This window comes from Empidonax traillii, unplaced genomic scaffold (genome assembly GCF_003031625.1).
Source record: "Empidonax traillii isolate 1590-97213 ecotype Southwest subspecies unplaced genomic scaffold, ASM303162v1 scaffold147:size910788, whole genome shotgun sequence".
Taxonomy (NCBI): Eukaryota; Metazoa; Chordata; class Aves; order Passeriformes; family Tyrannidae; genus Empidonax; species Empidonax traillii.
Window position 1 is genome coordinate 115,220 of NW_020955340.1, and position 72,089 is coordinate 187,308.

The following is a 72,089-nucleotide window of genomic DNA, read 5'->3' on the forward strand; positions in this document are numbered from 1 at the left end:
GTGAAGTATCAATCAGAGCAGTTTTACTTATTTATCTCAAGGCTAATTTCAAAATTTAAATCAATAAATATTTAAAAACCTTCCTGTTTTACTATCTGCTAAAATCTTAAGTCAGTGTTTCTCATTGAGGTCCTGAGCTATTTGTCCCTTGAAAAAGAAGGGATGGCTCAAGATGCAGCAATATGATATTTCTATTGATATAGCAGTATAATTATTTGTCTTAGAAGGCAGAGATTAAGAATTAGGGAGGTAAAAAAGTATGTTGAGATTAGTACATACAGGGGAAACTGGATTTTGAATTCTGATCATATATCAGTAAAGGGATTTTTAAGATATTTCTGCATAACATTTGTAATCCTTTTGCATTTACTGTGTATTTCTAAAAAGTCAATATTTCATGGTTAAAGGATAATATTTGTAATTTTTTTTTATTCAGCACATTTTTATAATAGACTTGTGTATGCAGGCAATAGTAATGAATAGTTCTTTTTATTTAAAAAAAAAAAGTTGAACTAGACCTTGAAGGATAGTCTTCTTTTTCTCCTTTTTTCTTTTCCCCATAGGAAAAATAAAGACCTCTACTCACTTTCCAAATACATAAGAAAAATGTTATAAAAAAACATTTAACACAACCCCTCTGAAGACCATCTTCCTGACATAAATATTTCATATGCAGATCATCTTCTATTTCTACAGACTATACATAATGACTAAAATCAATTACAGTGATTTAAACCAGCACCTGCGTTCCTCCCATCTCATAATGTGTAGAGAAATATATTCTGATGTTTTGATTTACTAATCCACAGTACCTGGTTTGAAAGATTCCAACAAAGTTAATAAACTGTAAAACTAAGAGTATGTTATAGAACTTTTCACCATATACAGAAAGCTATTTTATTGACTTTATCAAACTATGATTTACAGTCAAGTGTCTATTCTTAAAATATATTTTATACCTAAAAATACCCCCTAAAATATCTAAATTATTCTTCAGTGACTGATCTTCCAGTGAGCCTCTATTCTTGGCCTAGCATGAGTGAAAAAGGTTCATTTAGAATTTCACCTCTACATGGGAAGCCCTGCAGTCCTTCCAAAAACACTTTAGTTTACTACTTAGTTTTTAGTTCATTGTGTTCTTTCTTTCCTTCTCTCTCCTTTTTTTTGCACTTTCTCTCTTACTGTCTACCTGTTTGACCACCCATTCTATCTATCTCTCCCTCTGTTTTGATTTAGTCTGTTTAATCATAGCAGATTATTTCATTTAAGTACTGGTTAGTTCTAAGATACAAGGTTCTCTTTTCATCTACTTAGAGGCCTAAAATTACTGAAAACTAGTTACTTAATCTGCTGAAATCTGTTCTGCCATGGTAACTGGGGAAGAAACTCTCCCAATCTACAACAGATACAGATTTCTGAAAGCTCTTCAAAAAACAGCTTGTTCTCAGAATTTGCCTGCTGTAAACAGCTGAATCTCCTCAATCATAGAATCATAGAATGATTATTTTGGACTGGTCATTAAAGATTACCTAGTTCTAACCCATCCGTAATGGACAGGTACACCTTCAACTAGATCACGTTGCTCAAAGCCCCATCAAACCTTGTCTTGAACGCTTCCAGAGACAGGGCACCCACAACTTCTCTAGGCAATCTGTGCCAGGGTCTCACCACCCTCACTGCAAAGAATTCTTTCTTATTATCTAATCTAAGTCTACCTTCTTTTCAGTAATAGTTTAAAGTTCAAAGCTGTTTAAAACTGTTCCCGCTTGTCCTATTGCTTGCTACGTGCCCTTGTAAAAAGTCCCTCTCCAGCTTTCTCATAAGCCCCTCTTTAGGTACTTGCTTTACCTTACCCTTTAAGAAGGCTGCAATAAGTCTAATATATCAGTAGGGACATTATCAGATCTGCCAATGATCTGTAAAGATTTCCTCTTGATTGAATTATTTATTTTGTGCTCTAGTTTTCAAAATACTCATCAGTTAAAGTTCTGCCCTAACTCTAAGAAAATGGAATGCAAGGAATGTGTTCCATCAAAGTTTGTATATGGTCTACCTGTTTAGGTGGATGAAACCTTTCAACAAAGTAAGGCATCAAAGAAATTTACTATGCCTATTGCCAAACTAAGTTTATATCAATACCCACTTTGTAAGTGTAAGTCTTATTCAGCCTGATATCAGTTCTCAAGTGAGTTCTTCTATAGTATTTAATATCCTGGTCTTGCATAGCTTTACATTTATTGCTATGACAGTGTAGAAACCTGAGCCATTATCCAGGGGACAATTAGTATAAACAGCAGCAACTAATCCATCATTTCTAACCTAACCCTCAGCAACTCCTGGCACCAGTTAAATTACCTGTGGAACCAATATTTGAATCACAGTCAAGGTAACAGATAAGGAACGGTTTGTTTAAAAGAAATAGGAGAGAGAAATACACTAACACTCTCAATCAGCACTTTGGAGTACATGTGCTTTCAGTCATCTAAGAGGATAAAAGCAATACTGCCACAGAAATCCATTATCTACACATCCAACCATGGAAGAAGCCATAAGCAAATTTGATCCTTATTGCAGCACCTCGACACCTGTTGTACATTTTCCTACACTGAGAGTGGTTAATTCGTTTATTAAATGTATTGAGGAGAAATTAACTTTTTTTGGCTCTTTGAAGGAGTATATCCATCTTCACTTGACCGCTATATCTCCCTGACAACAGTAGGTTGAGAATCTGAGGAAGATCCTATTACAGTCATCTATAGACCTTAGGTATCATACTGCCAAGCACCCAGCCTGGTACTTTCTGATGTACCTTGCTACTTTTCATTTATCTTTATTAGCAGTGGATCCTGGAAAATCTATAGATGATGAGTAAAAAATAGCTTCTCCAGCAAAGGCCAGAGCAAGAATTGTACACGAGTGGCTTTCCAAGTTAAAAGTGAGCACTGGAAAGGGAGCAAGACATGCTTAGAAGATGTGAGCTCTTTTCTGCTGAGGATTTCTCACAGACCCTCTCAAAGATTCTGGGCTGAATTACTTTGTGAGTGGAGCAATGACTCTTTATTTTCACTCAGATGCTTTTGCAATTATTTGGTTCATAGATGTTCTTCTTGCATACTTGGGAATATTTCATCTTCCTTTGGACATTAGACCAGAAATGTGCTTTTCCATTTATCGTTATGGTCCCTGGAATTTTGAGTATGTTGAAAAGAAATTCAGAAAATACCATCACAACAGTGTAATTTTAATATTCTCAATGCTTAGACTTAATGAAACTGTGATTAGAAAAGCATCGTCCAGGTGAATTTTGCTCACATATTACTTCAGATCAATGACCAGGTGGCTTCTATGGAGAAAGAAAATGCTTTGAAGCCATTTATACTACTTATTTGTGAGAAACATTCACAAAAAAACTAACAGAAAAAGAAACAAAAACAAAAACAAACAAAAACAAACAAAAACAAACAAAAACAAACAAAAAACCAAACCAAAACAAAAAAAAACACCTGCAGTGATAAGGAGTTAATAGGTCTTTGAAATAAGAGATATCTTGAATTACTCATCAACTCTGCAACCAACACCACCAGCAGTTTTTGACCATGGTAATCAGTGGTAGTGAGTCTGGATTACATATGGCTGTCATTTCATTGAGTCACTTTCTGAAGCTAGCTATAATTCCTTTTCCTCCTCTAACAAAATTTCTAAAAAGGATTCTGATGGTTTTTCACCATTCAGACAACATTTTTTCCCTGAAGAAAACATTTCCATTTCAACAGTGTTACTGTTTGCCCATATAAGCCCTCTTTTGCTGTGATAATGGTTGTTATATGAACCTGAAAATAAACAGAAACCTTTCAGCTTCTCAGAGATCTTCTACTATTACCCTGAATTTCTTCTATATCAACCTTTTATGTTGACCAATTTTGAATCCTCTCATTCAACATTTTGGTGCTCAAGACCACTACAGTCCTTAGCTAACCATGTAACAGTTCTTTTATTCAAGGTGGTAAAACAGAGAAACATTCTGACCTGATAAGTGGTTTGAACCACAGAAGAAAGCACATAGATTTTGGTATGTAACTGTTTTGCATAGTACCACGTATGTCCGTTCTTGTAAATAGCAATGTGACTATATTTTCATTACTGTGATAGCATTGTAAGTTTTCCATCATAAAGATATTTAGAAATCCACTGTTGAGTTAGAAGTCCTCTCTTATTCCAAATATTTGGATTAAAACTTTACAAATCAGTCACAATTCTATAAATGGTTTAGACTCTAATCGCACCATTTTTGGTTCATAACTTACCTGCTAAAACAATACTTATAGTTTGGGGGTGAGTATTATAGGAAAAGAGATTCAATCTAGAAAAAAAATCCCAGATATATAACATGATAAATATTTTCAGTAATTTTTATACCTGCCCTATTATGGAGATACAGCTGAAGTGAAACTAACTCTAGTGGTTACTGATTTGCACTGGGACTACTTCAAAACTACAGAACTTCAAACTTTACAGATCTTTTCCCCCCATTTTACTGTAATTACTTATCACTACATGGTCCAAATATTTAAATTATTGCTAATCTTATGACACTGATTTTTTTCTTTCCAAACTGTAAGCACAGCTGTAGATTGGTAGACTGGCTTGATTTCTGATCCAAAATCATTATCTTCAATGGCCTTTGGATCAGATCCTTAGGGATCTTGTTTTCAGTACCCTCTTGCCAGTAATCTGTACTGCATAATTAAGTGCAGTCTCAAAACTGGCCCCCATGTCCTCTGCTCATTATTGGTTTCAAAATTAATGTGTTGCCATGCATGGTTTCATTTTGTCTCTTTATCCCACTTTCTATCTAGCACCTCATCTGTGGCTCCTTACTTAGTTAAAAATCTCTGATATGGCACCTTACCAAAATTTGGGCATACTGTATCTAAAAAATTTTACTTATGTGTCATGTTAGTGTTATTTTCAAAGAGTTCCAGCAGGTTATTTAAGCATGACCTTCCTTGGCTGAAGCAATTCTGGCCATAGTTAATGAACTATACTTTAACTTGTATTCTCCTACTAACCTCCCCCAAGATTTTTTTTCTCTAAAACTCGTGTTAAAATGTGTGACCTACACTTTCTTGGTTTACCTCTTAAGACTCTGTCTTCTAATAATATACTTATGTTTGTCATTTCTCAGTCTTCAGAAATCTCTTTCATATCTAGTGAACTATTAAAACAGCATTTAGAGGGTCATCAGCATCATAATTTCTTCTTTCATGAAATACATTTTAATGTGAGACATTCAAATGTGTGCACAGCTTTGGTTCCTGCTGATTGTCTTACTACAGAAGAACTTATAAAAGTACTATGTTAGTAGCTACACAAAGATAAGCATGGAATGAATATTTACAAGTTATCTAAATGAGCAAGGAAGGTTTAGGAGGAGGAGGAAAGGACATCCAAGTAACAAGATATATCTGTCACAGATGAGCAACAGATTTGGGGATTCTCCATTGCATGGCAATTATTTCTAATCATGTACAACTCTCCCATATACATCTATTTTTTTAAAAATCCTTGTCTCTATCTCCTTCAGTATCCCCCTAAATAAATAAACTTTTCCTTAATAGCTCTTTGGCTTTTTCATAGATATGAAAAATTTATAACTGATATATAAACTGAGTATAAAAAATTTCTTTCTCCCCATAATCTTCACTGGAAATATTTTAAAAGCTTAGATTCTTTTATATTTCAACTAGATTGGCTGCAGTAGACAGACAGAAATTCCACTCTCATTCATTTTTTTTTCTTATAAAAGGAAATGTGGAATGGATAAAAATTGGTGTGAGATATTTTCACCTCTCTCACTGAATATTTTTGAGATTTCTTTTTACTAGTATACTGGCAATTAGTCTCAAGCCTTATTTCAGTGACTGTTAGAGCATAGCCTCAGAAGGAGAAAAAATTGTAGGAAAAAAAATACTTTTCCATGTCAGTACAGGTTTCACCATTCGGTTGTTCCAATGGCAATTTTTATTTCTGCCTTTTTTTTTTACGACAAATTCCATTCTGGAGCTTACAAAACTTTAATTTTCTCAAATGTTAAAATGTTATCCCAAAAATAGTATAAATCTTTCTTCCTATGTTTTCTCTAAATTATTAAGAAATTGTCTGAGAAACAGAAAATATTTCTGTGGTTGAAACAAGAAAGAAAATTCAGAAAATAATTAAATTATCTCCTTATAGAAGTCATAATGTCAAAAATCAGCAGTCTTATAGCTCTTTCTCCCTTTAAATAAGTTGAGGAAAATGTGGTATCATCAAAAGATGACAAAATTCTACAAAGCTTATGAGGAAACTGGATGGGGCATATCTAATTCTGCCTGGTGAAATCTGTGACCAAGCAATGTCTGAGTATATTCAGTCTCCACCTTCTCTAAACCTGAAATTGGTGCAGTAAGAAAAGAATACAAGAATATCGGACCTGATAACTTGTTTCACTAGAAGTGTTTTGAATAGGAGAAGCATTGGTAAAATCCAATCTGGCAGCTATCAAAACCAAAGACAATAGCTAAGAAGGATTTTGGAAAACCACAGATACATGCAGTATGAAATTAGGTGGTAGGGTTGTGAAGAGGAGCAAAAGTTGAACAAAAATTATAAAACCATAAAACACTAATATAGAGTTTCCAGCACAGAGAATACTCAGTGACATTTGCTTGTATAACAGGATTCTTCAAAACTGCACTCAAAAGGGCAACAGAATCCTTATGACTCAGCTGTGATGAAATGCAAAAAGTGTTGTTAAAAAGACAAATTCTTAACAGATTATACTCTAAAAGATGAGAAGGTCTTGATTAGAAAGACAGAGAAATCACGAAACAGGAAAAAAAAAATCAACACACTGGAAAGTTTACTTGAACATAGACTAGATATGCACTTGTGTTATGCCCAGCTCAAAATGGAGCATTCCACTGGTCTTGACCATTATCGTTTTGTTCACACTCTGTCCATGAACATTGCAGCTACTGAAATTCATATGCAGGAAGGAAAATACAATAGAACTGCCTTATTATGGTCATGAAAAGAGCTAGAACATAGTCCAATTGCAGTGCAACAAATATTTGATTTGCATGTTTAAAAACAGACAGCATAGTATCATAAACAGTCAAAGCCATCCTGTGATTATCCCCTCAGATCAACATTTTTCATGCAGGGGAAGCAAAGTCCCTGAGGGAAACACAATGTATTAACTGTTAGCAACTGTTGAGAGAAACAGTCATCTGGAAATAATCAGCTGTAGAAGAGAGAGCAAAAGTCCGGCGGTAAGTAGTCCTAAAAGTAAGTGGTTCCCTGGTATTATCAGAGGGGAAAGGAAATGTGACTGTCTGTCCTCTTAGCAAGATATCTTGCAAAGACAATATGAAGTAGATAGTTCATTGTTTCAGTGAACAATTTTTGACAGTCAGGATACTCCAACACCTTGCTTTTTTTGTATGAGCTTAAAGGTGTAGTAGCCACTGGATTAATTACAGACATGACTGTCTTTGATGCTATCAGCTCTATTTTGCATGCTCTGACATCCAGCTTTTAATGGATAAATAGGCAGACTGAACGTCATTTTCACCATCTGTAATGTCACTGTGCATCGTTTGCCCCTTTTCTTGGAGTGCAATAATTCAGTCTTGGACACTACAGAGATTCAGGTAAAAGCCACAGATAGTGCAACATTTTAGACATATTTTACTGCTATTCATTTCTCTGCTCTGTACATCTTTTAGCCTCCGCTATCTAAACAGTGAGCTGTTCTCACACTGAGAAGTGGGAAGTTCTTACAATGATGTCATTATTTTAACGTTTATGGAAATCTTCAACAATATTCTGTGGAGAAAAGGGGAAAAAATCCATTTCCTCAATGTTTCTCCACAAATGCAACATTACTATAGTTTGTTGCATTGCCAACTGTGTTCTTGAGCTTCTCTGGTATATTCAGATGTTCTCAACTCCCTAATTTTTGAGTATGTCCAGTTTTTAAAGTATTTTCCATTAGATAAGTAATATGAATCAATCATACAGCACATTCAATAGAACAGGACAAAATAAAGGAAGATAGTAGTCTATCCTGCAAAGAAAATATTCCTGCAAAGAAAATATACCTACAAAATTATCCCATTGTCTGTGCAAATGTAATGCCACCATCATCATCACCTAGGTATTCAACCCAAGTCAGGCTTACATGATTTCCTTAAGTCCTTCTAAATCTTTCTGGTCAAGTCAATTTTCATGGTAATAAAAATCTCTCTTTAGAGCTGATACTTTAAGCAGTTACACCATTTATTCCATAATAAATTGTTTCTTGGAAAATGCTATTTACAGGCTGAGTTTCTATGCTCTGGGCTGACTGCCACCTCATTTTGGCTGGCTTCATAGGACTCTGCATGGAAATATGGCTATAAATTGGTATAAATCTCCTGTAAGAGTCTCCTACAGCTCTCCACCCAGAAATACAATCTATTTGCCCTCTTCAGCTTCTGAGAAACAGCACACCACTCAAATACTCATAGAATGTGTCCTTCATTCAGCAGAGATAATTAGTTTCAGTTACTTAAACTGAGCAACTATTTCCCTTCAAAGAGGATATTATATTTGCCTAATTGCATTTAAGTGCTAAACACTGTAAAGGATAATGTTTCCCAAGTATGGTATTTCTTTGGGTCTTAGCTAGTAGAAGGTTAGCTGCCTGTTACAAGGGTCAATAGAAAGCCACAGACACTTTGAGTAAGTGATTAAAATTCACAGATCACTGAGCACAGACATATTTTTTCCCAAATGACTGCCAGTAAATCTTTCCCATACAATTCATATACTTATCACATGCACTAAATAAGCATGAAAGGTAAATTGTTGGCGTTATGTTATGAAACAAGCAAGATTGAGCTGAGTTAAATGAGTAAGATACTAGTTTGCAGATTTCTGTATAAGACCTACTGAGGCATCAAACCTACCAGGCATTTTTTTTCCCTTGCATTTTCCTATTTAATTATAGAGCCCTTTCCACTAGGTTGTTCCAGTGAAACATTCACAGTGCAGATGCTGTGGTTTTATTCCAGTCAGAATACAGACGTGCTACACAACTTTGGCTTTAATTTTTGTCTAAACAAACAGGCAAACAAACAGTAGATGAAACTAATGGAGAGCTTAATTATATCTATCCATTAAGCCCTAAATTTGCTTCCTTTCCGAATAGCAGGCACTGTCTTTAAATCCAAAAGGACTGATGGCAAGATACCAAGTTTAAAATTCTCCCACTGTCATAGGCTGTTTTACTAATTATCCAGATTCCAAGGCAATCATACAACTGAAATCATTCACCTCACGCCTGGAAACATAAGTCTTGTTCTTTTGATGAATATTTATAAGACAGTGTAAAGCAGTCTACTTTCTTTTCCCCTCAGGCAAGACAATTTGGAGTTCATCAATATGTATTACCAAGGACTTTTATAAAAGGCACTTCAAAGGAAATTCATCAGGCATTCCTTTTGTCTTGATTTCTGTTAGACTGATACTTCCTTTTGACAAGTATCAATAAATTATCCTCTGATGGCTAGAAACTTGATGTCTTATTCAGAAACTTCCTCACACAGCAAAGTCTCGTCCTTAAGTTTCCAATGAAATTTTTAGCATCTAGCTTTTAATTTAAGGATAAAGGAGGACAGAGGAAGAAAATTAAGCACAAAATAATCAATGTATTTATAAGTGGTTCTATGACATATTTTGCTTTCACAGATGACAGGAATTTACCAGTTAAGAATTTCCATGACCTACATTCCTTGTTACTTTTTCTATTTGACTTTTGACCATATTTGGAATTCCTTAAAAGAAAAATTGAGGCTTAGTCCCCAGTGCTTAGCCTGAACAATAAGCAAATTAAAACCAGATTAATGCAGATATGTGGTGTTGAATGACAGAATGTCTCTGTCCCAGTTGGTTATTACTTTTCCTCCTTTGGATGCTGACACAAGGGCTTATATTTCTGGGAAAGGAGAGTGGGATCTTAAAGTGTAATAGAAAAAAAGGAAAGCTTTGCTGATTAATATGCAATAAAAATACTTTAATGTTGCATATTGCTCGCAATTAAAAGTAAATATCACTTTTATGGTTATGTATATATTTCTTTATTTTGCTAAATATGCATGCACAATAAAATCTATCATGGAAAATAAAAAAATGCATAAATTAGTATGTGATGATAAAGTAAGTACCAATCTGTGCAGCAATGTGGAAAATAATGGGGATAAAAATCATAGTTTAACATTTTCTTTTTTTTTTTTCTTTTTAAATAAGAAATGGGATTATTGTAAGAATATTTTATGAATGTGTGCATGTGAATTGCAGTTTTAGTATTAAAAGTAAAGTAGATCTTTCCACAAGTAAAAGTAAACTCTCCGGTCATGTTGCACCATAATGAGCCCATATGGTCAGGTCAGCCTCAGTTCTCTGGCAGCAGAAACATCCTGAAGGGTTGGTCATTTTGGGCTTTACTAAAGTGCACATAGCAAGTGTCCACTTCTTCTGCCATGCCTTGTGCTATACTTGTATCATTAACAAAATTATATTGAACTATAATTTCTTGTCCGAACACAATCCACAATTGAGGGTCTAGTTTGTGTGTGCTCTAGGGGAAGTGAGGAACAATGGTCTTTGTTCTTCTAAAACACATATTTTGTGATGAGTACTTCAGAAGGTTCTGTCTTTTTTTGAAGGATTTCTGGAGGAATTTGCTGATTAGCTCTCCTCTATGGCTTTTAACTAGAAAAGTAGAGTAAAATTAACTTGATTACTGACAAAGATTAATGTATCATTTAGATTGAACTTAGTGGATCAAGAGGTAAACTGCTTTTTGAAGGGGGTTTTTTGAACTCCACCTCAGAACCATACCTGAAAAACAAACCAATTTTCCCTTGACAATAAAGACTTACAATACAAAAGAGGTATACACAGCAAAAGATGAGGAAGGAACAGCACAGAGTAGCAGTATATGGAGACGCCCTTAAAATGAACTGACAGACTTTTCACTACTGGAATGGAGTCCTCTTTAAAATTTTCTTTTAATCTTCTCAGGGTACTGAGAGACCTTGTAGAGCTACAGTGGGTAAGTAATAGGAACCATAACTGACTATGGAAAAATAAAGCATCAGAACATATTTGCTGTCATGAGTGATATTATATGAGTTAGAAGTAACTTCTGTGTACCTAGAAAGTCAAGTAACTCGATAGAAGGTGAACTCTAATGTCTAATACTTATCAATTGCTTAGCACTTAAAATAAAAAGTAACAGGCCATGGCACATGAACAAGGTTTACTATCCCAAATTGGCAAGCTGCTGTGCTTTGATCTCAGCTAAATTGTTTACCAAGGGAAATAGGGGAAAATTAACTTTCTCAGTCTTTCCTTGAAAGAAAAAAAAAAAGTATTTTCCTCACAAATACATTCTTCGTGCCACATGAAGTGTTTAACGTTCAGATTTGAAAATCTGGTTATTGTGAGCATCTAATTAGAATAACTCACTGTCTACATTATTGTGCTTAATGTGTTGCTCTGAATAAATATTTAATATGCTACCTCAGGTGTTCCTGTCTTGGGATTTTGATATCTGTTCCCTAATTACAGCAGGCCAGTTGTAATACTGAAGCTTATGTCATGGCCAGTAAAACTTCTGAGGAGAAGTTGAGCATGCATTTTAAAATATTCATTCAAGGTTAAACTGTCAACATTTGTGAAAATGTAGGATGAAAACAGGTAACTATTGCCTCATGCTACTTCCATTTAAAAAGTGCATATTAGTAGATGGAAGAAACTTCTCTAGGGTTCAGTTTATGACAGATAGCATTTCTTGCAAGCCTTGATTTAGAAAAAGAAAAAAAAATTCAAACAAAAGCAAACAATGCAAGAGGGGATAATGACATATGTCTGTCAGCCTCCAGACGTATTATCTCCCTGAGCTTATGATGCTCCTGGCATCATGCTTTCAATTCCATACAAAGTTTTAAGGTCAACAACAAGAAACAGCATCCTTGAGTAACCCTTGTACAAAAACACATCTGAAGAACTACATCCTGGAGCTCTCTGTCTCACATAGTTCTGTTTTGCCTGTTCTCTTTGGCATCATGACTTTTACAATCAATTTGACATATCCATCTACAGACATCAGTGCAGAAAATTTCTGTTTCCTCCTGGTTCTTTGTCTACCACATAGGACATGCTTCAGTGCCTGACTCTAGAAGCTGTACTGCTCCAGCCTGAGGAAAAATTTAAACCTATCTTGGCTGTGTCAGATACCTCTATCTAAGGGAATATTTTGGATTTTAAACCCTATGTCAGAGACCCATCTCTGATCCTGATGGGGTGGGGATTGAGTGTCATGTTCTCTTTGTATTGTCGTTTGATGTGTTTATGTCTTTCTGTGTAAGTGGATTGCAACTTCTAGGCTTTGACTCTACCTCTTCATCCACCAAATATAAATCTGAGCTCTGGCAGATGACCACAAAAAACATGGGTGCAGTGATGCTTAAGAAAGCTATCTTTTCAGCCTTTTGTGAGTTTGAGCTGAGTATTTCATAAAGATGCTTGCCAAAGAAAGAAAAGGACAAAGAAGTAGTATCTATGACTAAATCATTCCCAACTTAAAGGTGAAAGCTTGTCTTAATTTATTTAATTTATAAAAGTCCTGTCATGATATTTAGGACTTTCAGCAGAGTTCACATCAGCTGGTGTAAATAACTTCTTCACCAAAAAAAGGAGTTGCGCAGGACCTGGCCACAAGCCCTAAAACCACTTGCACGTGAAAATGTTTAGAAGATATAATCATAGTGCATACAGTTACAGATTTCTTTGATTTTTACACTTGGGATCATACATTTAAAAGTGTGCAAAGACATGAGGGATGAGAATTTCAGGTTTTAGCCATGTAATTCTAAGTAATTACTGATAAATATTTAAAATATACAGATATTGAGGTATAGAAGCAACAAAAGGGAATGCCCAGCGGACAGGACAAGAGACAATGGGCACAAACTGAAACACAAATTCCCTTTGAACAGCAGAAAAAAACTTTTTTAGTGTGAGGGTAACAGAACACTAGTAATGGTTGCCCAGAGAGGTTACAGAGTCTTCATCTTAAGAGATATTAAAGAAAAATTTCTAGGCACAGTCCTGGGCAACTGAGTCTAGGTGGACCCTGCTTGAGTAGCAGGGTTGAACCAGGTGATTTCCCTCCCAGCCTCAATCATTCTCTGTTTCTGTGAGTCAAGGGCAGCTTTAGAGTGGAAGGTTTCTGTTCTGTTGTGAAATGTTTGTGAACCTGACATGGGAGGTTTTGTGTCAAATGTGCATCAAGATCAAGAAGTATTTTTACTATGTTTGATACTTCAGAGCAATTTTGTGAATAATTTTAATTTATGGATTTGTGTGTGTAAGTGAAGTATCCATGTAGAAAACAAATTGGCCTGCTCAACAGAAATAAGTTATGCAAGACTTCAAAAAGAGAAGAAAACCATTCTGTGGGGTATTAGATGCTTTTATTTCTAGGATCTATATATCTCAAGGAATAAGCTCCAAAACTGTATTCTACTGTGCACTGTTTCAATGCATTTATTTTTTATACTACAGTTATAGGTATTGTTAGAAATCCCTAATAGCTCCTTAAGCAATGATCATCATGTGGTTTTACTACCTTGGCAGTAGTTTCCTCTTTCGGTTGTTTTAGGTGCTTGGATTGCTTTTCACTTTTTTAATTCCTCCCTCCCCGCCCAGTTCACATAGACACATGTCTAGAACATAACATCAGAAAAATAACAGTCAATGAAACATGCCTTCCATGTGCAACAAATAATGAGGTCCATGATGACCCCTTGGTTACTTAGGAACCTTATTCTGCTATATAAAGCAAGGAAAGTTTTGTTTGCCAAAGAGCTACCCTCTTTCCCCTAGCTACTGCATCAGTAAAGCCTATTTATTCATCATGACCCTTCCTTTTTTTTTTCCAGTTGGGGCTGTAGATATTTTAAATCCTGAACTGCAATATGAGTTAGGGAGCCAAGGAGAGCAAAGATATATCAGTCATTTGTCAGGCTGATGAAAAGACAAGCTATAGTATACTTTACTTGTGGCTGCCAAGCTCAGAGCTAGCCAAGGGAAGGAATAACCAGCTCATTTTTGGAGTCTGTTAGGATTGGACAGAATTTTCAAAGGAAACAGAGATATGAGGTTTTGTTATCAGCAGTTACTGCTGCATATCTGGTGTTTGAACTTAACTCTTTAAAGGAGATCTAAGCTTATGGTCTGATACAGAATAATATAGAAAATAGCATGTGAATAAACATTAGAAATAGAATAATACACAATTTAGCATATGAGTCACCAAGACTATATGCTATTGTAATTACAGAAAGTCAAATAGGAAAATCAAAGATAAAAATATTCAGAAAACAGAAATAAGCCATGTTTGTCCCAAATAAGGTGCTAAAAATCCAGATTAATTTCAAATGAGCCTTTCAATGTTTAATAATACTCCACAGTATTCTTCACACTGATGTGATCTTACAATGCTTGGGGTGATCATGCTGGTACATGTGTAGTTTTATTTACTGCAAGGAGATTATGTGCCATCTAAAAACTGAACACAACACAATCCACAGCAAACATTTAATTGTTCAGCAGTATACGTTAAATATTCTGATCATCTGACTACCTCCAGCATGGCAAATATCTCAAGAATCTGCCTTGGTATTGCATTTGACATTAGTACAAGGCTTGCTGACACTCAGAGTAAGAACCTCAGCTCAGTGAATGCCTCAACATAAAATATCCACTTCATCAACAATGTCAATGAGTCATACCATTATTAGCAGCACAGGACAAAGTGTACAATACTGCTATTCAAGCTTTGCAACATTTCTGAAAAACTGAAGAAGAGCCAAAGAAATCCTTGCTCCCTTCATATCCATAGCCTAGTTACACTTTGCACTTAAGCAAAAAATCTTTGATGTATCTGAGCATCAAACACCTTCCTACACCTTTTTTAAAATTGACTGGGAAAAAAAGAGATATATATATAGATTAGCAAGTTTTACAGTACAGGAAGATGGAGATTGAATGCTCTGTGACCAATGTAGAATACTGGTACACTACTACTACAGATAGCGCTACTGTCAAGCTTTTGTTTTTTCTTTGTGACATTTTATGTCTGTGAAAAAGACACAGAAAAAAAAAAAAAAAAAGAGTTTTTTTAAGAGCTTTCTCCTGAGGTGATGTAGTGATGTAGTATTTTAAAATTTGATTCACTGGGGATTTTTTGCACTCTTAATCACATAGTCATGGCTTGTAGTGTGTCACCTGTCTCTGACCTGCAGATCAAAGATATCACGAAGACTATTTTATATTTGCATTTATAACCTCTTGCTTTTTTGCATGCTCTGACTAGATCTACTCTTTAAAAACTCTAGATATGTGTTTTTAAGCAGACTATCATAATCCAAATTTTTTAGGGAACTTGAGCAATTTCTTAGAATGTGCAGAATCTCTTTTTTCTCTTCTTTCATCTTGCCTTCGACATATATATAACTTTTTGTGCTCATCTTGGATAGTTTTGGGCCTATTAAGGCTTCCTTTGCAGAGCTGTAATAGGGTAAAATTTATCCTGTCATAGAATAAAATTTATGTACTTCTCAACACTTTTATCTGTTGAATCTATAATAGTTAATAATGGAGTATAAAACAAATAGATCCATTTCTATGCTCGAAACTAAGAGGAAAGCAAATTGTGTGTTCTTTTATTCTTGGGAAGGGGGTTGTAGTAATTTTTTCAATTTTAACTTTCTTTATCATAGATATATCAGGTAGACACAAGGACCGATGAGATACCTTGAAAATACAGTTAAGCTTTCTGAAAAGAAAACTGCTATGTGATATACCTGGTGTATTAATTATACAGTAGTCCAATGATTGATTACACTGCGGAGTGGGAATTGCTCTCAACACTCTCCTCTTTCAGAATAAACCACAAAGTTATCATTAGAGCACCTGCATCCTCACATAGGCATACAATGATACCATCACTGGTTTTAATCTTCCTGTAATTTTGGGAACGTGCTATATGCTCTCCAAGGTGCATGAAGGACATGTTGTACCCATTAACCTTTCCACACAAAGAGTGTTCATTGCATCCAGCAGTCTGACAGAGACCCAGTCAGCTACTAGGTATAACTAAGCAACAAAATGCATGTGTTTTGTACAGAATATGTTATCAGCTAGCAACTTGAAAGTCATCTTCCACATGGAGAGAACTTCAAGTGAACAAATTAAAGCTCATGTAGTAAATAAATCATCACGATAATGCCTACTTGTGTTTGCTAAAGGAATATGGCAAGCAGGGAGAGTAAAACATGAGGCTTTTAAGGATTGTCTCAGTGACAAACTCTATGAAGTAGGCAGATAAAAAGAAAATATCTTGTAGTGGTGAATTTTTCATTAGAAGTCAATAGATTCTGTAAAGCTGTCAAATGTTAACTAGCTTACCGTCTGCTCTTTGCAAAAAGGTTAATAGATACAGCACATTTGCTAGTGTGACACTGCGAACAAAGCATGACAAATGGTATGCTCATGTATTTGTATTGCACACTTTTTTAAATTCTTAATTATTATTTTATTTCAGGCCTCTATATGTAGAAGTGGCTAGAGTGTGAATAGATATTAGGGCTGATTGAAAAGCCTTACCATGAAGCCATCACAAAGGCCAAGGAGTTAGATTTTTCCAAGACGAGGTATGCGTGTAATACTGAATGTTCTTGTCCACTGTCCATTCAGTCCTTCTGAACTTATGCAGATCCTGTTGTTTCTCTTCGACCTTGTCTCATTAGACTGGGAGCTTGCAGGTCAGAGACTGTCCCCAGCAGTTTCATGCAGTAGGTAGCACAATAAGGCTTTGATTTTTGTTGAGGTTTTTAGGCACAACTGTAATAAAAACAATAAGAATATCATGAGTGTTGTGAGAAAACCGTGTTTGCATATTTTGATGCTGATGAGAAAAAGAAAATTAAAGACTTCAGCAGCCATTCTTTTCCTTAATTATGTCAATTCCATTCAGTGTGTTAATCCTGTATCTGAAGTCAGGCTCAAATTTTGCTACCACACATTATGGAATCTTTTTCTGAACTCCTAAGATACTATGCAGTACAATCTTGGTCAGAAATGAGTAGGACTAAGTTTTTAACTTATGGCTGCCAAATATGTTTTTCCTGCACTCTATCACTGCTATATATTGTTCCATGAATGCCACTGGACCTAGGACTTCTAAGCGAGTAAGTTTAAGGACTGGATATTATAGGGCATTTTTACAAAATTCATGATCTCATTTACAAATAGGACAAATTGTTCCTACAACACATACCCAATATGAAAACAATGAGATTGCAATCAGTCAAAGAAAAAGCCCAAAGTATTCAAGGAAACTAGACCAGCTAATGAGACTACAAGAAAGCTCCATAAAAATATGTGAATAATCACTGAAGATAGGTAGGTGGGGTCACTTGGGCATTTCTCACTTGCTTGAATTCAAGAAGAAGCACTATTTAATTATAGAATTTCTCGCTCATCTGCTGTGTATTTAGGGACTGATGCACTCCGGTCAGACTAAAATATTTGTTTTATTTTTTTTTTAAGAATAGCTTGAGATAAAATTAATCTCTCGGGACCTTCAGGAAACCAGACTAAATGATCTTTTTTTGTCCTGAAAATATCAAAACATTAGTAAGGTTGATCACCTTTTGCATCTTTAAAGCCTATGATTTAGGATGTATATGATCAATACTTCCAAGAAAAAAAAAATCTCAAGTCAGACTCTTAAGTCAAAAACAGAGAAATTCACACAGAAAAGTGAGGCCCACCCATTCAAAATCTGCTTTGGGTTGGGTTTTTCTTACTTTTCAAAGTACAAGAACCTTAATCAGGCACTAGGTGGCTGTTTGCACAAACCTTAGAAATCTTTGCAATCAGGCTTGATAAAAAAAGATAAGTCCTTGAGGGTATGCAAACTTCAAAAATATCTTACAGGCAGTATCTAATGATACAATGTTCAATTAATTTAGCTACAAGTATTCATAATAGTTTTTAATAAAAATCAAGTGGGTTTAGAAATTGTGGAAAATAGAGATGAGAATCTGAATTTCATTAAATACTGTAAAGAATCTAAGTTTACTAGGCCATTGACAATTTTGGTTTCTGTGGGGAGCAAAAGGACATTTTATGTGTTCAGCTAGTGAAATATACTGTAAGATTTAAAGAAAAACAATACAAAAAGAAACTCAATGCTTTCAAGAGTTGAAATATAGCTATGAATCCACCTGTATATGGAGAGGATTTTAATAAGCTTTGGCAATGCAATTATATGTTGCAATTTCTTATTTTCTTAACTCAAGATTTCATTCATTATAGGTAGAAATAATCAAACAAAGCAATCTGAGAATACTGGAGAAAAGAAATAGTACCATATACTTTTAGTGGAATTTTCTAGTAGTCTTCCCCTAGAATGAAAATGGGGAGAATATTCCTATGCTGGGAAGAAGTAAAGATGAAAGTGGAAGTTCAAGAACTAGGAAGGCCGAAAAATTGTGATGGAAAGCCTTAAAGTATTACACTGCTTGGCCATCCCTAGTTAAAACATTATTGAATTACTACAGAAAGGATCATTGTCATAGGTTTGTACAACACTAGCATGGGAATAATTTTCCAGAGAATCTCTAAAATCTACCAATTCCAGACTGCTATTTCACACTGAGGAAATGGACTGCAACAAGCAACTTTCAACAAGCCTGCATTTGACAACATGCAGAGTCCTGGACCAGCATGGAACCAAGGCCACTAAGAGACAAATATGATAGTAATTTATTTTTTTTTTTTTACTAAATGAGAGAAATGGAGAGCCCAAACAACTGCCATAAAAGGCACACAAAATAGAGGTTGCAGATACTTGTTTGGTTGTTCATCTTCACCTAGCAGCTTTAGGCAAACTTAAACAGTGTTTTTCACTGGCTAAATGTAGACTGTACATGCACTTCAGATCCCTTGGTATCTGTTGTAAACAATAATGCTCATTTATAATGTGAAAATTAGAAATTCCTCTGCAGTGTGCTTATGCATCCTGGGATAAGAAATTAAGGGCCTTGCAGCTTTTAGAGATAAGACAGTGTCCATCTTCTCCTACTCTCCAAATTAAAGAGGTTCCTATAGACATCTATTGTTCAAACACTGTAGGATTCATCCATACTGAAACTTCTTTGGCATTTCTCTGACTCTACTTCCTTCTTGGTTTAGCCTTCTTCCTTCTGAGTGTTTTTTCCTTGTGTCTCACCACTGCAGCACTACTTTCTGAGAAATGCAGTTATATTTGCCTCTCTTTGCCCCCTATACCCTTCCCACCTTAACCTGGCCACTCTGATAATTACCCAATCTATATGGCAGACATCTAATAATCTCTTAAAACTTCAATACAAACTGTAGCAAATAGTCTTTTTTGAGTATATGTACTCCAGGACTTCTTGTGTCTGCAGTGAAACTAAAAACAACAGTGAGCTGTCTTCTTCTCACATGATATAGTTTTTGTGCATTAGGTGCTTGTAAGCTCTCGAACAATTCTCATTATAAGGGCAGGAAATAAAAGATCAGTGGAAAGAAGTTTTGCAGAAACAAGCATTATCCCAGAAGCTAGTTTGAGGCTTAGAGTAATATAAAGATAACAAAGAAAGGCTGTGACCTTCATTCTTCATCTCCTTACAGCTTGATAGCTTATTCCTTCAATTAAATCCTTCTGGCTAAAAAAGGTAACAATATCAACAACAAAAAGAAAACTGTAAGAGGTTTTTTTTCAGACAACCCATAGAACAGGTCTCAGAGTTAAATTTAAGATAACAGGTTTTATTCTTCAAAAGTAAAATTTGTTTTGTTTGATTTACTCTCAAAAGCTTTCAGCATGTACCAGCTCATGAAACCAGTTCATTAAACAGTTAAAAGCATATTAGAAACAGTGTGACCTAAAGAATAGGAACACAAAGAGATATAACTTACAACTATTGACCATATCTGTCTGTAGCTTGCTTCTGTCCTCTGCCTTTTAAGAGACATCAAATACAGTTTCAGAAATGAATAGTCAAGTGCTTAAAATGAAGTAAATGTTGAAGAAGGAGTAAGACAAGAACAAAGAGGAAACATGGGAATCCACATAGAAAAAAAATAAGAATGTGCTGCCATTTCAAATCAAGGTTTCCTTGCGTCTAATTTCCCTCAGTAACATTCTGCAGTTGGGATATTTTATTATCATCATTTTAATTAGTACTATTGTTTTCCTTCTAAACTGAGACTCAATCTGAAAATTGCACAAGAAGGACTTAATATGAATACTCCTATTCTGAGCTATGTACACAGTCAAGAGAAACTTAAAACCTGCCTTACACTAGAATATAAATCAGTACGATAAAAACTTTTTTATTATTTTACCCTATGACCTTAAAACTATACATCACTTGGGTAAATCATGTAAGGCTATTAGGATATTTGAGCATCATTCAAATGTATATCATTGTTCTACATCTCTACCCCCTGAGTTTTTCACTAGAGCGCTTTTGGTCTTATTTACAAAATAAATTGACTTGAAATTGGAGAATAGCTTTTTACTGCTTTTATTGGGTTGGGGAAGGGGGGCTGTTGTTTGCTTGTTTGTTCGTTTGGTTTTGCTTTTGGTTTGGTTTTTTACTTAAGTCAGGAACAAAACTTTTTCTTTTTTTATGTAAATGGTGAGTATAATCATCCCATGACACCAACTCCCTTTGATGAACCCTGCCCTTGATGTTATGGTGCCATGGCCTTTCTCATCTGAACAAGTAGATGAGGAAGTACAGATTACAGAAGAGACTGTGTCTCAATTATTAATCAATACCAAAGTAGATTATCTCGAGTAAATATTTCCTTTATCTTTGTACATCTCTTTTCTCTCTTTTTAATTTGATACATTTGTTTCTCCCTGTTGCCTGTAAACTTTGCTATCAGTATGAGTAATTTCATATAAGCCCTTTTTTTTTTGACTGCTTAATATATTAATTTCTACCATGACTGTAGATCTAGTAACAGCAGTTATTCCTCTCTAACAAAAAAAAACCCAAACCAAAAAACGAACAAACAAACAAAAACCCCAAACCAAACCAACCAAACAAAAAACCACCAGCTTTTTCTGCCTAATCCAACATACTGAGTGGAAAACAATTGATTCAGTTAATACAAGTGATCTATTAAACAATAAATGTAGTCAGATAAAACATATTCATTTTCCTGCCTGTAGACACTGATGTTTCACTGATGTGGAAACCGTTGTTTTCAACAGTCTCATGATTTTGTTTACAGGTGTTACATAACGTTATTAATAAGAACACTGTTGTTTATATATGCAGAATCATCGTGTGTAAAATAGTCTCATATCTACTTGTACTCGCTCATGCAGCATGAGCCTACTTACTGCAGGCTACAGTATTTGATCAATAGCCATCAGCATTCAGCTGGCAATTTGATTTAGAAAATATACCCTGAAAATAGCTTCATTTCACATATATTACTTTCTGACTGCTGCTGTGATTGCTCAGCTAGAGTCCAGCTGTGGAAATGCTGAAACTATTCATCAGACATGAATATTCATCAGAGTGGTATTCTTATTTTCCTACACATCACTGGGATGGCAGACACAACTGCTGGGTGAGAGGTGTGAATTAACCCTCCAACTGTCTTAAAAAGTAAAATCTCCCACACACACACTCAGGCACATCAGGAAGCCCAGTGAATTATGCCTGTGCAGTCAAAAGGCAGTACCTTCTGAGTCGTCCTAATGCAGCTATATTCAGTGTGCTTTTTGTCATATCAATAGATCCGTCTGAAAGAACATGGCAATCCAAAATAATTACAAAATCACAATTCAAACTTCCCAATGCCTGAGCTCAGTTTAAAATCATGAAGGTTTTTTTTTTAAAGGAATCATTTATACTTGCTTTTATAGACTCAAGTCTTTGGGGACTAAATGACAAATTAAAACATGCTGGTTTTAAATAGATGTTGAGACTGACAAGTAATCAGAGGATCTGGAGCTTCAAAAAAAGCCAGTAAAACACAAAGACGTGTAAAACTAAGCTAAAATGGTGAAAATGCTTTGCTAGAAATATTCAGTTGTTTCAGCAGGATTGGGATTTGGGTCCAACCACAAATAAAGGCATATTATCTCAGAAACCAATTCCATAACCCCTACTAATTTCATGCCACATATCCCATTGAGTTCGAAAGATTACATAGGGTGATAACTGTGTATCTTGCATACTGCATTAAAACTCAGGGTGAAGCTTTCTGCTTCCAGCAGCGCAATTCTTGACACTGAATCACACATGACATTCCCAAGGCTGAGTCCTGGCAGCAGACCCACAGTTGGTGTAAGACAGTACAACTGTATTGATTTTGGTGGAGCTACAGTATTTGACATCGACTAAAGATAAGGTCCATTAACTTTCTATTGTCTCTAGAGCATCTGCCCATAGCTTTGTCCTGATACATATTCATATGGTAATGGTGTTAATACAAAAATCATTAGACTACAGTAAAAATATTTCAAAGCTTGTCTGGCAATATGCAACAATAATAAAATCCACTCTGCGGCAGAAGTACTGTGCACAGCCTATATGCCATTCCTGTCCTAGGTTTTTCTTCTGTGCATGCTTTGTATAAGACTTTTCTTTAGGACAGAATTCAACTCCTATTGAACGCTTGTCTGAGGAAAACAAACAAACAAACAAGAAGGCAGACAAACAAACCATGCCTAGAGCATTTTCTTAGTGTCACCTGGAATTAACACAAAAAAAGGTACTGCTTTAAAAACAATGTAGCTTAAGGTAGTTCTTTGTCACTTACAGTTTTTGATTCAGATACATGAATCTAATATTGAAGGAAAAAAACTTGTACCTGGTTCTATTAGCATGATTTTTCAGATGCCACCAAGCTGAGAGAGAGATTCAATAAGGCAAAGTTTCCAGTACTGCACTTTGGTCTCAACAACCCCATGTAGCACTACAGGTCTTGGGGTAGAATGGCTGGAAAACTCTCTGGTGGAAAAGGACTTCGGGATGTTGGTCGATGAACATGAGCCAGCTGAACATGAGCCAGCAGTGTGCCCAGGTGGTCAAGAAGGCCAATGATATCCTGGGCTGTATCAGCAATAGTGTGACCAGCAGGACCAGGGCAGTGATCATCCCCCTGTACTTGGCACTGGTGAGGCTGCATCTCGAATCCTGTGTTCCTGTTTGGGCCCCTCACTGCAGGAAGGACACTGAGGTGCTGGAGCATGTCCAGATAAGGGCAACAGAGCTGGGGAAGAGTCTGGAGCACAAGTCTTGTAAGGAGCGGTTGAGGGAGCTGGGTTTGTTCAGGCTGGAGAAAAGGAAGCTCAGGGTGGCTTTGTTGCTCTCTACAGCTAACTGAAAGGAGGTTGTAGCCAGGTGATGGTCAGACTCTATTCCCAAACAAGTGACAGGACAAGAGGAAACAGCCTCAAATTGCACCAGGGAATATATATAAAACAAGCTAAAAACTATGCACTAACAGTAGCACTATAGTTTAGGGAGAACCAGTAAGATTTTTGAAACTATAGAAGCACCATTTCCAAAAGAATTTTACTTACAAGGGATCATAAATAGCATTGAAAGCCAAAGGGACTTAGGCTAGATTGCTTTCAGTGGGAGTTAGTCATTCTGAAAATCTCATTAGAGTACCTGTCTACATCTTTACACTCCCAAACTATTTTTTTTTTAATATTTGGCTGCTAAGTTTCTTTTCAAAATGAATGCTTATGCTCTAGAACAGCATAGAATTAAATTGTTAAAAATATTTATTATCTTCCATTGATTTCAGATGAAAGGAAGTACCTAAGCATCTTTCTAACCACTATCAAGCTAATAACACCAAGATTATGGGTTTGATCCCTCTATGGGCCATTCACTTAAGAGCTGGACTTGATGATCCTTGTGGATTTCCTCCAATTCAGAATATCCCATTAAATTTCCTATGAAAGATAAATTTGAAAAGTATGGTTAGGTAGCAAAAAGGATTTGTAACAACTGAGATTATATATCATGTTTCCCTGACCATTGTTTTTCTCACTTTACAGTGAATGCTGCATTGTGTTCAAAATTAAGCCACTGTTTCCTGTATTTGTGTACCGAAGAGACATATTGCACTAATTGGGAAGAAGAGAAATCAATGTTCAGACGTGCCTGGAGACTCAGAGTAGTGGGCTCTGCCTGCTGCATAATGGCTCAGAATTTCATTGTAAGTCCAGTATGCAGTGACTATAACAGTTCAGAATCAGCATGCAGTGCCACTGCATGACACGCTGAGCAGCTCAGAGCAATAGGCTGTGCAATTGCATTCCTGGAGTTCACACACACATAGACGTTTCTCTCAATTTTTATTTAGGGTGGAAGAAAAAAAATGAGGAAAGAAGAATGGATGAGGGTTCAATGTTCAAACATAATTCCAGGTCAGGGTTCATATTCTGTGTGTGACCTGATCACTCATGAGCTGCATTCGTTTATGTAGAGTTTGGGATTGCTTGTTTGTGTTGTTTCTGGGAGGATTTATTTTTAATATAGGATTTCTGCAAAATGCTTTGTGGTCTTCTCAGTTTCTTTTGGAAAATAATAACTAGATTGAATGGAGTACTTTGGAAGATATTTCATTTCTTAGCTTTTAAAATCAATATTTTTCACACTGTCGTGAATATTTTTTGCAGGAGCCTTGGCAGCTATTTTTGTTCATTGTAATTGTGGCTATAGGTGAAGATGGAGTACCTTTCTCTCATTATTAAGAGCTTAGTAGCCCTGAGCTAAAGGCTGCAATTCTTCATGTCACCACTGTGGTGGCAAATAAGATTTTCCATTTAGTTTCTAGTAAACTCATTTGTCAAGGAGACTGTATTTCAAGTTTATATAGATTTAAGACAAACAAAACTTGATAGTTAAATACTTTTTTGTCATAAATTGAATCAATCCATTAGCAAGGAATTAAACTAATGGGACATTAACATTCCTGATAGGCTGGCCTATTTCAGACTTTGTATTAAAGTTTGCAGAGTTAATATGAAAGTTAAATCATATTTTCATTATTGACAATTTCAGCATGTTGCCAGCACATATGCTGACTGAGTGTCACCCAAAATTATGGATATGGTTTTCTCCACAGAATTTTCCTCCTTGGTTTATACTTTATGTTTTTAATTTATGTGTGTCTGGGCATGTGGGCATGCACACAACAATCAGGAGTGTGGATCATATGAAATCTGGCACAGATGTTTAAAAACTTCAACCAAAAAATTCTGTTGAAAAGAGAGATCTGTTCTCATGGTTTCCTTGTGAGATTTTTTTTTTCTTCTTTTTTCCCCCCCCTTCATTTTCCCTGTATCTGTGGTGGTTGAGATGAAAAAGGTCATGGTAGCAGATAAGAAATGCTTACGCCCTCTCAATCTTCATACGACATGCCTTGTGTGCTTGGTGACTAAACTCCACTTCAGTGGCTTGTTCACACTAAGGGGCTCTGGATGAACGTTCTAATCAATGCAAGTGTAGAAATCACTTTTGTACACACTATCTTATCCAGTACCATTTTTCATCTGTTTTACATTGTCCTCACTGACACTCGTAACTGCAGGTTTTAGCTGCAGGTTTGGGATTTGATGCAATTTAAAATTCAGCAAAAGCTTGAAATTGCAAATGACTCACAAAATGAAATTAGCATAGCCTGTATATCATCTTGCATACTGTGCTTTCTCCCCCCTTCTTTCACATCTATTTCTGTTCATTTAGGGTTCTAGGGAAGCATTTGAAAATTTGAGATAGGACAGCACTTTCCACATCACAGTACAAACACTTAGGGACTCCCAGAGGTTACTGTGAGGATTAGGATTTCTGAACACCCTAACATTTTAATTAGGCATGCTAGAAAAGGATATGACACTATACAACCATCTTTATTCTACAATGCTTCTGTTGAGTCCAGCCAGTGAAAAAAGCTTCAAATTTATTGTATTGGAGTTTATGGTTCTGAATAAAACTGAGTCATGTCCCATCATTTATCATGTCATAGCAGAGTAAAGAAGTCCATGACTTTTGATGTTCTGTTGAACACTTTCTGGCTGTGTTTTGTAGACAATTTCAATTTTATACTTCCTTTTCCTAATTAAAGTTTATTCAGTCTTTCAATATAATTATTGATTCCAATTAAGGAAAAAAATGAAACTTATTGAAACTTTTCAGATTGTGTATACCTTGTTAATTCCTCATTATCTCGATGACAGAAGGAATAAGAAAATAAAACACTATGAGTTAATGTTTTCATTTTATGTTTTACTTAATTCTGCACATTTTTTCAAAAAATGTTCATATGATAGACTGACTATACTTTCATTGATGTTTCCTCTTGGGAGCTGAAATATTAATGACTAGACTTTTGAAAATCCACTTTGTCGCTGTCCAAGCATTTACAAAATTATTAGATTTCAATAATAGAAAGGCATTTTATTTCCATCATTATTATTAAAAATAGTATTTTATTGCAAGCAGTAATCTGAAAAAATAAATTTTAGATGAAAAAATTGTTTTGTTTTCAGGGTTTGATTGAATTCTAATTTGAAAATTGTTTATATCTTTATGTTGCTGCTGTAAAGTTTTTTTATCTGACAGAGCTAATATTTCTTTTCCCATTGCATAACAAATAAAACAACAAGAACAACCTAAAATTTTCACATTCCTTTAGCAATCCATTTTTGAAACATTTTTAAAACATCAGAAAATTCCCAAGATATCTTCTTGTAGCAAAAATTGCCGCTATTTTAAGGTAGCAATAAAATATCTCCTTTTTCAACTATTTCATTCATAACTTTCTATCCAATTATTTACAGACTCAAATACTTTAAAGCCAAGAATAATCTCTTAAGGGCATCAAAAATCTTACCTAAATTTATTTTTTTGTTATAAAAATGTATGGAGAAATGTGTTCCAATCACCACACAATAATGTGAACATTGATTTATCAGTAGCTGTTTCTTATTTATACACATTTTAATTATTATTTTGATTCAGTTACTCAGGTTAAATTCCTACAAAGATATTCACAGTGGCCACCTGTATTCCATGGGAAATTTCACAGATTTAATTGGTTTTGTGCGTGTTGAGGAACCATTTTTACTGTTTTTATCAATAGTAGAACTAGACTAATAGTGCTTTAGAAAGTACTTTTTTATAGACAAAAAGAATATGTACTCCATTTCCAAAACTTTTAACCAAAAGAGGAATTAATCTGATCGTATCCATATTCCTTTGGGCCATTCACTTAGGAGTTGGACTGAATGATGCTTGTGGGTCCCTTCCAACCCAGAATATTCTGTGAACTTCTGTGAACTTCCACGGCATGATTAATTTTTTTTTCACTGCAATTTTCTGACCCTGAGATTGGCTCAGTTGGTTAGAGCATGGTGCTAATAAACCAGGGTTGTGGGTTTGATCCCTGTAGGGGCCATTCACTTAAGAGTTGGACTTGATGGTCCTATGTGGGTTCCTTCCAATTTAGAATGTGATTCTTATTCCTGTTTCTTTCATGACTAAAAAACCTCCCTGAGAATCAAAGGCTTGTTCCTGACTAGTTAACTGAACAGGAGCTTTTTCCCAGTGCTCACCGAGTGCATCTTCCTTTCCTGAGCGTGGTTATGCCCAGGTACAGAGGATTCATGCAGCTGGTAGGAAGGCAGACTTTGCCATCCTTAGGGTTTTGCTTACCAGAGTGCAGAAACGTGGTGCCTCTTACACTCTCACAAATGCTTTTTTCTCTACACATAAGGAATCAATTGTTTTTACTACTGGACATGGATAATGTAGTGTTTACCTGAAAGCACACATTTCAAAGAAGCAGCAAATTTCCAGTAGATAAAGTAGCTAAATACATTCCTAAGATTGTGTTTGGCAATAAGTATATTCTGCAAGAGCTTTAGTATCTTGGTTAGTTTCTAATTGTCTTTTCTTCAGGTTAAAAATTTGGCTGACTCCTTATCAAGATGCAGTTTCATCACCAAAGAGGCTGTCCCCACATCCGACAATGCTACTAACTCTTTCTTATGTCCAGGCATCACACTGTGGCTCTATCACATTTGTGGGCTCAAGCATTTGTACAGTCATACTGTAAACAAGATCACAAGTGCTGCCTAGCAGTCTTCATTGGCAGTCAAATAAGGTATTTTCTGAGAGAAGTGCAGACCTTCCCTGCTGACAATTAAGGAGAGGGATCTTCATAAGATATATGATTTTTGAAGCACATTCATTGATTCAACAAAACCCTTCTGCACAGTCATATGCTTATAAATGTATGAATTTGTAGTAAAAAAAGCAAGCATCAACTAAGTATTGTCCTATTTATTTCAGCTGACATAACACATTCACCTGAAATTAGATGAGTGTTGAAGCTCACTTAAATTTTTTCTCGTCTTCTGAAGTTTCCTCATGATCCAGTATCAACATAAAATACATGTTTTGATTTAACTGAGAATTTAAATTCTGAGTATTCGACTCTAAATCTGATCCCGAATAATAGATCACCATTAGCTACAAATCTTTTGAACATTTAGCTGTGTACAAAAGACAAAGAAAAATTATATTGTTATAGCCACTTTTAAAATAATTTTGTCACCATAGTATTCTGCATATTCTAGGAGTCTCGTTTTTATGTGCGATATTAAATTTAAAACAGCTCTGGGAGCTTTCTTGATGAATTCTCAATGGTTGGTTCCATTAAGCAAAGATTGGTTTGTTTCTCTGATAATGAACCAACAATGTGTTGAAAGTATTTTATACATATTCTTCATTGGAAATATGTTATTATTATAATGTGCTATTTGTATTTTTACTATTTTGAAAGGGTAGATCAGTTATCTAGTCTGCATACTGAATAATTCAAATAAGTGTTCTCTATTAAATATTTAATCTATTCAAAATTATACAGTCCCAATATATATCAGTTAAATGCATACATTTACGTAAGCCCACTTTTATTAAACCAAATTAAATATTGAATCAAATTTAATAATTAAACTAAATTACTTAATGGATCAATTTAACATATAACTTCAATTTATGCTACCATATTCAAATAACAGAGGAATAAATATTGAATGGGTTAAAAGTAATCATACTTATCTGCTGCTAGAGATATTTCTTCTCACCTGAAGAACTATGAGGTACGTGCAGGTGAATATGAGCAGACGTACTTCTTTTTGCTGCTGATCTTCGTAAAGTAGAAAACAGAAAATGTCTGCCACGATAGGGGCCACTACAGGCAGAAAAAGATGGTAAAAAGAAAATGTAGTCTATATACACTTGGGTTTTAGGAATCTATTCTTGAATTATCTACACTTAATTTACAAAGAACTTGCTGGAGGTATTCTTTTCCAAGCCCCTCTTCCCTTTCTTATTTCCAACCTGAGCTATGCACTGTTTTACATAAACCAGATTATTGATAATATTAATTTATTATTCATTTGGATTTGGTTAAAGATAGCAGAGTAAATCTTACATATTTACTATCAGAGGTGCTAGGAGTTCATTCACACCTGGACAGCATTTAGCAAAAATGATCTCATAAGCTGTGATGTGCTGCAGGCTATTTCAGCTAGACCGGGGGAAAAAGCATTTTTGTTTGAGTCGAGCACCCAAAAGCCTAGTAGTTTGGTGTATGACACTACTTTCAAACTAAGTGCACCTTCTTTATGAAATATTTCTCTATAGTCCATGTCAAATTGTAGTTCAGCAAGGAATTGACCTTTTATTATTTACCTGCTGTGACAATTATGTGTGTATGACAAGTATATGAATCTAATAGATTCACTCATTTCACAGATATACCAGATCAGTCAAAGCCAGAGATGAACAGAGATGAACAGGATTGATTCAGATTGCCAGTATTTGGACTTTGATAGATAAAGACATACTGGCTTGTTATAAGTCACCATTTAGCCAACCTTGTAAAATAACTTATTCAAGCTAAATATATCCTACATAAAAATGTCAGGTAATAAACAGAATCAGCTACGAGAAAGATGGATAAAACACAGCTAAAATAGAATTCTCTGAGCAATGTGAGCATTAAAAAAAAAATTAACATTTGTATCATATCTCTGGAGCAAATAGATAGGAGAGAACAGAATGAAGGGAATAGAATTTCCTTGCTTTAATCAGCAACTGCTAAAACAATGTAATATATGACAATCAATGCAGAAAGAAAAGATCAGTTTTGGCATCAATGAGTTTAATGACCAAATAGAATAAAGTTCTCTGAAGGCAGGAATTTCTTGCAAATATTTTCATGATCGAGATTCTTGTGAAATCTATGCACGGAAAACCTCTCTGTGCTACATGTTGCCTGAATCTGGTCTTCTGCAGCTTTTCTGCAGCAAGGAAATCAGAGCAGAAAGTGCTTGAGAGAAGACTGGTAGCTTAACAATTGACCACATTTCTTTAAAATATATAGTAATGCCACCTAAAGCTTTTTGTTCTAGCTTTTTAGGAAGAAATAAAATGATCAGTAATTTGCAACTGGGGTATTCTCTGATGCCTTCAGTCTGACTATATTTTTGCAACGCCAAAAGACAATTTTATTCAATGCGATTGAATATTATGGAAAAAAAAAATAAAATCCAGGAAACAAAATTGTTTTAATTATTATTATAGTTTAAAATGTTTGTACCTTCTGATAATTTTTGTTTCATTGGATAGATTATAAGATTCTTAAATTAATTTAAGAATTTTAACTTAAATGAAAAAATGAGGAAATGCTTCCTTAGTCTCAGTGCATGCCCTGGCTGCATCTCAGCTGCACACTGAGGAGATATGGACCCTTCAACAGAGTTTCTCTAAAGAAAAACAGAGTGAGCAGCTCGCTACTGACTCCCTTTAATGGATATTTACTTCGTGGAAGAGGGGATAAAATAACATACTATAAGAAGTAAAAAAGTAACTGTGCACAGCAATTTTTTGAAAAGAATGTAATACAACTTCTTTCAACTTCTTCATTTTCTGAAAGTAATGTATCAGAAATACACATCTGCAGGCTTCAGCAAATATTTGCATTTAATACCTGAAGTCCATAAGTGAAACTAAATCAGCAGAATTCAATGGTGCTCTACCTTCAGTGCATCTTCATCTCTCTCCTCTTAAGCTGTACAAACCAGGCGGAAGAGACAACCATCATCATTATTCTTTTGTAAACAGAATTATGGTACAGTAATGCCTGTGTTGATGTTTCTCACTTTGGATTTTGAAAACAAACCAGTTTTCTCTACACTTTTTATTAATGATGCAACAGGACAAGAAACCACCATTTTTTGGACTAGCATGTTGGGGGGCGGGGGGGTATACTTTTGAACACTGACAAAACAAATATGTAACTTGTTCATCTAAGTCACAATCTCGTGAGATTTTGATCACATTTTCTTTATGATATGAGTGCCTCCATCTCACAGAACAGAGCTTTTGGAGAGTACAAGCTGAGAAGAGGCAGGATTCTTTTTTTTCTGCATGTAACTTGCCGGTACTCAAAGAGCTACCATTTGCCTTTTTAAACAAGTCTTACAATTAAATACTGTATAGAAGCAGCATTATTTTGACAGATTTTTTGATCTGAAAATTAGAACAAATCAAAATGCCTTAGAATCTGCAAAAAGCTAAAAATCCTAAAAATCCTTAGACATCAGGGGCATCAGGCAAAGCATCGCCAGCCGGTTGAGGCAGGGCACTGTCCCACTCTGCTCTGCACTGGTGTGGCCTCATCTGGAATACTGGTTGCAGTTTTGGGCACTACAACGTAAAAAAGATATTCAGCTATTAGAAAGCATCCAAAGAAGGGTCATGTGGATGGTGAAGGGCCTTGAGGGGAAGCCATATGAGGAGCAGCTGAGGACACTTAGTCTGTTCAGCCTGGAGAAGAGGAGACTGAGAGGAGGCCTCATTGCAGTCTTCGACATCTTCACAAGGGGAAGTGGAGAGGCAGGTACTGATCTCTTTACTCTTGTGATCAGTGACAGGACTCGAGGAAATGGCGTGAAGCTGAGTCGGAGGAGTTTTATATACCAGGATCAGATCATTAAAGGGCATATCCATATTTTATGTATATATATTTATGTATATATATATTATTTCTTTTTTTAACAGAGTGAGTATAGATAAATATTTGTGCAGTCTTTTAGTGGAATGGATGAGAGGGCAGGAAATGAAAATATTTTAATATAAAATTATATTTCAATATATTGTGTTTCACAGTAATAGGAACATAAAAATGGGGAAATGTTAAAACAAACAAAAAACAGCTCCTCTTCCTAATCCATGAATTTACTAGTATTGCCTAACTTTAGGAGAATTATCTAGTCAATTAAGAATCTGGGTTGTCAAAATGAGTTAGTGGGATGCTGAAGACCTGCACTAGTTGCTGAACTCACAGTACTGCATCATTGTAAGTGTAGGTGCTAAGCTTCATTAGAACAGCTCATTTTTATTTCCTCATTTTTATTCTCTCCTCTTTCCACTAAAGCCAGCATTTTCTCACTCTTCTTGTCTGGATGACTGTGTTCAAGCCAAGTAGGGAATTACTGCATTTAATTTTGCAGAAGCAATTGGAAGGATGATTATCAAAGGTTATCTGGGAAAGGAAAAATTATGAAATAGATTTCTGCCAACTCCTACGCTTTTTTGCAGAGGGATGTGACTAGTTCCCTCATGCAGACCTCAGTGCTGCTCTGAACTGTCACCAATTCCTTCTATCTCTGAGACTTCTTGAGTGTATGAGATGCCTAAGAAGAGGTTGGCTGGAAGGAAGGTAACAAGAACGGCTTCATCTTTTATATTTGCATCTGTCACATTGCTGAGGAGAGAATTATACTCAGTTGAAGAGAGATAAGCTAATCTTCCAATATATTCTTTTTATCTTTTGGATGGCTATGAGTACATGACTCACACTTGACTATTTTAATGCAGACAGTAATCAGACATTGGCCAACTTTATCCAGGCTGATAGTCATTTCTTAACTTCTCCAGGTTTAAGCCAAGTCAAGAAGTCAGATTTAGAGCCTGATCTACCTGCAGATTAATACAACTGCTAACTGCAATGCAAGGCATCTTATCTCACAATATAGTTAGTAAAGTCAGTGCAGAAAGCAGAGATGAGAGAGCAATTCAGCTGACCCTGAAGTGAAATTAAACACCTCCTTTATGAGATTTAGTTGTCTAAAAATAAGATTCTGGAGTCCCTTTATATGCTTTGAGTTTCACCAAACTACATAGATTCCAGCTTCCAGCTGGAAGACTTTTTGAGTGTGAGTACCTGTGCCACCATGAACATTCACTTGTCTATGGGTGGTACTCATCAGCCTGGGCAGACATAGCGTGTAAAACTGGGCATCTGAAAAGCTACTAAACTTTTGTGTTTAGATGATTCCTGCCTAGTTAGCTGAATAACTCCCTAAGTTTAGCAGGTGCTAAATCTCTGTAGGTTATAATGGGAATTTTAGAAGCATGACCTTATTTTAGCTGAATACTATAAAGGTATTCAGTATCATTTGAGAAGCCCTAGAACATCTTAAATACAAGTAAAAGTCTGGAGATGTGACAAAGACTTGTCAAAGATGTGCTCTTTTCAGGCCAAGCAAAAAGTCTCAAATGTCTAAGTGGACAGTAAAGGTCTACATGCAGACAACCAAATCAAGCCCTCACTCGTGAGTACACATCTGCCTATGGTCTCCTATTATTCAAATGCCTTAGGGTAGAGATCACTGCCTGGCTCCATTGAATAGAAAGATTTTCAGATTGAAGATCAAAGTTTAGTCCATTTCCTATGTCATAGACTATGTCCTAAAATCTGCATGAATTTAAGTAACATTTTGTCATTTCTGACATCCAAATCTCTCTCCATCACAAAGAAACTCTGTCAATCTGGCTATTAGCATTCTTTCTTGTTAGGCAGTCAGTTCCTTTGAAGAGGTCCTCGAAAGGAGACAATTCCGTGTGTTTCCTGCCTCAACTACAGAGTAGTGCTTCGGTTTCCCTTGCTATCCTACTGTCATATCACAATGTAATCTTCAGCCAAGTGAAGAAAGAAGTTTTGAAAAATTATCACTGTCCTCATAAACAGCTACTGATTGTTCATCTTCCTGAACATGTTAGCCCTTTCACAGTTTCAGTGACAAGTCTTTCCTAAATAATACTGTAAGGTGATCAACTTACTTAAGAACTTGAAACCTATTAAATAATATTTTCCCTGTATTTATCTTCCTTTTTGTTTTATGATGGGAAGGAGAAAATACATCTTTCAGAGATCAAACTGCAAATTTTATTTTTTCTGCTACATACCTAAGAGAGGATGCCTACTGTACTTATAGTTTCAAAAGTTTAAAACCTACAATATTTGAGCTGTTAATGTAAATTTGATGTTCCAGCCTAATGAGAGAAATTTTTGCAGTACTAAAAGGCCTCAAACTGGGGTAACATGCCTGTAGCCCACAGAGGCACAGTAATCATTTTTGGCTTCATTAAACATTTTTGATATGTGTGGGCAAACAAATTAAATTATGACATATAATGCATATATTTGCAACTCCATGAAGTTTAGTATTTCATTCGCAGGTGATTCAAAGGGTTATTTCACAAATCCAACCAAAATACAGAGAAGAAAGTAATTCAGGAAAGTCTCAAAAAGGCTGCTTCTCAGACAAAAAGTAGACGAAGGTTGTGAAATACATGTAAGCAGCTCTTGGGAAATACTTCCAAAGACAGTCTACTCAAATGCTAATTTTTTCTTCAAAACACAGCTGTTGGTGAGGGGAATCTGTGAAGAGGGTGACTGATAGGAGTTATATTTTGAGATGATTGTGTTTATCTCCAGCCAGCATAGAATAAATGCAAATGTATGTGGAGCGTCATGTCTCCCTGAGAATGTGCTTCCACAGCTGAGGGTCAGACAGGACATGCTGCCATGCATTGCTGCCAGCCAGATCAGAGTCTGGGTCTCCAGGAGCTTTCCGCAGCAATGCCACCCACACCATCTTCAGTTTGATGCATTCTCCAGAATTAAAATGGAGGAGAAAACAACTCAGTCTGGTCAAACTTAAAGATCCTTCCTCCAATCAGACAGGCTCACAGGTTCTCCTTGTTGTCTACAGATAATTATTTGTTCTGTTGCTCTGATTTTAATTTTCCTGCTCTCTCAGGGAAATAATCAGATCCTCTCACTGGAGACAGGTGTTAGCTATATACTGATTTAATTTTCACAAGATTGGCTACTGTTCTTTCTTCCTCTGCTGCTCTGTTATACGCTGTGGGAAGGAGCAAAAGGAGAGTTAAACCTGTTCTCAGTCTGAAGGAGGGGGCCATACTCTGATGCCCAGAAAATAATATGAGAACAAGTAATCCTAGAAAATAAAGTTACTGCCGTGCAACCTCCATGCAATTCACAGAGAGGGCCTCAAGTTGCTGCTGGAGTGATAAGGCCAGGTATAAGGGTCAAGCTTAGTCCCACCTTTAATGTGTGACCAAGACATAACAGTATCCCAGTTTATCAGATCAGGCCTCTGACAAATGCAGGAATAGGTTTTTTAATTAAAAAAACAAACAAACAAACAAACAACTCCCTCCCAAAAAAACAAAACAAACAAACAAACAAAACCACTGAAACTGAGCTACAAGTAAATACATTTTAAATTATATTGAGTACTATATAATATTTAGTAATTAAAACATTCATCCAGCTGTAGTGGGTTGACCCTGGCTAGATGCCAGGCCCCCACCAAAGCCCCCACTCCTCTCTGAAACTGGACAGAGGAGAGAACATATAACAAAGGGTTCATGGGCTGAGATAAGGTCTGGAAGCAATCATTCATCGAATACCATGATGGGCAAAACAGACTCAAATTAGGGATATTAACTGCATTTATTACTAAAAAATCAGAGCAGGATAATGAGAAATAAAACAAATCCTAAAAACACCTTCCTCCCACCCGTCCCTCCTTCCCAAGCTCTAACTCCTCCCCCACAAATTGTGCAGGGAGATGGGGAGTGGGGGTTAGGATCAGATCATCACAGGCTGTTTCTGCCACTCCTCAGGGAGAGGAGTTCTTCTCCCACTCCAGCATGGGGTCCCTCTCACATGCAACAGTCCTCCGTGAACTCCTCCAGCATGAATCCGTCCCCCGGGCAACAGTTCTTCACAAACTGCTACAACATGGATCACTGTTCCATGGGGTGCAGTCCTTCAGGAACAGGCTGCTCCAGCGTGGGCTCCCCACAAGGTCACAAGTCTTACCAGGAAAACCTGCTTCAGCATGTGTTTCTCTCTGCGGGGTTCTGCACAGAAGTCCCTACCAAGACTCTGCTCCTACACAGACGTCCCACAGGGTCACAGCTTCCTTTGGGCATCCACCTGCTCCAACATGGGTCCCCTCCATGGGCTGCAAGTGGATCTCTGCATCCCTGTGGTCCTCCGTGGGCTGCAGGGGGACAGTCTGCTCCCCCATGGTGTGCACCACAGGCTCCAGGGGAACATCATCTCCAATTCATACAGCACCTCCTCCCCCTCCTTCTCCACAGACCTTGGTGTCGAGTTATTCCTCTCACATATTCTCACTCTGATGTTTTCTGGCTGCAATTCCATCTGTACAATACTTTTTGTTGCATCTTAAATAAGCTATCACAGAGGCATTACTATCATTCCCGATTGGCTTAGCCTTGGCCAGCAGCGGGTCCATCCTGGAGCCAGCGAGTCCAGCAGCCAGCTCCATCCTGGGCTCTGCTGGACATGGAGGAAGCTTTCAGCAGCTTCTCAAAGAAGGTACCCCACCACCACAATAACCTGGCCATACAAACTCAATACACCAGGGAGATGAAGATATGAATGACATTCCCTCCTCAGCTTTAGAAGTTCAGATGTACAGCTCTTCAGCATGAAAAACTGAAATGTACTTCATAGGAAATGATCTGGAAATTTGTATTTTAGTTGAGTGTGAAATGATCAACTTTCATCATACAGAATCTTAAAATACAAACCCAAAAGTAATGGCTCTTCATGCAGAGGATAAGGCAGAGACCAGTATGTTCTGTGGGCAACAAGCACCTTGTCATGCATCTCCATCTGTAAATGTTACTTCATTAATGCCTTTATCTCCAAGACATAAATTCATCTTGTTTAACTTAACCCTTCAAAAAATTGTTTACTCTGTGTAGTCAATCAGAGGCAAAGGCATTGGCAAAGAATGGTCAATCTACTGATTCTGTAGGTGCCTATTCTTCATTTTGACTACCTAGTTCACACCATCCTTGGGCTGGCCATGCAGGGATGGGATTCAGTGGCTTAAACAAAAAGCATGTAATGCCACTTGTGACTCCTAAAGCATTGCAGGAACTTGCACTCAGATGAACGATACTACACAAGATGTAAGAGAGATAGCAGAGAGAGGGAGATCAGGCAAGATACTCCACCTGACACTAGATGCCCAGCTGGGCAACTTAGACCCACTTCTAATTTCTAGACAGTTGAAGATGGTTGAGTCAAACCCAATTCTAAAGATCTAAATCATTTTCCCAACACTATACCAACAAAAAGTTCACTTTAACTGTCTGCAGCAGCATCAGCAAGGCAAGAGGTCTAAATAAAAACTCTATTCTCTTCCAAGAACAGAGTTTAATAAAAATTTACTTCAAAGATGTTGTACCATTCCAGCTACCCACATTGTTTTTGTAGCTTGACTTTCTCCTCAATGCTCCCATTCATGGTGGAAGCAGGCACGATTGTACTCTTAACTTTCCATGCAGTATGTTCTGTCCAAACCCAATACCACAAGCACTGCAAACAGCCATGCAGAAATTCAGGAGTTAGTTAGGCCCACTGACTTTCTGGTTTGGGGTCACCTAATCGTGTTTCTAACATTTCCAGATGTACGCTTTGCATGAGGAGTAGTGTTCTTCCTGTGGTGGCATTGGCTAATTATCTAAACTAAAAGTAAATTTATTTTGTTTTCTAAGAATGACTATTACACTAGAGGAGCTTCTGCTACATAAGACCTACTACTGAATCTCAACAGTTAATTTAGAGATAACTAAAAACAGCAGAAATAATTCTACAGGTCTTAAATGTAATTCTGAATATTGAACTGCTTTCCTTCAGTGTGATCACTTCAGGCTCTTATCCACGCTACTATTCATACTTTGACCTTTAGGTGCATGCTTTATTTTTTAACAGGAAATTGATGAATCCATCTACCATCCATTGGATTTGTTGCCCATCAATTCTGAGCAGTAAATTTCATTGCCTACACACTAAAAATTCAAATAATAAGACGCATCATATGCTTTTTTTAAAACTAAGGCAAATTTTTTTGCAGGTATTCTTCAAAAGCCAAATCAACAAAATTGCAGCATAGCAACAAAATAGCATATCTATAGATTGTAATGTAGAAGGAAAAAAACCTCCCAAAGATATGTAGCATAATAAAAAGTGCAAAGCAATAAATATATAAAGACTATTAAAAAATAATGAAATGTTAGTGTGATGTTAAGTAACAGCTCATAGTAAGTAAAATCAAAAATTACCACAGTAATAGAAATCACATTTTTAAAGGTCAAGGTTTTCTATGAGATTAATGCATAACCATATTCTTCAGTCTCTTCTCATCTTAGGAGTCATGACTTTCAGTCAAGAGTACACCTTAATCAAGACTAAACAATATCGCCATATTATTTTAGAATTATCACAGAGAAATTCTATAGACATAATTGGTCTTTGTAAGGCAAGAGGATAGGCATTCAAAGTCCTTATCAGAACTGCTTTTCTCCAATGCTATGAATTCAGATATTGAAAAGACTAGCTTTTACCAATTAACTGGATATACAGTGATTTCCAATATTCTGATATGAATCTTATGTTAGGTAGGACTTTTCCTAAGACAGTCAAGAGTCTGCACACTTTCATTTCCCAATAGGTAGTGGGTTTGCACAAGAGATATGATGAGCTATGGCAACATAAAGATATATAAAACTAGAAACTGGGAATATGTCACAGTCTTTTGTAATGTATGCATTTCATACATCCTTATCACATTTACATGAGCTAGAAATGAGATACTGAAGACAAGGCTTTTTTAAACATTTTATTTATTTATTTATTTTTCTTCTAAGCTTCTTCAGTTAAGATACCTCTTACAGATGGTGAATTTTGAATATTTCTTTAAGAACGAAGCTAACAAAATGTGTAATTATATATTGCAAATTGACTTAGGATGGCAAATTTAAAGAATATGAATCTTCTGGTAATAATTTTGCCTGAGTAATTTGTCTGGTAGTTCAGTGTTCACTTTCAATGGTAGAATTACCAGTTAGACATTAAAGATTATTAGGTGGACTACTTTACCATGAGATGTTCTTGCAGTAAAATAAAACAAATTTAGGAGGAATAATGCTGATTTAGAATCCAATTGAGGCAAGCATCGTCAGATGTCACATATTGCAGATCTAACATATCACAGGCCCCCAAATGTATCGGGGTGTCCTTTGTAAATGCAATGTTAGTATGTTTGGCATACTTGTGACCTGTTAAGTCAAGCTGTAAAGCCTGTGCCAGTTCTCAGCAGTAGACTTGACAATAAATGCAATGCATCTGAAAAGGAAAAGAATGAATTCCCTTTACCCTGGCTGTTGAAGCTGCACAAGGACACTGGGTGTTTGCGTGGGCATGGCTGAAGGATCAGGAAGTAGAGCCCTGCATAGAAATGAATGTTTTGTTTTACCAAAATATTCCCTTTGCCTTCAGTAAGGAGTTCAATACCTTGCAAAAGAAGGGGGGGGGGGGGAAGCATTTAAGTATCAAAACCTCACCTTTAAGTTTAATGTGCCAGTTAAGTCACTGAATTAGCTAACCTTCAAATCTTTCCCTATACATAGATATTTGAGTCACCTTGGATCTATCCGGTAGATACTTGTGATAACAACCATAAAATCTCGCACAGGAAGAAACAACACCTTAGATTTCCACTCATTGTTCTTCATTTACATCTGTCATCCTCAGTCTCTCAGCCTTTAGGATATCACTATCCATCTATGCACTTCTTGGGATACTTTTTTTGGGTGATGAATTAAGCTCTCTTACCAGAAGGGTACAGTGTCATGTTGCTGTTTAAAATAAAGATTGTCTTGATAAGATGTAGTTTGTCTCAGAGACAGAAAGAAATCACTGTTCAATTTCATGGAAGGGCACCATACCAGTGGGAATATCTTTAGGGAAGGTGAAAGTATATCTTTCAGCTCTTTAAATCCATGCCACTAGTTATTACTGCTGGATTGGTTAAACAGGTTATGAAACCAAGTCTCCTTGCCTGTAACAAGCAGGCATGGTAAATGTTTTACAGGTTCATGCACCTACATTTTTAATGAACTTTTATTTTTTGATCTTTGACAATTACACAAAGGTTTAGTTTACTAAATAATAAGAAAAAAACTGCAGGAAGCATCTTCAATTTCTTTTTTCTTTAACTGTCTAAAAAATCCCAATAATAGTTTTTGCATTTGAATCAAGTTTCTTGACAGACATATGGTCATAACAGAGAAATCATTCTAGTTAGTAAAGCCCAAAGCTAAGCCAAAAATAATTTGATCATTTGTAAATCATTGTCACTCAAATGTTTTCTCAATATGGCTTAATTATAATTCAACACAATGTTAAGCTTCTGGGAAAAGACCTCCATTAAAAGGTACTTCCTGGGAAAAGAGGGAAATGGAGAGCTCTCAGCTAGCATTGCACTTTATTATTCACGTATAATTCTTCTGCACCACTGAACATCTGCTAATAAATTTGATTCAAGTTTCCATGATAGCTTTTGCCCTCATCATTCAGTCTCTGCATGAGCTTGTATCTGATGAGAATTGATGTTATTTACTTATTGCTGAGAATTCTTATCCTATTAAAAATTTAGCCCATAAAGTCATCAGGTAAATTAAAGTGTTTATAAAGAGCCCCCATCCCCAGTTCTAAAAATAAAATAATAATCTTGATTTAGAATAGAATTTCTGTAGATCTCTGAAGCTAACTGACAGATGGTCACCTTGGCTGTATGCTGCAGTAGTGCAACCATATATTTATTAAGTGTTTCTGATGGAGAAGGTGATCAAGAGCATCAGAAGTTATTACTTACTCTGAGTTTTGTCAATCTTCTTTTCCTTTGTGCCTCCACATTTATAGATAAGCTAAATCCAGATCAAATATAAAAGTTCTTTGGAACAAGTACAGATGTGTCATACTGATCTGGTATGACTTTGTTCCATATGCTACAGATATTTTCCATGTAGTTGGACCACAGAATTGAGGGTGCAGGTTTCCTAAGTTCATTCTGAGATCTTCCTCTGAATCACTGTCTGGCCTTTAAAGGAGTCAAGGAGGATCAATCTTATCAAAAATGCTAATCAATGTTTCTATTTAAGCCAAGCATTTATTATGGAAACACCCACAATGGGTGACTTAACCATAGAATCGTGGAATATGCAGAATTTCAAGGGACCCACATGGATCACTCCAGACCCTTTATGCATTCTTCTTCTTATAAATGCAATAAAACTAACTCATTTTGTACAGTTATGTGACGTAAAACTTTTGAATCTCTCAGAAAGGCTGAATATAAAATCAGACTTCTAGGACTGTACATGATAAAAGGGACTATTACTAAACCTAAACTAAACAATTAAAGTAGTCAACTAACAGCAAATGCTTAATTTGTCCCCAGATATTTAATATTTATTGTACAGAACAGCAGCATACACAGGAAAGGATAGACAGTGTAAACTGGGTTCTGCTTACCCAAAAGTGCATCAGGAATAGTTAGGCACAGACACTACAGGGCTAGCTGAAGTGGTCATACACTGACCAGTGACTCACCCAGAAGGGAAATTCCCAGCCAAGAAGAGAGGAGGTGTTTTCATCCTCTTTGCAGCTTCTCTTCCATTTGCCAAGGTAAACAAAATTGCACAAGAATTGCAAGCAACCCTTTCCTTTCATCCTGATCTATTTATTTTATGGATACTCTAGCTTTCATTATAAGAACATTCAACAACCTGGAATATATTACCTAAAATAATCATGTAACATTGCTGGAGCTACAGTACTTACTGTGGCATGAGGAGGCAAAGGTTAATTATTGGACTGCACTATTGTCACAAGTTTTGCTATCTGAAGTAGTGCTGAAAAGGTAATGCATGAATTGCAGTATGATTTAGCATATTTCATTTGGGGGCTTATTAAGTTTCTTTTTCTATTTTCGTTTTCGATTGCTTAGGCTTTCTTTTGCACACCTCTTTTATTCTCTTTTTAGATTATTTTGCAACACTGACACTTTTGAAACACACAAAAGAAGAAAGTCAATTGCATTGGTAATTACTCTATCCCCTACTGTCTCTGAGACAGGTCATTTAGCCATCCTGTCTAGTATGCACCTCTACACATGCAATTTTATTTTATTTTTAGTAGCATGTTGCAAAAACTATTATATTATATCCCTCCTTGGGATTACACTGCTACAGCAATATTATTAAGTTCATTTGGTTAGTTGACTTGACCCTAGAATTGTTTAACTCTTCAAAATTACTGCTAGGAGAAAAGATCTGCAGTCATTTGAGGTTTTGTTTATTGCTGCTGTTTAATTATGTATTTGAGATCAAAGTACATTCTATTTAACAATAACTAGCCAGATCAGAAATTAAGAATCTATCTAATGTGCATCTATTTGTACTTCATGTCCACACCAATCCCACTGATCCTAGAATCAGCTTTTATGAAGTGATTGTAGGCATCATATGAACTTTCGTATAATGTGAGTATTGTTGCAGATATTGCATAAGAGGTCTGGATATAGTCTTTTTATGAACTTTCTTGATTTGCAGTTTAAACTAACTATTTTATTTGTTGTACCATAGCATGCCTTTCTGGTGCTTAAATATCTTACACTAGTTTGATAATCTGTAAATTAAGCATCACTATAATTAACTAGACCAGATTCAATGCTGGCTCCATTAGGTTTTACAATTAGAGGGTATCCATAGATCTTAATTCATCCAAATTTTTTTCCAGATATTAAGCAATTTATAAGATGCAGATGAATTCACAAGGTTTCATAGTTGGACTTCACCAAATGAAATTGCATCAAGGACAGATCTCTAGTGGGTTTGATTTCCTACTGCCTTGCTCCTATAGGTAATTGCATTGATGCAAAGCGCAAATAATAATAAATCAGAATAATAGCATTTTATACCCAATTTGGACTTGGCTACATCTTTATCTATACAAAGTAATGAGTACTGAGATCTTTTCTTCTTTCTTTGATATAGGTAAAAGAATTAAGTAAGAAGACTGATCTTCTTAACAGTAGCTGTATAACATCTTTACACTTAGTGATCCACTCAGTTTATTGGAAAATTAAAATCTGCTGTATTGTGTCAAAATGGAGGAAAGGCTGAGGGTCTGCAAATAATTGCACCCATATGAAAAAAAATCATATATTTAGCATCAGAAGGTTTTCCTCCAAGATACTGTGGGGATGTTCACAGCCAGTTTCTGGCTATTCTGCAATATTTCTGTGGCACAGGACATTAAATTGATGAGATACAATTTGTCCTGGCTAGTGCAGAGTTAAATGCTTTCTAGAATGACCCTTTTCTCAAAAACAGACTGTTTATTTAAATTTGTCCAAAAGTGATAATGGAGGACTTGTGAAGGAACAGTCCCTTTTATTTACACATCTGGCATTCTGAAAATCAGTTACTAGGAACTACAAGCAATTATGATAAAAATGCCATTTAGGAAAGTTTCTAGCAGTAATGATAATGAAGCAATGAAATAGCTTGTCTGGGGACATTGTGGATTCTCCACTACTGGAGGTCTTTAAGAATAGGTTAGGCAAACATCTGTCTGGAATATCAGCACAGACACATCTTTAGCAGGGAAGTAAAATCATAACAAAGTGCCTTTGCTTAAGGTCACAGCCTACCCCAATACAAGCAAAAATAGAGGTTGTAATGCCACTGTACAGAATGGGACCAGCTGCATGGACTCTCTACAGGTCACTGACAAAATCTCCACATGCAACGATTTTTCTCTGACATGTAGAAATGGTTAAGCAATGACAGTAGCTCCATGGGTATGCACTTTATGTTGTAGTGTGAAGGTTTTTTTGCAGCATACTGAAGTCCTTGATCTGCACAGGGATCTAGGGAGGCACAGTACTGCCACTCAGGCAACAAAGGAGGATGGTTGTGCTCTTACTTCTCTGCCCTCTCTTTTGAAGAACAGCCCAGCTTGCTGCCCTGCCTGTCACACTGAGTACTGCTTCCAGATTTTAGTCCTAAAAATCATCATTTTTATAAAATATGCAAGAGAACGTTTACAATGGCACTAATCCAGCAAAGTATTCATATGAATAATTAAACTGAAACTACAATTGTCAGAAGCATGAGCAAAGTATATGTTGTTCACTATTACCTATGCATTTTCTGTTAACCTCCGGGGCTACTCTCAATTTGACAAACCACAGTGGGGTCCTGACTCTATCCACTTTTAGGATCACCCCAGAAGAGCCTCCAGGTGCACACTGTGGGCAAACATCATAACAATGACAACATTACTCAGTAGCAAAGAGAGCTGGGAGTGCTTTCTGAAAGGCTGAATGAGGTGCTAGTGTGCAGGAGGGGATTTCCTTTTCAACTGCAGACTACAGTCATAAATTTTCTTTTGGGCACAAGCTGAATACTTTGGGGTTTTTTTCCTGCTCAATACAAGCCTAGAGAAGGCAACTCACGGTGGGTAAATTAGTCTCTGGATGGGGAGGAGTCCCTCTCTGCTGCCCGCAGAAGAGGTCTAAACAACATTCAGTCTCATTAAGCCAGAAATGCTGTGTAGTTTTACGGAGTTTAGATTGTTTACTTGTCACTGCTTCACATTTCTGCTCTTGCACTACCATTCCTTTCCTCAGCCATCTTGTATTCACATGGGCTCCTGGGGTACCAGCTTACTAGGAGGACACAAATTAAAATTAACTTTTTTGTTTAAAGCTTGTCAATTTTAACAGATCATTATCTGTCCGCCAAAGATCATAACAAATATTCACTCCATCGAAAGAGGAAATGCCTGTAAAGACCCACTGGCAAAAAGGGGGAGAATGAACTAAAATACCTGTAAAATGTGTGAAGTTACAGCATTTTCCTCCTCAGATCCATTCCAAAAATTTCAGTTACTGTCCCTTATGCCCCATATATCTGCTTTCTTCATGCTTTTTAATCCCTAATGAAATTGCCTCGGTCAAATGCCTGTAATTCAGACTCTTTGCATCAGACCAAGAAGCTTAGTTCTCATAAACCAATGAATCTCAGTTGCACTGGAATTTCACTGAAGACATTGCAACTGTAAAAATGATATGAGGGAAGAATTAAGCTCTATCCCAAAGTACTGATTTATTTACTGTGTACAAACTTTAAAACATTTATTATTTATAGATACAGACACGCAAAATATCCTCTTTCTCCCTGTTTTTGCAGAAATTTGGATCACATTGTTATTTACTTGTTCAAATATAATCTGTGATTGCATTCAACAAATAATACGAGAGAGATAATTTAGAAATTTTTTCTCAGTTTATTTAACATAAAGAGGCTCACTCCCTTCTACCAGTGCTTTGCAAGCATTTTCCCTAATCTTATCTGATACTTTTGATTTAATTGAGAAAAGTCACTCTAAAATAATGACATTTGCATGCTTTTGTAAAAAAAAAAAAAAAAAAAAAAACACAAACAAATGTAATTAAGACTATGTAAAGCAAAGAAAAAACAACAACAAAATAATCACAAAAACAAAACCAGCAGAAAAATTTTTGAATGCCCAGAGAGAACAAAGGCACATGCATGTCTACAATAAAAAAATGCCACAGTTAACATGTAGGTAGGTGACCTGTAGATGATCTGAGTTTAAAGAAATAGCATTACAGTATCTTGAGGGGGGGGGGGTGTGGAAATAAAGGAAAGAGGGAATGAAAGAAAGCTGTTCTAACTCCCAAAGGTTTATTCATAATGAAATAATTTTACACCACTCTTATCTCAAACATTAAAAATGGGTCATGGGCTTAGTGGAACATCATTGAAGAGGATGTAAAATGTGCTGAAATCTATTTCTGTATCATTAATGCTACAAATAAGAGGGGGAAAATCACCTTCATATAAAGTGTTTGCAGCACATTATGATATAAACCAGGAAAAAACTCTGAGGAGTCAGCAGGGGTCATTCCATTGCCTGTTCTGTCCACAGGCAATGGATCAAACCTCTAAAGTTGAAGCCATTGGCAGCTCTCTGACTTTACTCATCAGCAAAGTTGAGTCTTTTGAATCGTCAGAGTTAATACCAACAGTGATTGCTGCTGCGCTGTCACCTGTACAAGCCAGTAGCTCTTCTTGGAGGGAGAAGAAAGAATTCCTACTTAGATTAGATTAAAGATACCATGCAAAGGAATTATTATGAACAGCTTCAAGATACACAAACCTTGATCTGCCTTTGTAAACTACAGGACTTTTGAATGGCATTAGACAGTTGAATAGGGAGCCAGAACACAGACCTACTGGTTTTCTTTTCATGCAAAGGCCTAAGAAAAAGCTTTTCCCATCAAAACAGAATGACAAGAAAAGATGCAGAGTAGTTTGTGTGTCATCTATATATAAGATTTGTCCTCCAATCTTCAATATGTTATGAAAAAGGAAATGTGACCTTTTTGAGAGCACAGAGTAAAGATGCCAACATGATTTCACTCAGTTAGAAAACATCTTCTTGTTATAATATGGGACTAACGCCAACAGTCTAGGCAGCTTAACCCCACTGAAATCCAGGACAGAGTTGTCAGGGGACTGAAGGAAAAGAAAAGCATGAAAATATTGTCTGACCTAAAGCAGAATGATAGAAAACAAGTAAATTCCTTTAATCATCTTATTGTGTTTACTCTTTGCAGGTAATTTCCCCAGAACTATGTCTGTTATTGATAAAAATGGTAACTATGCACAAGAATAGGTAGAAGAAATAATTTAACTATGTTTAAAAGAAAAATCAGTGATTTTTTTCAAATTTGAAACTTCACTTTCATTTCAAGTCCATTTCTAAGAATATATTATACCACAAAAAACTTACTTTTTTATTAGTAAGACTCAAACAGTAAACATTTTGTTTACCTGCGTAGAGCATGAGTTGATGTCCCAGAGTGTGAAAATCTCACTCTTTTTATTTATTTGTTGTTGTTATGACATCCTTATCTCTGTTAAGCACAAGGTCTTAGTCCTTGTGTGCCCATGGATGGGTTAAGGAGATGTCAGTGTTTCTACAATGTGCACATGTTGTAGTTCTTTGAAGTTCTGACACCCTTTCACGTCCTAATACATATCGTACAGCAGATATACAGCAAAAGGGAAGACATATATATACAATATGCCCTTGGTCATTTTACTAAGTTGGGTGTTGACAGCAGCAGCAGAGACCTAGAAGAAAAATGGTCACATCAAGTGATTATTTTCAGAAACATTTCAGTGTGCAGTGATGACTAGTTCTCTGCCTGGATTCTGCCTGATTGCACATACAGGGTCAGGTAGTCACCATATGTTCTGCTAACAAACACTGTGCAATCACTCAGGTAGATTACAGAAGCAAAGAGAAATAGGACCTTTTATAGAGAGAGAAGAATCATCAACAAATTCTCCTAAAGAAAAAAGAAAATATTTCCTTATTTTCTTCCCTTACTTATCTCTTTTATCCTGCTTTTAGCCGTATTTCTTTCCCTTGAAAGAAATACTTTCTCAAATTGCCATTCTGAAATGCCAGTAAAATTTGTAGATTTTTCAAACACTAAGAGCTATTCCTTTGATTAGGATTCTACTTTTAGTTATATTGTACTTAGAAAAGCAATTCTAAGAAGCCTTGGATGTCAACACAAAGAAACAGCTTCCCCATCTAAAAACTGCATTATATTATTTGTCTTTACACAATATCGTAACCTTCATTAAAGCACCAGATTTTGCTGCTGCCTAGATTGCAGAGGACCATAGCGATTCAATTGTTTTATCATGTAATCACAGAATTACAGAATGGGTAAGGTTGGAAGGGACCACAGTGGGTCATCTTGTTCAACATCCCTGCTCAAGCAGGGTCATCCTGGAGCGCACTGCACATGCAATTTGGCATGTTCTCAGAGAAACAATTAGCCCACTCAAGGGCATTATTAGAAGCACAAAAACAGAGTCATACATCATCCCAAGTGGTGCATGTTTACCAGTCTTTAAATAGCTGTGCCTGGGAGTAAAGGTTAGACAGTTTCACCTTTTGATTTAGGTTATCATCCTGTTGTGCTGCTCTGTCTGATCAAACAGTGCATATCTTTTTGACTTCAAGCTTTAATTTCATAGTCCTCCCATATTTCTTCAAAAATCTCAGAAAGGCTGCTTCAAAAACTTTTTTTCACAGAAAATCATGTCTGTGTTCTTCTGTTCTTTCTTCACCTATTATCATTAATCCTATGTTCTAAAATGTAGTCCATCACTGATGAAGTCACTTTCCTATGCTGCATTGTTTATCCATGCTATACCACGATTGCCTATGTATCTATGGAACCTTCTAACTTTGTTTAATTTACCTGTTTGAGATTTTACATTTGTACTGAATCCTGACGGGGAAACAGAACTGTAACTTATATCACTACATATCAGAACACCAAAAAGTGCACTAGTTCAGGTGCATTTTAGGCAGCATCTGCATTAGCAAATAGCATAGCACAGTATGTTACGGACTAATCTGTGGAATGAAATAGTTGTTGACAAAGACCCAACATCCATACGACATAAGTTCTATGGCAGGGGGATTACTTCAGGCTTGATCTCAAACAATCCCCTTATTGACCGTCCCACAGTCTTTCACAGTATAGTCAGAGCCATGATCCCATCTCTAGGGGTGAGTGAATTGGAAAAAGCAATAGTTAACATCTCAGCTGTAATCGAAAACATTCAAGATCAGGCTTCAGATGCAATTTCAGCTCTACAAGAGGAAGTCCATAGTCTGTCTCGTGTAGCTCTACAAAACAGACTGGCTCTTAAGATCTTGTTAGCTGCTCAGGGAGGCGTGTGTAAAGTTATCAACACCATTTGCTGTTCTTACATAGACCAAAGTGGAAGAATTAATAACGATTTGGCTGCAATTCGGAATCAAACTAAAATCTTACATCAGGTATCTCTGGACAATGTTTCACTGGGTTTGGGAGACACTCTCCACAAACTTACTTCATGGTTACCGAACTGGATGTGGATTAAACAGCTGTTTCTATTGGTAGTGTACATAGTTAGTGTTTGTGTAATAGCTTATTGCATGAACCAATGTTGTAGATGTTGCTCATCTTTTTGGAAAATGATTAGAAGTAAGTAGTAGAGATTGGACAAAATTTTTGAGTTTTGTCCAGTCTCTAAAGGGGGGACTGATACCTTGGAGTTTTGATGTTTTGATTTTTTAAATTTTTGTAGATCTTAGAAGTAGTTATGTAGTAAAGGTAGATTTTAGGGTAGCAGCAATATTACCCTTTACCCTTAACACACCAGCTCAAACCCCTGTTACTCATTCCCATATCAATTCCCTAAATTCTTTAGCATATTTAGTCTCTTTTTCAAGGCAGAACATCCTAACCCTGTGCAAGAAGATATAGACATAGACCCAACAACCTTCAGGCCTAGAGTTCTGGAAGGCCTCCAAGGACATTACGTGCTCTGAGGAAGATGAAGATGAAGAAGAGGGGGTCCCAAAACACCCCCAGACCCAATTTCCAAGAGGCGTGGCAGGGGCAGAACCTGGGTGGTGGCACGACGGGGATTGGGCGAAAATCATTATAAAACTGTGAACATCTCGATTTCGAGAGAGCGCGCTGGGGGTTATTCCAGAAAGCTTGGGGGCTCATTAGACCTTTGTATCCTTATCTTATCTCCTACCTAATTTGGCTTGGAGTCTTTTTTTTCCTCACAGCCATTTAGGCAACACTAGTATCAGGTGAATGTCCATTTGTGACTGGAGTGTATTAATCTGATCCATACCTTCTTCACATCTTCCAGTTTAGTTTCAGATGAAAATTTAAAAAAATCCCCACAAACAACAGTTCATGCCCTCTAAGATCACTCCACAATAAATGGAACTGACTAAAGAACATCCAAATCTTAAATGCTGGCAAAGAACAAGAGCATCATAGAGTGTCATAAGGTACTTCTTATTTTAGCATTTTTTTTTTAATTTTAATAGTGTAAGTGAAAGTTATTTTAAGACTATTTCATGTGCTACTTCAGAACAACCACATATATGGTTGTTCTGCAAATGTCGGCAAAGGCACTAATTTGTTTCGAAATAATTTTAATGTTGCACAGTCAGGCAAGTTGTTTCAAAACCCACAGAGAGTCCTGTAACAGCCAATTAAAGATTTTTTCAGAATTCTGCCTGCAGCAAAATCATCTTTCTGGCCATTTGAATCTTATTACATCTCATGCATCTAAGTATCTCAGAGGGAAACACTAAAAATAAAGATGATATCAAATTAGTATTAAGAATCAGCAGTGGTCTTTAAGGTCAAGAAGAGTATCATCAGAGATATGAGAAATGGGTATTTTATTTTTTCAAGGTTTTCACCTACATGAATTACTCTATAGAGCTTTGAGCATATTTTATAACATTTTAGGCCCTCATTCAACAACAACTTACAGACATATTTCATTCTACATTTCTGAATATTCCCATAAGGCTGCTTTAGATGATTCACATCACAAATATTTAATATATCAGAACTATTCATATATCAGAATATATGTTTTCCCCCTTAATTTTCTATTATGCTTTTTTCAAGATAGCTCAATAGATTATTTCTTGTAAAAGATTCCATAATCAAAGTCTTTTTTAGTTGTAGCTGAATAAAGGATCCCTAATATAGCTAATATCCAGTATTTATCACAAGACAAGTATGTGACTAAATACACTGAAAAGCAGACTGCAGCTGTAAGCTGTATGCAGAAAATTGGGGGACTTCATCTAGTGTAAAGAAAGAGAATAGGATACAACTCCTGATGACCGTCTCCACCACTTACGGAACCCCCACCAAAAACACTACAGTGAGCTGGTAATTAAATAGGGTAAGTCTCATAATAACTAAAATAAGAACCAGTGCAATATTTTTAATTTTATTATAAAATAATGTAAATAATAAAATAGGCCTAATTTCCAGAAAGTGTTTTAGAGAGCTTCTGTTTTAATTTGGTATACTGCAACATCATAGTGAATACTTTACTGAATACAAATGGAAACTTCAACCTTATACCATTTCATTCACAAGGGGGTTATAAACTCTGCTGCTGTAAAAGCTGATGATTCACAATAATCCTGTGACAAGTTTCATCAGAACAATCATAAGTAATCATGTGTTGTGATTAATGCAGCCACAGGTTGACTTGGTGCAAATCCATGACTACATTTCAGCATACTTGGACAAAAGGAATCGATGCTTTATGAATCTCTACAACACAGTGTCTTGATTTTCTACAAGTTAATCCTATTCAGACAATACTATTCAATGTACAAATGCACACAGCAATTACATTAAAGAACACTGAACACCAGTATAAGACTCAAAAATCCTTTTATGACACAAAACTTTGCAATTTTCAATCTTGAAAGGAGTATTTCTTTATTACCACAGCTGAGAGCAAGCTTGCACACACTGACTGTTTTAATCAGGTCAGAGAATGGTAGTTTATGTAAAAATTGATGGGTTTGTGTGTGTGCATAAATATACACGTGTGTTCATCTATATTTTATGCATACATTTAGAGTAAGATTAGTATTAGTACTGTACACAGTCACTGAGAACAGAGCAAAGCAATGCGCAAAACTTAGGAAAAAAGTGATTTAGAGATTTTTATATGTGGAGTTGTTGGCTTTTCACTGAGTCTTTTTTATGAGTCTTTTTTTTACTGGCAAGAAAAAATACTTGAGGTAACATATATACTAAGAAAGAAGGTAAACCATGTAGAATAGAGATGAATTACAAACAATCTCTAGGAGGACAGTCATACCCCTCAAACATCTGAACAACGGGTTTAAACAATCAAATGTCTCCAATGTTTGAAAATATAAGAAAACAGCTAAGCACTCCTTCAATGTCACAGAACTAGGGTTATACCTTAAGTTTAACTCTAGGCTTGTCATACAATTGTAGAATCATTTAGGAAGGGAAACACTTTTATGATCATCAAGTTCAGCTGTTAACCCAGCGCAAGTTCATAACTAAACCATTTCCCTAAGCACCAAAAAACCCACACCTTTGTCTGTTTTGTCTGCTTGGGGTTCTATGATCATAGTTTAGGGCTCAGTCTAGAAGAGGACATTGGTTTATCATCAAGTTTGTCCGTGCTTGGTTTAGGAAAAAAAAAAAAAATTGGTAGAGACTGATGAGATAGGTCTGATGGATATGCTCAGTTAAATTCAAGCCTCAGCATGATACTAGTCCAGGATTTGAGCTCAGATTTTCAGAGGCTTTGGATGAGATTTAATTCCCGAAGTGGGGCAGGTACCAGAAGAGCTATTGAGCTGACTTTAAGTCTGGGTCAAATAGGATATGATGAGCCAGGGTTAGCATGATCAATAGCAACAGCCTCTGCACTGAGGACTGAGGACAGCAGGAGTTACTGTACTGTGTTTAAAGCCAGCTAGGATGGGATTTGACCAAGACTATAACATTTTTAATACTGTGGGAAATTTACACTATGTGTCTTAATCTGTTAAGTATAAAATTTAATGCTTGTAAGGCCCATAGACAGGTTTCTGTCAGTATTAGTCATAGTTTAAATAAGACTTTGGAGAGTTCTGAAATTAGAAATGGAATATTAACAATGCATGAAATCAGTTCTTTCCTCTTCTTGTCACAGGGATTATGAGAAAGATGAGATTAAAATATAATGTTTATTTTCTTATTATTGTCTGTTTTTCTGTAGGGTTTTCCATTTTGGCTAGGAATGGACCACAGATTTTCCAAGGTATAATTCTTCCCCTCTCAAACACACACACACACACACATACACACACAAAATAATAATTTTAAAAGAACCTAAAACATCACATCCTAAAAGAAAAGAGAATGAGGAGGTCAGAAAGCAAATCACTTGCAAGGTGCAAACAGAACTCATTTTCAAGACTTCCAATTCAGTGTCATGGCCTTTACTTTCTACTTCTCTTTTACCAGTCCTGGAGGCAAAGGAAGAAAAATTACATAAAGGACAGTAGTTACATTTTACCTCCTTGGAAAGTAGAATAATTTAGTTTGCAAATTTTAATTATGTCTCATTTTTTTCACAGTTCTCTTCAGCACTCTCACCTAAAAAAACTTGATTATTTTTAGTACAACATAAGTTCCATAAGCTTTCTATAACTTTTTTCCACTGTATATAACAGATCCTTTAAATGTTAGATGTATATTTCATCTGGGTAAGTCTATTACCACCAAGAAGGTATTAACATACTTTGTACAATTGATTCCTAAGGCCCAATTCAGAAAAATTGAGGCCTGTTTGAGGGGCAAAGTCTGACAATAAAACTATGATAACTATTGTTGGTTGTTCTTTGGCATATTACTGTTATTAAAACAGAGCTGGGTAATACTTTTCAAACATAGATCTGGCGTTCAATTTCTTATAACTTTGCCAAATTTTAACCCATTATGCTGAAATTTGCTGTGGCAGAGCTGTGGCTCATGGCAGACAAGAAAATTCATCAAATGTGAGCACTTAAATGATGACAACTTGTCTCCCTGCCTCTACTATCACTTACTCCATCATTTCAAATTTGACTAATGAATTTTCAGTATTTTTTAATTTTTCAGTCCGTGCACTATTATTTAAAACATAGATACTACTATTCCACAGTATTACAAGAACATGTGAACCTGCAGCTGTCTAGGAAGTCCTAAAATAACATACTGATGATTACCTTAAGAACAAGTTCATATGTCTGCACGGACAGAATCTGAGCAAAGGCCACTGACTAATGCATAGTACCCTGAGCACCAGATAAGGAAGAAGTCCTATGGAAAAAGTAGCATGTGATCACTTTAATTATGGTGATAGGAAATTAACAGATCTTAGGTAAAGTTGCAAAGGCAGACAGCTTTCCTCAGTGTTGAAAAGTTCGCCTTTGCAAACCCTTTTGCCACAAGCTTTTCTCAATATGAATTCCAGGACAATATATTATCCCTAAAGTATTTTACATATAAAACTTGCAATTTCGAAAAAAAAAAAAAAGGTGTCTCTCTAAGCATCAGTTCATAAATACTTTTTGTGCTATCTCAGTTAAAAAGAGTATCCATTTCATTGATTAGTATTCTGCTCTTATGTTCTCATCATTCTACAAAGAAGCTTAATCAAACTGGACGTTCCATGAATTTAAGTTCTGTTATCCATGTGCATGCTACATTGGTGCATCCCAGCTGAGTGGAAGAAAAGTAAGGAGAGTAAAATGGAGAAAGTTATTGACTTAATATCAGTCAAGTTATTTGATTTGACTTTCCTCCTATCTTCACTGTGCTCCAGAGATTCTGGGTGAAATAATATATGGTCCCCACTTGCTTTTCATCTTTCTTCCCAGAGTGGCTTCTAATGAGAGTAACAACAGGAATGAATAATAATCAGAAAGCTGCAAATTTAAGAAAAATCCCTCATGTGAAAGCTTGTCTCTCCAGCTTCAGCAGTATTCAAATAAACACCATGTATATTTGCATAAATAAGATAAATAAGACATAAAGCTTGTAGACATAAAGCTAGCTTTCTGTCTTCAAACTAAATCTCAATCAAAGAAAAAAAAGAGGAGAAAGAGAGAGAGGGAATGAGCAGAATATACAAAGAAGGCTTTTTTGGTATTACCTATACCTTCTTTGGTATATATTACATATCCAGATACTCTTTCTGACCACCTTCTCGGTAGGATACCTGAGGGAAGAATGAGGAATTACTATTTCGGTAGAATAGCCTGGACTATCCTTTAACATCCCATTCTTCACTAAATAGTTTATTCAGTAAAGATCATGGCTAGTATATATACTTAACTAAGCTAACTTATCTAAAACAACTTCTCTGCTGTTCCAGGTCAGGTGAATCAGTTGCAACAAATTTTTCTGTTCATATACTATTGACTTGCCTCAGAAATGCAACCTTAATCCCTATTTTTATCTACAAAAACTAGCTAACCTGGATATATCCCTTAAAAGCAATAGAACATTAGAAGTGGATTTTGTGGATGTATTCAGCTGCAGAATTAAATTCTTTGGGGAATGCTTAAATGCAGGTGTCTAGTCTCATTTGAGACATCATACAATATTCAGAACACATACATATACCTGGTGGATTGGCACAGGAATTAGGGAGCATCCATGTTCTTCAAATGCAGCAGCTGCAAAACAAGTGACATAATCTAGGTGAGGATGTGTGAGCAACTGAATTGTGAGCAGGAGCTGGTATATAAGCCATTATATTCTTAGGAAATACAGAAAGATGTCTTTGGAATATACCTGCAAAGAAAATGATAATTCATTACTATAGAAACCATAAAGGTTACAAATTTTTTTCTTCCAATTCTGTAAAATAGAAGCTTTCCTGTATTTTATTTTAAAGAAATATATCCTTTGAAAATTCTTAGTCCATTTTTTAAGATACTTACATAAATAGTGCTTTGACTTGGCCCTCCCCACCTCATTCTTACACAGCAGAACTGTATCCCTATACTATTGCCAGGGTACCTCTCCTTGTTTCCATTGCCTGTGCATATACCTCTTGCCCTTGACTTTGGCCATCAGGTCCTGACTCAGCTGTGCTGGTCTCTTACCTTCTTTGCCTGGTTTCTTGTGCCTCGGCTTCACTAGCTGTTGTGTTCTATGGAAGATGTCCTAATAATCTACCAGCTCTGTCCTGCTCCCTTGTGCTTATGGGCAGTTTCCCAGGGGTGTCCTATTGACTAGCTTCTTGAAAAGCTGGATGTTTGCATTTCTTAAGTTATGGGGCCTAACTTTACTGCTTAGCTGACCCATAAACTCCCCCTTTGTGTGATCACTGCAGCCAAGGCTGCCTCCAACCTTTATGTTCCCAGCTGGTTCGCTTATATTCGTGACTATCAGGTCCAGTATCACCTTTCCTCTGGTGGGGCTATCTATTGCCTGTCTTAAGAAGTTATCCTCCATTCATTACAGGAGTCTCTTGGGTTGTCTATAGATTTGTATTTCTTAAAGCTTTAAGAGTTAAAGAATCTGTTTCTTCCAAATGTGTGTCATTGTGAATATATTTAGTAATTAAAGTTAAACAAGACTCAAAATACAACAGTTCTAACAGATTTATTTTATTACACGTCGACCTTCCATTACTCTGCAATTCTATCCTTGGTCTTTGGCTTGTTTTGTTTTAAATTGAATACAAACAACAATATATTTTCAGCTTGAGTCTGGGGTTACTTGCCTTGAGGTAATTTGTGTCAGAAATTTAACATTATTTAAATGGAGTTTGGGATTTTATTTATTGTTAAAAATTTAAATATTTAAGTGCTATTCAACAAACCCTTTTACTGAAAGGTTAAATGATAAATATTTAAATCAAGTATATTTAAACATAGGTTTGTTTTCTTAATATACACAGAAGGAAACATTGATCATTTAAAAAGAGCTTTCAGGAGAAAGACTAACAGATTACAAATCTTCACATTGTGACTGAACACAAAGAATTTGAATCCTTCTATTTGTTTCCTTTAAACATAACTTACAAGCATTAGTTTGTTCATATCTGTCCCAATATAATTACATTAAGCATGTAGATGAACAAATTAGAGTAATTGAAGTTTGCAATTTAAACTCTGATTTGTCAGATTAGTTCAAAGCAAAAGGAAATTTCTGAGGAAAGCATGTTTCTGACCGCTATATGATAGGAGAGGAGCTGCTGAAAAAGTGTGAAAGAAGAAAAAAAAAAAAAATTGAGGGGTCCAAGAAAAAGATAGGACCTTTCTCTAGCAGTATAGGTCTTTCTTGTAAAGCAGTTCCCTCTAGGTGTGATGGTCTCTGCAAAGAGAAATGCTACATATGGATGAAGAACTCCAGGAGATGGAGGGGAAATCTGTTGCTCTGAGTAGTATTTTTGCTGCTTTTTCCCCTCAAACAACACAAAATCAGTGAGTCATCGTTACAAAGCAGTGTTTTTCTCTTGCATTGTGATAAAAAGTTGCAGAGATGCCTTGTCAGGCTACTAAGAAGTTCCCTGCTGAGTTCTTCTGTTGTGGTTGACTTAACTTCCTATCGTTCTACACTAGAAAGATTTCTTAAACAGACAAGAACACCACCTCAATGAAATGCTGATCAGAATTTCAGAAAATATCTCCAAAGTAGTATTTGAATAGACATAAATAAGACACAGTTATGTCTGAATTTCCATCTGAGGTCTCCTTATACTCCTCAGTGTCAGTTTCAGCAGCAGAAAAATGAGATTACCTGAACCACAGTGTAGCCATTCAGGATTTCCCAGCCATCAGATGATTCTGTCAAAGTGCAGAACAATGAGCCTTCGTAACTAACCCAAGCTCACTCCACCAACTGCCAAATACAAACTTTCAGCATATGATTTCATCATTTAAAAACTAGTCTAACACTATTGCTTGTAACATCCCCTTGCAGCCTGGCACCCTCTGATATAATCCTACTATTAGTCCCCACAGAAAAGAAGACTACATCATATAACTGTTTGTGTATGGGTGCTTTGATAAAAATGATAAATAGTGGGCATTTACTCTTGTGCAAGGTTAAGGATGCCAAATGAATTTTGATTTGAGTTTTTAGAGTAAGATATCAGAGTCTAATTGGAAGCAAATGACTTGTTCAGCATATCTGAAAATAAGACTGTGTACATAGCAATTGCTTTGAGCTGAACAAAAGCAGACATGAATATTGTTATGAGAATAAGTCAGTACTGTTATTCTCTGACATATAACTGTGCTTCTTCGGAAATATAAAAAATGTAGCATTTTAATGAGACAGTAAAGAACTGAAGTGCAATTTAGAAAATATCAAAAGCAAAGAGATTGAAGAAAAAACAAGAAGGCACGAAAAATTATACTTTGGACTGAAACAAAACTAAAAAAGGAACAAAAAACATGAAAGGAGTGTGCTCATTAGAAGGTCATCAACACACAAAATAAAAGCAAGATCTAGAAATAAGGAGAAAATTCAGGACAAGATAGTCTTTCAGGCAAGTAAATTTGTGTATCTTATGGCATTTATAAAAACTAGTGACAGATTTGGATAACTGACAAGCCAGGACACCACTTTATCATCTTGATAGAAATACTACCTCTGGCTAACACAGTATGATGATAAGCACTCTGAATTATAAAGCAAGAAATGGATAAAAATTAGACCAGAATTTCTTGAAATTCTGAACATCCTTCTAGTTAGATTCAAATGGGGAAAAGAGCTGTTCTGATTTCATCTTATAGAATTTTACAAAACTCTGGCTTTTCTTCAGCAAGAACCATATTTTTCATATGGTCGTTTATCTTGCTGACATTGTTTCTTATTCCTTGTAGATCAGTCAAACATTTTAGAAGAAACAAAATATAAAAGTATATAAAATAGTAGCACTAACATAAAATAGAAACAAAATTATTTCTTAATTAAGAAGACACTATCCATTGTCACGACACGTAAACTAGTTCCTGTGGATGCACAAATGCACTTATATCTGTTTTAGGGAAAGTACTTTATCAGAAAAACAGAACACATGTAAAGAAAATAGGATGACTGTGTAAAGGAATATCTCTGTACTGCTGTGTTTTTAACCAACAAGTAAGATACATGTAACAAAGGAGAGCATTTTGATCTGTTCAGATTATTGTTCCTCTTACCAGAGACAGTTTCTATCATAAGCAACATCTTTAGAGAGTTGATGGGATTTTTACCTTCATATAGAGTTTTCTTTTTCCCATCTATAAAAAAGCACATTAAAAATAAAATAAAACACATCAGTTCTGCAGCTGAACACTAAATAACAGGCTAAATGGCTTTAATTTAGGTGACAAATTGGTATAATAATGCAATGTCACCCTCTGAGACTGCCTCACCGAACAACTGACCCCTTGAAAAAGGAAAAGTTATAATCACTTCTTTCTCTGGAAATCTCTCAAAACTTGTGTTGAACTTTATTTCTTTTTCTTCTTTGCTCTTAGCATGTCGGTAGAGTAACAATGAACCCTATATCATATCTCTTACCACTAAGAAATCTTTCACATTGTTTACATCATTTAAAAAAAGGCTTAATGTTTGAAGCAGATGCTTCTGAATCGTAAATGTTTTGTAATATGGTGATGGTAATCAGAAGCAAATGGACTATGGTGCCCTCCATTCCAATAAAAGTTACCAAATTTTTACCACTGATACTAGTTTTAATTGCAATTACTTTTTTTTTTTTTAATCAGTGAATGAGATATACATGAATTAAGAAACAATGTAATGGCTGATCAAATGAACCTGGTTTAACCCAGAGCACCTTTCCAAGAGGATTGGGCCAACCACTTCATTTGTGGCATTTTTAGCAGGCTATTCTTGCTTTTAGCTGCAGTGGACAAGGCATAATGAGAATAATGAGTATCCTGTAAAAATGGAAGCAAGATCCCATCTGAATTACAAGCTAGTAAGCCAAATGATAATATCAGGGGCTACTACTTTTCTTTTAAAGGAGTCAAATTTAGGCATTAGCTGGAAATAGAGGCATGCATATTATTTTCAAAATTGGATGTGATTTAATTACATTTTATTCCACTTTCAATTTTCTGCCATTAGCTTTAGGTAAAAGGCTTTGAATTTCTGTTCTTACACTGCTGTTCTCCACCACCTAAATGATCATGTTTTTAAGTAAATATGGATGCACAGAAAATCAGGAAAAGCTAAAAATAATTTGTCCGGCAACTCAGTACCCTCTGATATACCCATGAAGAAATGCTCTTTAGAGATGAACATTGATGATATCACTATTTATTTTGAAGGGAATTTGACATAACATTGATGTATGTAAATGTTTTTTCATGTCATTCCTTTCTAGACAGGGTTTTTATCATGAGCCCATGAGGAAGTTTCACCACCAGAGTTGACAGAGTTGCCAGGAAATCTTGAATCCCATGTAGGTGCCTCTCAGCCCTACTTAATCCACAGGGGCTCTGAGATGCCTTATGCTCCCTGAGTTGTTCAGAAGTTGGTTTTAGGCAGGGAATTTATTGAGATCTGCCTCATTTAGTATCTACAAAGAACTTAGTATCTTGCAAAGAACTATATGCCATATTATTCTGATTAACTTTGTGCACCACTCTGCTTTTTTTTTTTTTTTTTTTTTTTTTTCACATGAGGATGTGATCTGGTCCATGAAGATTAGCAAGGCTTGCAAGAATAAATCTCAGTAAACCCTATTCTGTCACAAAATCTATGCACATAAACCAGTAGAGGCTGGTCCTCCACGTTTTACCCCCCACTGACTGTATCAATAGAGAGTTCACTCCCAGTGTGTAAATGAAAAATGATGCTATCATTGCAAAAGCCAAATTTATAAGAGGTAAAGACATGTTATTTGCAGACTTTTTGAAGCCTTACTTGAGCACTATATGGTTTACAGGTTTTGGGGTTTGAGCTGGTTTGGGTTTTTTTTTCATTTTCGTTTATGACTTTGAACTAAGAAAGAAAAATCTTCTAAGTAAATAAATGAAAAGAAAAATGCTCAAGGCACTGTTTTTCATTGAAAAAAATATTCTTTTTCCATAAATCTTTGTTAGGTGTCTTCCTTGTGAAGAGTGTGTACAAGTCTACTTTTATAATATAATGTCTTTACTTTGGCAAAATCACTAGTTTTCAATAAAAAAAATAAGGATTAGTTTACCTTTAATGTAGGCACTGGGAGAAAAATTAAGCAGTGGGTAGAGATTACCACTTTTAATATGTTTTCCCTTTGGTGTCAATTATTTCAAATCCATGTTTCAGTTATTTCTGTAAAACTGTGGTAGTCATTTAGACCATGAATACCCTTAAAGAGATCAAAGACTACCAGGAGATTGATACATCCTGCAAAAATATATTCTTTTGCTTTCACTTAGTCTTCACAGACTCTTAAAGCAAAAGTGTCAGCAGAGCCCACTACTGGCATAATAAGTGAATGCTTTTGTGTCTTTAACTCTTTGGATTTTAGATTTGAGCAGGACCACTGCAATGTAGAATAAACCACCTACAGGTAAGAAGCCTGACAATATAGATATCCATTTTATTTTTAGACAAGAAATGTAAACTTAATAATATACTGAAATTATATTTGGCTCACTGGTGGGGATAAAGGAGGTTGTTTAAGCTCTGGGCTCTGATGAGATCTGAGATTTGGTTCTGAGCCTTCAGAAAACCCAAATCCTCGGAGATTAGTCTTCTTATGGCAAAAACCCTCCTGCCTTAATGCAGAATAAGTAAAGCAATGGCCAGAACTCCAGCAAGTATCATTGTCATCCACATTAGCAGTTTTCAGACTCATACATTTTAATTGTGATGCTCAGCATCCTCTGATTCTGAAGTCTACTAATTATGTGTTTGAATGCTTCAAAAGCAGTAGCTGCTTTTAAAGACCTGGTTGCATTTTCTATGCATCAGCTGTATGCTGACTGCCTGCAGCTGATGCTGCATGTGAGCAAAAGTTGTGTCAGTATCCAGGACCTTACAGCCCAGTACAGAGATAAAATAGTTTAGGTACATAATATGCAGAATGATGATACATTTATAGGTTACAGAAATATTTCAGACAGAGATGTAGAAAAGAAAGGTAGAATGGTTGAAATGTCCTCATACAGGATTAAACAGCCGAGAAGAGGTTGCTTGACAGAGGAAGAAAGAGAACAAATCCAGAAAGCCTTAAGATGTACTGCACAGGGAAAAGATACTACTAAGTGCTGCAAAAGTAAGAATGTGCAGATCTTAAGAGATCTTTAAATCCTTGTAATCCTGTTTTCTGAGAAAATTTTAAATAGGAATTATAAACAGAAAAAATTACTGTAAAATATTTCATTTAATAGCTTAAAATAGATTTTATAGATTAGTGGTAGGTAGGTTCAAGGTTTTCTTTTTTTTTAATCTATCATTGCAGTAGTTGAATGGAACAGATGATACTCAATCTTACCCTGAAACTGCCTATTACTTCCAAAGGGAATAATGCAATATATTCCATTTCCTTCTTTCACAAACATTTTTGATACTTGTAATTTTTACTGCAGTTACTGCAACACTGTCAAATTTGTGTAGTGAGAACATCCTTCATTTCTGATACACTGGGCAAGTTGCTGTGTATTGCTGGACCCAGTCTTGCAAAATCCTCTTAACCAAGCATTTATAGAAGCCTGATAACACACAGAATTGTTGTTCCACAAGAAATCCCAGCATTTTAAAACATTATCTGATTTAGGAGAGGAAGATTGTAGAATCACAGAAGATAAGGGGCTAGTGTGTATGCCTCAAATACTGATAGTCGGATACTGATAGTTGGCTGTGGAGCCAATCAAGGATCATTGGTAATAACAGACAAGGATTGTTGGTAACAACACACCATGAGAAAGAACAAGATGTGTCTGGAGAATAGGGACACAGGGAGGTAGGGCAGCACTTTTCCAGGAAAAAACACTCTAGTTCTATTTCCTGGAGATAAGCACAACAAGCTTATCTCCAGCACAAGCACAGGAATGAGACTGAGAAGTGGGCAAGGAAGGTAGGGGTGATCAAGATCACCAAAGACTCCTGATGCATTTCCAGAAAGGTCTGAAAGAACAAACTGTGCAGGATAACTAATTTGCATAGAAAGTGAGAGCAGGGAAAACCTATCTGTGAAGAGGTACCCCCAACAAGTCCATGTGCACATCCCAGGACTCTGGACATCCTATCATCTGGATCAGTGCTGAAACCAAGACTAGTAATCTTTTTCTCTCTTTCTCTCTTTCTCTCTTTAATTAATCTCTTTCTTCCTCTCTTGCCTTTCATCGTACCCCATTATCCAAAACACACTGCTATGTGTTTAAATAGTAGGACTAGCATACCTATTTCTATGCCAAGTGTGTAATTTACTAATAGAACTTTCTGAGATTTTGCGGACCCTCTGACTTTTATCTTTCACTTCAACCACAAGCAGTAACAAATCTTGAGTCAATTTCCCTTAAGAGGGGGATATTACGTCACTTAACTGTGAAATTTCCCAGAATCTCCAGCTATTTAATAAGGAAAGAGGACAAATAACATTTTCATACTCCTTAGTCAATCATACGAAAACACAGGTAGGCTCTGAGTTGACAATGGGATATTCCACACAACATAACATCATGCTTTAGAGATACAAATTAGGAATGAGAGAATGGGATAGAGGGTGGAAGGGGTGGAGGAGGTTCTTTTGAAAGGTAGTAGCTGCTGGAAGGTTGGATGGGCATCAGTCTGCTTGTGTAGGTGATAAGTAATTGCCTTTGCATCATGTACTTTTTATGCATTGTTTTTTTTTTCTTTCTGCCCTTCACTTATTAAACTGTCTTTACCCATGAATGTTTTGCTTTTGCTCTCCCAGTTCTCTCTGCAAAGAGGGGAAGTGAGTGAGCAGGTGTGTGGGTGCTTCTCTGCTGGTCAGTGTCAACCCACACTAAAAAGTCATTCAAAGCTAGCATGGTGAAGCTTTTTAGAGGTGTAGTTAACTGAGATTTCCATGATCTAAAGCAAAAAGCTTTAGGTTGTGTGTGGCTTGCTATATAACACCAAAGTTCCAAAGACTACAACACACCTACTACTCAGTCTGACCCAATTCTAGTGCTTTCCTGGCTGTGCCAAAATTCTTCAGAGCTGAAAGCTAATGCCCAACAAAAACTAAAATAAACTTGACTTCCAGTGTCTGAGATTTATGCATAGGCAATTTAAGGAAGTATTTTCCCCAAAGTAAATTTTCCAGACACTTGTTTTTTTAAGGACTTGGAAAACAGGTGTGAATTGTCTTCCTCAACCAAGTCAATTGGAAATATCTGAAATCTTGCTTCTACATCAGTGCAGTTGTTCAGATCCTGCTTCTGTTCTTATCTTGAAGCTTTTTGCTGTCACCTTGTGAAAAGACTCTCACTAGAGAGTCTGGGTATGAGAGCTTTCCAGAGGCTGCAACAGCAACAGGATTAAACCATGATTAACTTCTGCAGGATATGGGTCAAACCTTGGATAAGGACTGAGAAATGGACCTGTGTTTGTTCTGTAAGTCTAACATGCTACAACTCAGCCTTCTTATTGCCATGGACAGAATACTAACTCATATGTCTTACTCTCAGTGAGCTAAAATATTTATGAATCGCATGTTAGTATGAACATTCAAACACATTAATACAGATAAAAAGACTACAGCTGCAAGCAGATACATTATCATGTACCTGTCAACTTCTGAGCACTCTGTTTCATTAGTTATATATTTTTATATTTTGCCCTTGTACTGAATGTTCAAAGGTATTTTCTCTATTTAAATGTGCACTTGAAAAACGATCTGAAAATGATCAGTTGGAAAGATTACCACCATAACTTGTTATTCCATAGTCAAATGCATAGACTCAGGTAAATTACTTGGCTCCTTGGATTTGTCACTGTGCCTTACAGCTTGCTCATATATCCAGTTGTGATTGTGTATTGATTTAAACAATGAATAAACTATATAAATCTAAGATAAGCATGGAAAAACTTACTGTTTCAACATCCTTCCTTCTAATAAATTGTTATATATCTTATACTTGATGGAGTTGAAATTCTAATGATAAGGACAGGTTAATAGTGCAAAACATGAGTCTAAATGACATGTCTTTGAGTACTGAACAAGATGAGATCTTGAAAAGCATCATGCAGTAGAAGGCAGAGGAATTATTTGTACGAATCTTTACTGTTGGAGATTACGTTGCCTTTTCCTTTTCCTAAAATGAACATGTTCATTTCTTAATGCCTATGAAGAATGCAGCCCACAAAACTACTCCTCAGCATGGCTACTAGGACTAGTTTCTGAACACCACAATAAAACCCATATAAAGAAAGGAGAAGGTCAGTTGAGTGGATAGTTTAAACAAACTATATAGGTGTGTTAGATGGTGGCTTTATTTTCTTTCTCTTTTTTTTTAATTTTAGAAATAGAATTTTTTTGTGTGTAATACAGTAAATTAAGACAATAAAATTTACATTTTTCTGACTCTGTAGATGTTCCTCAGTGCTGTCATGTCATTCCTATCTTGTTCCTATTCTCTGTAAAAACAGAGCCTACCAATTACAAGTAAGTTTGATCAAACTGAAGCTAATGAGCTTCCAGCTGACTCTCACATAGCTGGGAAGACTCACTTGAAGCACTGTTTTTGTTGCAGGCAACGTGGCAAAAAAAGACAAAGCTATCAAATACATCTTCACTGTTGACATTCTACTTGTAAGATGATTTAAAATACACATTTAATATTATAAATAGGTTGCTAATATGGAACAATTTAGACTTATATGGATTTGGAAAACAGTTTGCCATCAATGACTGTGTTCCCAGCACTGCTGGCCTGGCAGCTTGTGGCAGTGCATACCATTGCAGTAGAGAGGCATAATTATTTAAAACATTATTCATTCTTTCTGTGAATGAAAACCAAGAACCTTATCTCTCATTCTCCAAAACACAAGGGACTTTAAAAGAAGCTTGTTTAGCAAGTAATATTAGCACTTTCTGTTTACCTGTCCCTGGAAAGGAATATGTCCAGTCACTTGTACCGCAAAGCACATGTTAAGAAAAACGTTAAAGAGATCACCTCAGGTACCCTATTCAGTCAGCCCTTGATATGTTTAAACTGAAAAAGAGTAGGTTGTATTAGATATTAGTAAGAAACTCTTTACTGTGAGGGTGGTGAGGCGTTGGAACAGACTGCCCAGAAAAGTGGCAGTCACATCCCTGGAAGCATTCAAGGCCAGGCTGGATGGGGTTTTGAGCAACCTTGTGTAGTGTCCCTGCCCATGGCAAGGGGACTAGAACTAGATCTTTAAGATCCCTTCCACCCCAAACCATTCTATGATTCTGTGAATCATAGAATCTAATCTGGTGGTGCTGTTTTTTCCTTTTAACAAGTTGAAATGAACCCAAGAAATTATTTATTATAGTTCACCAAACCACTGGGAGGTGAAAATAAAACCTGTCTTCTGAGCAGACAATGTACCATGCCTGATAGAGGGATAAAAGTTGCCTAAAGTGTTGTTTCCAAGCACAGGGACCACATAATGCTGTATTTGTCTGTACACAAAAACAAAAACAAACAAAGCCAAACAAACAAAAAACAACAACAAAAAAGCACTAATCATTTCAGATTTATTTTTGCTGCCATTGAAAATAATGACAGCACTGAGTGAATGACCATCTTACACATCTTCAGTATCTAACCATTATTTTCTTTCTTTAGATGTAGCAGTGGTAAACTTTGCTTCCAAATCTGAAACATATAAAGAAACAGCAGCCCTGAAAATTCTTTCTTGAGTCCCCAGGCTACACTATCTGATACTAAAGCTGCTTGAAATTGTTTGCTAGAGATGAGAGCTTGGTTGTGTTGATGATCCCTGCCTTCGAAAGCTTTTCAAGATAACAGTCAAGTTCAACTTTTTCTAAATCTGTCTGAACTTTGGGTATAATCTCTTTAAAGCTCCAACTAAGCTCACCAAGCTTTGCTGGGTTTTCCTTCCCACAACATTTTTTTTCCTCACATTTGAAAAGCTTCAACAACCTACCCAGGAGGCTGTGAAGAACCTTTTTTACTTCAGGTTCTCCTCTGACAGAAAAAAGAGACAGAGAGGTCCACAAAACTTTAAAGAAAAATAAGTATGCAAGCTTATAAAAAATTTTTTGAACATTACCCACTGCAAGCTTCAGGTGTGCCACATTGGCAGATTTTGCTCAGTTTTGCCATGCATAGGTCTGAATGGACTGACCCGTGAGGGCATTAGTATTCCACTTAAACAAGTAAATTCAAACCTAGATCAGTGTTTTGAATTGTCTCTGACATCTAGGTCCAGTACTATGGTTTTGACTCACCTTCATGTTTTAAACTGCAAGTTGGAATGAAAAAAATATCTGTCTTCTCTGTACTGTCGTGGTTTAAAAGCATATTTCTATCCAGAAAAAAAGTCCAGTACATATCTGGATACAATATCTGAACAGTGGTAGATAGCTCCTCCCATTTGGGACACTGGAGTGTTATGCCAGCCAGTCCTCTGGGCTGTGCTTCAGACCCAGCATAGATGCCCCAAGAAACTCAAAGGTTTGAATCTAATATCAGTGTATTCTGACACCATCACTATTACTTCTCTAGTCTAAACTGAGGATAAACGTATCAATTCAATTTTACAAGTGGCAAGGTTCTTACTGAAAACAGCTGAAGCTCAGGAGAGAAGTCTTACAGTTCATATTAACTTCTAAGTAAAAAAATATGGAAATTTGGCTTTTCCATGGTTTCATCCAAGTCATAATGGCAATAAAGGTCTGATTTGTTCCCTAACTGAATTAATGCTTGGAAACTGAAAGAGGGGTCATGTGTAAATGGTACAGGTGACTTAAAGATATGTCTTTCTGTGAAACTAGAATAGAACAAATAGGTAAAGTGGTCAACTATTGAACATGGCTTTGACACAGAATGCAGTTGAATTGTTGTATGTGTTTGCAATATGGGTTTTTTTAAGGGTTTTTTCAGTTATATTTTCCAGTATCCTTGAAGAATTGATGAAAAATGGATGAATGCATTTGGACTTTCTCAGCTACAGGCCCAGTTTTACACTCTTCAGTAGAATTGCCAGGCATATGTCATGAATTCCATATGGAAAGCAGATTTTCAGTGTTGAAAGCATGACTGAATGTTTAAGTTGTTTCAGTCATGAAACACCTTGTATATTTACCCTAGAAAAACATTGCTTCTACTTTTAAAGAACTAACTAGGGCAAAATTTGAATCCTCTTTTAATTTCCATCCTTTTAATTCTCCATACCTTTATATTTTATGACATGTGGGTGAAATAGAAAAATATAAAGACAAAGACAATGACAAAAAACATGCCTTTGTATCATAAAGAATTCTTGAGTAAGGGATGCACCACACACATATTGCTAGCAGTGCCCATAAATTGATAAATCACTCTTCATGCAGTCAACTCTAATTGATATGGAACTCTTTAATAGAACTATTCCATGTCAGATAATATTTGTTTGATTGGACTCAAATGATAAATGTAGTAATGGCACTTCTCTTACCCCCATCACTTTATATAAACCTCTTCTACTGAAAATCTCTGCTACTCATTGTTTACAAATCTTATAAATATATCCTCAGATAGTGTTCAAATATTTATAGCCTGTTTAATTCATAAAGAAATTATGCTTTAAATATACTTTTTTTTTCTTCAGAGGCTAACCTTAATATGGCTCAAACTCACCATTTCATTCCCAGGAGGTGTCAATGCCAGAAGAATAGCACTGTTATCTAGAAGATGTACACAATATTGCAATGTATGCTTGTCTCCCAACTCTTAAGAAAAACTGAGAAAACAAAAAGAGCCATTCTAAGCAAATATTTCTAATGCAATGATAACAGCATTCAGATTTACTCTAGATAACATGGATCATAAAACTGTATTAAAATGTTTTCTTTTTAGTAAAAAATTTTTCACTTGTAATGATACACATTCCTTATACTTGTTTTTTCGTATTAATGTTACATATTTATTGAAATGTAAGGAGAGTTTATGATATTCATCAGTGTTCTAGAGGCAAAACAAATGATGTTAAATAATGGTTTATATGAATTCAAAAAGGATAATAAAACAAAAATAGCCTTACTTTCCTAAGACCTTCACCTTTACCTTAACAAGGTAATGTCAAAGAAAATTATTAAAATTCAACAAGGAATTTGAAGGATGTACAGAGTCAGAACAAAAAAAAAAAAAAGAAGGGGAAAGGATTTCTGAAGATTTTAACCCACAATGGATTACAATTTTGTCTCTTCTACTGTTTTTCTTTTTAGCCATTAACTGTTCATTAAGGCCAGAGCCTGAAACAGATTGAGGCAAAACGCTAGTTCATCTCTGTGCTGAGAGATAGACCACTGATTTATGGATATAAGCTGTGAAATTTGACTTTTGAACATGAGAGGAAGACAGCACATATCTATTTGCTTTTGAGGCCCTGTGTTCAATCAAAAAGATTGTAATTATAGTTATGCCAACAGAATTATAGTAACAAAACACTACGCTAGGGACACAGCTTACCTTGGAAATGTTCTTTTGTGGGTTGAGCTAATATCAATTTATTGGGAAATAAATAAACAACCATTAGACACACAAAGATAGTACTTTGATAATAAAACCATATTTATGCAAGTGCTTTTACTAATGTGACTATACCGAAAATTGGTAACAGGAAAAAAAAAAATATTAAGCGATTCTACTATATTAACATATATTAGAAAATCTCTGCTCTAGATCAAGCCTGATATGAAATATTTCATTTTAGACTTTGCTACAAAAGTACAAAAAATTGCAGAGAGGATAAATTGGGATATCCAAAGAAGCTTACACTGTAACTTGGGAGATAAGTCACATTTACAGAAACATGGCTGTGCTATTTCATTATATGATTTCCCTAATTATTTTTACACCTACAGTTAAAAAAGAGTTTTTACTTTTTTATTTATTTGTTTAATTTCATGTATTCTAAGATACTGTTTTATTCATAAGAAAAGCAAGTGTGATTAACGTTAAAATAAATAAAGAAGACCTTAATTTTTTAAGTGTATTGGTTTTGTATATTGGTTAGGACATCTATATGTGTTAGTGAAATTTGTTTTACAACTGCATTTTTCTTTTTTTTTTTTTTTACATGAGGTAGCTTAGTTGTTGTTTCCTTATTAGCATGCTTTTGGTTTGCATTTTTTTTAAAAAACAAGCAGACAATAATGATTAAATTAGAAATACTGTCAGAAATAATGAAAAGTGAAGGAAAAGTGCAAACTGGTATATTGCTAATCTCTTAAAAATAAATTATTTTATTTAAGAAAACAAACAAACAAATGAACAAAGTATCTAGTTGCATTTCAGATTCTAAATATGTTATATGATCTGGCCTGAAGGAGACTTTACAATCCAGAAAAGATGATTTCAGACTCATTTATTGTACATAGATGTATCTCCTTTCCTAAAATTCTACTTCACCAAGACTTATAGGTGTGAGATTTTCCATGAATACCAAAGAGGAACATTAAATTAATAAAGTGGAAATGCAAATCTGATTAACAGAATTAACTTTTGTATAACACATTTATATTTTGAAACAGCTTGCTACAAGATCAGCAACCCAGTAAAATTCAGGAATAATTAGAATCCTATGTAAATAACATCTGCTTCTAAGAAAGTTGAGAAAAGCCTGCATCAGTACTATAATGCAATCTGTCTCCCATCTTCAACGTTAAACTGAGACAAATCATATGGAATCTTCCCCAGATTGTGCTAGCAAGAGTAGGAAGACGTCTAAAGAGAATGCATTCAAGGAAGAGAACAAGATCATACTACAAAAGATTCGACTACAAAACATCCCAAAACACACCACACAGTTTGCTCAGAGATTGTGGTTAAGAGCTGAGAAGTGCTGGGTGACTGTGGTGGTAATGTGATTATTGATAAAAGTGACTTTCATGCAAAAGGAACTCCAAAAATGATACTGCATAGATTTTCAGATAGTCAAGTCTGTTCACGTTCTCCTTTGAAACATCATGTCAGGGTTCACAGTAGTGTTTAAATGTTTCCCATTCTAGGCTTTAAGTTTTCATAGAGGGGCAAAAGCACTTTCAGCTTATTCAGTAGCATCCCAAATTATATTGCTAGCAGAAAACGCTTCAATGAAAGAAAACTGAGCTATATGTCAAAATAGATTATTATGCTGTGGAAACCAGGAAAAAGCTACAAGTTCTGACTGGGCCACATCTAGTCATGCTTAACCACAAAAATCAACAAAGAAGTACCAGGACCGAGCATGTGGAAGAGAAGAAATATCTGAACAAGGGCAAATTGAATCCAGTAATGACCACTGAAGCTTGGAACAAAGGAAAAAAAGAATAATGTTAGTCTTCTCTATGGAACAGGTCATAGCCTAAATACATTAATTTTTAATGTTGCAGGAAGGGCTAATCTGTAATTAAAGCTTTATAAAAATTAGGACTGCCTAGACAGAAAATATGGAGCATGAAAGCCTTAACAAAATAATGCAAGGTCAAAGTAAGAGAGACTAGTAGTTCTTTTAGCACAACGAAAGAGCAACTATCAAAGCAATCTCTGGAACAATAGCAGCAACTAAGTCACTACATGTCAAGAAGGAACAGCCATGCAAAGCAGAGGAAAAGAGGAGGTTTATGTAGAAAAGAAAACCCAAAATTTCCCTATCACACTGCTGATCTGTAGCATAGCTGATACATGCTCAGTGACTGAATGGAATTCATTCCTGAAAATAAATTTTCTATTAATGCTGAATGCATGATGTAAAGGAAAAAAAAATAAAAAGGACTTCAAAGGCAAATGCCATTCCACAGACCAAATCCATATCTTTCTGTGTATGATACTGATGAAATGAAAATGGGGTGAATTGTTGGGATTAGCTCTGATGGCAATACTGTAACATTAACTGCGTTGCAGCATGGTCCAGCTTCCATGTGGTCTACAAGGGTCTTTCCTTTCACTGAAATGGGAAATGCATCATCATCTTAATCAGAAAGGAAAGGTGAGGAGAGATGACAACTTAAATA